This window comes from Malus sylvestris, chromosome 15, assembly GCF_916048215.2.
Source record: "Malus sylvestris chromosome 15, drMalSylv7.2, whole genome shotgun sequence".
Classification (NCBI taxonomy): domain Eukaryota; kingdom Viridiplantae; phylum Streptophyta; class Magnoliopsida; order Rosales; family Rosaceae; genus Malus; species Malus sylvestris.
In genome coordinates, this window is record NC_062274.1 from 27,242,902 (window position 1) to 27,314,990 (window position 72,089).

Consider the following 72,089-nt stretch of genomic DNA (forward strand, 5'->3'; position numbering starts at 1 on the left):
CCCTTAAGCTAACCCAATTATAAATAGCCATATCATTTGGTTTGAAAATTCGGTCTCTCTAGCATTAACCCCAAAAAAATGTCAAATGTAAATTTGAAGGCTTATGAGGCAATGTAAAATTTTCTTTTGCTCCAACCCATATATTTTTTCTTATTCAATTAATATTTGTAGGACCCACTCTTAAAAACAAATAAATAAAAACTAATTTTCATGATTTATGATTGGTGCATTATTAGGACACACACAACAAAACATTTAAAAAAAACCGACATTAGATTTTCTCATATGTCAAAATTGGCAGCGCACAATAAATATATCAATCCACATAGGATTGACATATCGGTTTGAGCTTCTATTGCCTTCAATTTTTATTACGTGACATTCCATTTAGGATTTGACATCTCCTTTGGAGATGGTCTAAGTGGTTCACCATTAAAAATGGGTTAGTCTGTCACAGCCCATCCTTGAACTTATTGTATTATATTCTCGATGATGCAAATTGACGGAATTACCCCTGAGGGATGGATCGAGTCATTGGACTTGGGCAAAAATTTTGGGTTTATTTTTATTGCCCTAGTTTATTTTGGTCAAGTTTAGACCTAGATATTTTATGGTTGGTGTTGTAAAAATGTTGTTTGATGATGTGTTAGTGTGAGGACCACACACACACACCCAAAAATCTCTCCCTTTCTCCCGTGCCTTCTCTCTCTGGATTTTCCTGCAAATTCCGTACAAGTTGTACGGACGACCATTGAAACCTCCATTTCACGCACGGATCGAGTTTGTGGTTAGCATCATCATCTTCATCTCATCGTCATGAACTCATCCATACCTTTCTTTGGACATGAAACCCTCATTTTCCTGAGAAACCATCACCCTCTGAAATTGAGCATTGTTCATGCAGTCGTAAATGCATTAATTTTTGAGGATTTCAAGCTTGTAGGAAGCTTTAGAGCATCCTTATGAAGCTCGGAGAAGAAAAACCAAGCTAACTGGACGTCGGGAAGTGGAGAACGACGAGTTTTAAGTTTTGGTCGGATTATTGAGTTATCTCCGTCGAGATTCCGTGATTTTTGGAACTTGAAATTGGTAAGATTGTGTTCTTAGCTTCATTTTGGTACAAATTGCATGAAAATTGGTTGAGAAATGATTGAGATATCAAGGTTTAATCATTTTCTAGTTTTCCGGCGACGGCGACGACCGGCGAGGTTCACCGGAGAAGACAGAAGAATATTCTGTCAAAGTTGACGGAATATTCTTAATGGAGAGTAACGGCGTTAGGTAATTTGGACGGAATATTCCTAACGGCAGTTAGGAATTCCGTTAGGGTTCCCTGCGCATGGCCGCACGTGTTGCTGTGCACTTGCCGACGCGTGGCTGCGCGTGGTGGTCGGAAAATTATTTTAAAAATATGGGGATGTTCGTGGAATTGTGTAGATCACGTTGGTATATTCAAACATCCCATTTGAGCAATGTATGAGAAGTTATTAGCTAGTATTGGTTAGGTGCTTTAAATTAACCTTTTTATAGTTGTTTCGCATATAAACGAGACTTATCCCGAGGACGAGCGCAATCAAGGGCGACTTGAGGGTTACGACCCTTCGACATACCAGTGAGTGGGCTTTTGGTTTTCAGTATATACTTATATACTTGATATTTTCCCAGAAAATGTGTTTAAATGAAAGTATGCTTTGAAATGCCATGCATATATATTTATATTCTAGATATGAATTAGTATATGATGCATAATATATGATTGTGGTGCTGTGGACGCTCAGGTAAGCCCAGGTGAGTTTATGAATTGTAAATGTGATTAACGTTTGTGATTAATTGAGAAGCATAGAGCTCATAAACTTGCACCTAGGGTGATTGTGATTTAGCCAGAGATATGACACATGCCTGTATATAATGTCACCTATTGCACCATATGCTCACTTTGGATCCAATTTAGGTGCACAGTCTTGTCGTACAGACCATCATAGGTGGTTTCGACTCGTAGGTGACTAGCGACTTATCGCCCAGCTATCATGAGAGCGTAGTATTGAGCATAATTTTATTACACCCAGTCTTGTTGTACTGACCCTTTTAGTGGTTCCGACTTGTGTGCAGTGTAGTGCCGTATAGGTCATTGTAGTGACTCCGACTAGATCGACTAATGAGCTATGAATTCAGCCGTACAGACTTCTACAGGGATTCCGGCTAATATGTTAATTCCCATGAATTTATTCTCGCCTGAGTTACTTATTTTGTTTATATATTGGCATGGCATACTTATGATTATGAATATGTGAAGCATGAATTGACATATATATAGATATACATATTTATGTTTATATTCTATTTCTGGGAAAAATTTACATGTTTTACGGCGAGGGGTTAGAACTTTTGAGAAATGAAATGATTTTGAAAACATTTGTTTTTGCCCACTCACATTGTCTGTTTTGCGCCCTTCCAGGTTTTAGGTAAGCTTGTTCGTTGGTGGCTCACGAGGATCGAATGGAGGTTCTGACAAACTATCATAATGTACGACATCCCTAGGTGTCGTTTAATTAGTACTTATTTTCTGGACTGAACTTAGGCTACTTATGCTCTGATTGTGTATTCACACACTTTCTAGCACTTATCTTAGCTAGTACTCTTATGAATTGGTTTTTAATTATTCGTATTCTCTATTATCTTTATTGCTTTTATACTGTGTATATGGCTACGTCACCCTCATGTGACGGCCAGCACGCCCTGACTCGGGTCGGGGTGTGTCATAGTCCACTATGGTGGTCTGATAGATATTTGACGTGGATTGCAATAGCTCTCAAAACAATGTATTGTAATTTTATTCTTGCGGATCCAACCACTTTTAAGGAGTACTCAGCCCCTTTTTATAGGCTTTTAGTGAGCCCCAAAAGTTATGGATCTTTAATTCTCTCACATTCCTATTAATAAAGGGAAATAGTGAGCCCCAAAAGTTATGGATCTTTAATTCTCTCACATTCCTATTAATAAAGGGAAATTTTATTTGAACCCATATAACCTATTTCTACTCTCAACTTACTTTTTACACTCATATTACTTTTAACTAAACTATCAATATCTATTAACCGAACTTTACTGCCTAAACTACTCTCACAAACCTAATTCAATATATAAATTTGTCTATACATCCATTTAGGAAATAAAATCCAAAATCAGTGTTTTGCAACTCATTACAAGTGTAAAGATCTCTCACATATTTGTCACATGCTTCATCCTCTTTTGCTAATTTTTCTTAATCTCATAAATGTTTTAAATAATCCCTCACCTGCTAATTCTGCTTAGTCCCATATAGATGATTAAAAAAAATAAAAAATTTAAATCACTTATATGTTTCTGCTAGTAATTATGCTTTGGAAAATACGATGATGTTGTCCTAAATCCTAAAAAATTGAAATCAAATGAAAAGAATTTTTCATAAATCGATTTATACCTTAGTTGGAGGATTCAAAACTTCAAAATCATTATTCATCAATCAAAAAGAGTTTGTTTTTTCCTCTCTCTCTCTCTCTCTATGAGAGCATCTTAGAGGTTTAGCAAGAATGAACGTATGATAAATATTTTGTGATGGTAGGGTTTGATGTGATAGTAGGGTTTGATTATTAGGTGTGAGTTTATTGAGAAATTTTAATTTTATTGTTAATTTCATCTTGAACTTGATGGTAATTATGCAATAGGGTAAATAACAATCAATTCACTTTTAAAGTTTAAGTTGGTGTAGAAAGAAGTTATATGGGTTCAAATAAAATTTCTCATCAATAAATGGGTTGAGCACGTAGGCACCACCTATAAGCTACCTCCTCACTATCCACTTAATACGTGGAGAGGAAGTGTCATTTACACGTAGCTACTTGCATGACTTTCCGGATCGATGCATCTCGAGTGCGGCGCTCATCCAAGAGTGGTTGAAAAATCACTTTGACCCAAGCGCTAAGCCTGACAGAACTTGTGTCACTTGATAGACATCTTTTCTCGTTGATGGCCAACACGTGGCTCGAAGTTGACGTGTGGATAGATCTGTCCTTTGAGTTTCGTGCCAGAAAGTTGTTAAGTCCACCAACTACCCTAGGCGATTGGAAAGTATTTTAGGTTCTACACTCGTCTCTTTCTATCGGTAAACTATCCAAGACCAAGAGCGGTCCCTGTTGGTGGTCATCTTCGTCATTGCGATAGTGTTCTATCTAATGATTTCTTTGGGCTAACTTGTAGGCCTCATGGCTTGATCTTTTCATCTTTTAATGGGCTTTCTCAACGTCCATCTATTTAAGCCCAAAACAACTATATTATTTTAATGGGTATAAAAGGACTCTGCATTAACAACAAAATACTTTCAGTTCTACGACTAGGACAATCAACATGTGTGGTTTTAAGGACAGGTTAATGAAGAGAATTTTATCGAGTGATATTGACTTTATTTTGAGAGGGCTATTATTTTTCTTAGTCCTAGTTGGACATGAAAATTGTTTTATTAACTTCTATGGAAAAAAAATATAAGGTACAACAACCTATGTTGGAATTAGGGTTGGGTAAACAAACCGAAAAATTAACTTATGTTATTTTAGGGTCTTTTTTTTGGGTCCATTTGGCTTATACATTGTTCTAAAAGTTCTCGCATAGTAACGACTAGACGCTAAGCGGCTGGCCACCGTTCCAATTCGTCCTTAGGTATTTGAAAATTAAGAAATGACACCTCGACTTTTTGAATAAATTGTAATAGACTTATTGAATACTTGGATTAATACTCATTATATACTTATTTCCCCACGTTTTCAACATGTTCTAATATGATTACATTTTTTTTAAAGTATAAGTAGACATTTTAAATGTTAAATTTAATTAAAAAAAAAAAAGAACCGTGAGGCCCCCGCCTAGGCCTTACCTACAGGCCTAGGAGTTAGACCTCTGCTCTCCACTCGACTAGCACCTAGCGCATTTCAGAATTTAAGGTTTATAAAATCAAACCAAACCAGAAGAATCGGTTTAGTATGCAGTTTTGATTTTCACAAACCGTGGATTAACCAAATCAAACCGGTTATAATTAAATACAAAGAATAAATATCTACATAAATATATAATATTATATATTTTAATGTAGTGTTGTTTTAGCATTCCAAACTTTCTATATTTAGAAAAAAAAAATAAATCACCTTACGGAGTGTGCATCAGCCACTGCATTGGCTTCCCTGAAAAATGCTTAAAGGAAATCTTTGGCCTTACAAATGAGATTATTGTAGGGATAATACTTGTATTCTGCCTTGGGGAGTTGAGCTCATTCCTTCACTTGCAAATAACGTACCTTAACCATAAAAGTTTCATAATCGGAACCACTCAATCTCTTAATCTGCAGTTGCAAATCATCCCAGTAAAAAGTCATTCGAATAAGAGATTGTCTGGTCATCCAAGTGTATCAAAATAGATCAACGTTGTAGATACCAAGTACCATACTTCATCAATCTTGTAATTACCAATCATTGGTCAACTAAATACCTTCAAAGACCTCATGTTGAGACATCCTTGCCGAAACACATAAGTTTCTCTCCAATCAAGAGACCAATCACAATGTGACACGTGTTGACATCAAAATAAAGTTCTTAGAGTCCCACATTGACCACAGATGAAAACATGGGACTCTCCTCAATGATAAAAGGAGATCATTCTCCTACAATTAATCCCTAAATTATTCACTCAATTTTTAGAACTTACCAATAATGATTATGCTTAAACCTTTGTATCATGTAAACTCTGCATTATTAATGAGAGCTCATCTACCCTTATGGACGTAACCCAACTTAAGGTGAACCACGTACATCTTGTACTTGCTTCTCGATCTCTATCTCCTTACATATTATCTTCACTTCGCGACTGAAGCAACTTCAAAGGTCACACCTTGACACTTTATGTTGTTTTAAAATCAAACCGATGTGCATCAACAAAATGCATGTTAAACCACAAATTAGTTAACTGATTACATCAGTTATGAGTCACAATATGCAATTCATTTAGTGCGCAGATTGAACTCAAAACCGAACCAAACTCAAACCACCTCAAGCCCTAGCTGAAAAACAAAATTGTTTATTGAACTGAATCAAATTTTCTCTAACATTAATTAAGATAAATAGACATGATGGGTTATAGTTATACAAACAAATAACGTACTTTATGAATATGTTAAATACTGTGTATAACGTTTTTTATTTGAAGTTTTTTACCATATTGCCAGTGGGGTCGGAACTACTCCTCATAGGGAATATTATCTCTTCTGTTAATTCTTGGGAATTGAGCGACTTTCCCACAGAAAAAATTTCTTTGACTGTTGGCCACACTTTAGAGGGGAAGAAAAATTTTCTTGTATGTTTTAAAAAATTGATGCCTCCTAAGAAATATTCCTCAAACCCACTTCTCAACAAGAGACAAAGAGTAGTCCAAAGCATGGAATTTTCCTAATGATTCATGAAGGAAACCAAGAAGAACAGGAAGGATCCATTAACATTCCTGTTTTTTGTGACTTCTACAAAATACAAACTCATCACCCTTGATAATTGGCGTAAGAACAAAAATATATTGTTTTCCTAATCTTATATATATATATATATATATATATATATATATATTAGAAATTGAGGAAACTAGCAGCCTAGATATATCTCGGGGCCAAGGGGGCACAGATTTTCTCTCTAGAAGGAATTATGTTTTAGCTTCAAGACAACAAGGGTTAGGACAATGAAAAATCAAGTTGGGGACTTGGGAATTTCTGGTGCATGCAGTCATATATAAACATCACCCGATAAATATTGGCTAACTAGCTAGCTAGTTACTGCATGTAATTCTTAGATTTAAGAGAGAGAAACTAAAACTATGAACGATAATAATGGTTGGGTAGCTATAGCTGTGTTATGGATTGGAGAGATTAGAGAGAGCATGCATGTTTGTTTTTATAAACAATCAAATATGTAGCGTGATCATTGAGTGGGAAAAAAGAAAAGCAAGTGTGTTGGAAAAGAAGTGAAAGGGCAAAGGCATGCCCTCGGGTTTTGGTGAAGTGTACATTTTGGTATTGTTTACTACGTTAAGATATGCGACATTGGTGTATGGGTTAATAATGTAACAGCCAACAAAGGTGAAAGTGGTGGGAATTTTGGCAGGGATTGTTAGGACTGAGGAGTGGGTTTTAATTATATTTTGTGGTGGTGGCTTTGATGATGATATGATGCACGCCGGCAGCTTTACTGGTGTCTCCATCTCTCTCTCTCTCTCTCTCTCTCTCTCTCTCCCCCCAGAACCCAATTGGCACGCCTGCTCCCACTCAAAACTATTCCAAAACTATTCTAGAGAGAGAAACAGAATGACAGAGATGAGAGAGAGAGAGTGAAAAGCTAATCCACTAGCCATTTGGTGATCTAGACCCTGTTAACTTTTTCTCAGTTTTTTTCTTCGTCTTTTTGTCAGATGGAATTCTATTTCGTAAAAGTAAAAACACCACCAAGATAGTCCATTCCACCTTCTATGTTTTAACCGAAAAAACCTCTATAGATATATATTTTTAATAAGTCTTGGTCGTCCATCAATACCATATCCATATATATGTTCAAAAAGAAAATGAAAAAAAAATTACCCATCAGATTCCCACTACTCGCATAGTCACATATATTCCTCATGGAATAGGCTAAGCTAGAAAAGAAGAAACCCACTGTTCACATATATTCCTCATCGATTGCACCAAAGGAAAAGCAAATATTATCCACTTAAGATTCCCCATTTACCTCCACATCTACCTCTTGCTAAGACAGTTAACCTAATTAACTAAAGTTTAATATAGCATGTTAAGTTGTCAGATAATTTACAAATATATTCTTAAAAGATTTCATCTATTAATAATAATACATAGTTATAGGTAGGAAATTAGTATGTTATATTTTTGATAAACTCATGCATATTAGTTTATTATAGATGATTAGTTTAGTTCTCAATATTACAACGGTACAACCTCCCCTCTCCTAGTCCTATACCTATGTTATGTTATTGAAATTAACCCAGCTAAAATCCAACTTGAAGATATCCTCCTCCACCTTCTAATCATTTTCTATCCCACACTCTCCCACAGTTAAAAACACAAAGACCCATCTATCTATCCATCTGCTGCCCAAACAACCCAAGACTGCAGACACTCTCTCTCTCTCTCCTTCTCTTTCTCTTTCTCTCTCCGAAATTTAAGTTTATTGATGTGGGTCTTTGCAGGTTAAATGGATACCTTGTTTAGGCTAGTCAGTCTCCAATCTGATCACCATCAATCTTTCAACAACTCAACCACCACCAAAACCTCAACACCTACAACAACCACCACAACTTCCAGCAGCTCCAGATCCTCCTTCCTTAGTAACCCTCCTCACCCTAATTACCCCCACCAAAACGCCGACGTTGGAGAAGAATGCTTCAACTTTTTCATGGATGAAGAAGACTTCTCCTCGTCTTCTTCCAAACACTACTTCCCATCGAACCACCCAACCCCTCCCACCCCAAACCCTCTCCCCACCGCCACCACCACTCCCACCCCCGCCGATTTTTCCTTCTCCCCCTCCCTCGTCAACTTCGAGCTCTCCAACGGAAAGTGGGCCCCGGAAATCCTCTTGGAGACCGCCAGAGCCATAGCTGACAAGAACAGCTCCCGCGTCCAGCAGCTCATGTGGATGCTTAACGAGCTCGGCAGTCCATACGGCGACACCGACCAGAAACTCGCCTCCTATTTCCTACAAGCCTTGTTCAGCCGCATGACCGACTCCGGCGACCGCTGCTACCGAACCCTAATCTCCGCCTCGGAGAAAACGTGTTCCTTCGAGTCCACAAGAAAAATGGTGCTCAAGTTTCAGGAGGTCAGCCCTTGGACCACTTTCGGACACGTGGCGTGTAATGGTGCGATCATGGAGGCCTTTGATGGTGAGCCCAAGCTTCACATAATCGACATCAGCAACACTTACTGCACCCAGTGGCCGACTCTGCTCGAGGCGCTGGCAACTCGTACTGATGAGACGCCGCACTTGCGTCTCACCACTGTTGTGGCTAACAGAGCCAACGACGGTTCTGACGGCGCAGCCGCGCAAAAAGTAATGAAGGAAATTGGCGCGAGGATGGAAAAGTTTGCCCGGTTGATGGGGGTGCCTTTCAAATTCAACGCAGTCCATCACTCCGGCGATCTTTCCGAGCTGAATTTATCAGAGTTGGATATCAGAGACGATGAGGCCTTGGCAATCAACTGCGTCGGCACTCTACATTCCGTTCAGTCAGTCGGAAATCGCCGCGATTATCTTGTTTCGGCGTTTCGGAGCTTGAGGCCGAGGATCATTACTCTCGTTGAGGAAGAGGCTGATCTCGATGTTGGGGTTGACGGCCTTGACTTCGTTCATGGGTTTCAAGAGTGCTTGAGATGGTTTAGGGTTTACTTCGAGGCATTGGACGAGAGCTTTTCCAGGACAAGCAACGAGCGGTTGATGCTCGAGCGGGCCGCCGGGCGAGCTGTGGTGGATTTGGTGGCCTGCGCGCCTTCAGAGTCAGTGGAGCGGCGCGAGACCGCCACCCGCTGGTCGAGGCGTATGCATGTGGCGGGGTTTAGTACCGCGATGTTCAGTGATGAGGTGTGTGATGACGTACGCGCCTTGTTGAGGAGGTATAAGGAGGGTTGGGCGATGACACAGTGCACGGATTCCATCGCCGGAATATTCTTGTCGTGGAAGGATCAGCCGGTGGTTTGGGCTAGTGCTTGGAGGCCTTGATACGGTGGTTGTTGATCATATATTTCACACGTGTTTTGGTTTTTTCTCGCACGTGCATGGAATGAGTACTTGTGTTTGAAAAAGGAGGGAGGGAGGGAGGGAGATAATAGTGCTTTGGTTTGAATAGAGTTAAGTAAATTAATTTAATTTTCATGGACGACTTGTTATTATTTATTTGTATTTTTTTCTTTATTTGTATTGAAAATTAAATAGGTTATGATTTTGAATTTTCACCATCTTGTGGGCAAATCATCCACTATCAACTCCTACTAATCAACCATCAGGGGTGACCTAGTGGTTGGTTGGGGAGGAATTTTAGGCATGTATTCCACACAACACATCATGTGTCGATTCATGTTGCTAGTGAATCGCACAATGATGATCACATGGAGGTTAAAATGTCTCTCTGAGTCTTCTTGACCGACGGAAGATTGGATTGTGCTGTGGCGAAGCTACCAGCTAATCCCCTATTAAAAAAAAAGAAAAAGAAGAAAACTCCCACTAATCCATGAGATTTTTGCTTAAAAGGTGTGGCATGAGTGGAGTACATTCAAATGTTCATATATCAATATTATGTAATAAAAAAAATATCTCCATGCTACTAATTAGGTCTAACTTTGACTAGAGTTGGCTCTCGACATTGCCTTTATGTTTACTCCACAATTATTCAGTTAAGACAATAATACTACAAAATTAAGAGGTTATTTGGTATCCTTTTTAAATTTGAATTTCTTTTGAATTAATGAGTACTAAGCAATTTATTAACTACAGTCATTATTTTTAAAAGAACTGTAACTTGTTTTAAATTGAATACCAGACAAAACCTTCTGTTTTTTTTATTTTTTTTATTCAAATATAAATTAGGTTCAATTGTTTTGGCATGTAGGTTCAAAATTGAAATGGGGTGGTTTGGTTTGGTGTATTAGTTGTGGGGGGCGATGAGATCAGCTAAAAGTATAATTAAGAACTTATAAAAGGGTGTTTATGTTAATATAATGGAAGCGTGTTCAGTACTTAATTAATTTATGGGTTTAAACTTTAAATTATAAAAAGGTCGTTATCCATTTTTGGTGCCATAGAATCTTAGGACGGCCATGGAGTTGGGTTGTGTTTGGGGAATCTCATGGAAAAAGTGGTTTGGTCAATAGTGGCATGGCATAAGGTTTTAGTGGGCAGCACGCTGTCTATGATTTTGATATGGTCTTCTTCTTCCTCCGCTTCCTTCTTTTTTTAATTTCTTCTCTCTTCCTTTTACAAAAGCTTCGCATCCAAACACTTTGCATTTGTGTGATTGTTTTGCCTTTGCATGCATTGGCCCCCACCCACCAAAGTCACCAGCTCCATCAAAATCAAACACTTTGTCATTGTGGTGGTGGAGGAAGCGGTATTGGTGTATATATTAACGGTCAGACTAAGAAAGGTAATGCAAGTAAGATTAAATTTAGAGATAAAATTTACAAGAAATTTTTATTTGTAACGGGAACATAGACGTGTTTTTATGCAAGTGGTGAAAAATTTTAATTTTTAAGTTATTAACCTTTTAACATATATAACCCACCATTTATATAGGGACACGTGGTATCATCTTGTGTGACGGTCACATTGAAAAATCTCTCAAAATTTACAAATAAAATAATGTGTCATAAATAAGAATGAACACGTTTATCAATACTTAATTAATAAATCAATCATCAATTTTTATTTCTTTTAATTTTTAAAATTTTATTTACAAATTTATTTTCTTTAGCATTAGAAATGGTACTTTTTCGCCCGCGGCAAGGAGGGGGGACACTTGAAATGTGAAAATTATTAAAGGATAACAAAGATTTAAAGTGGGAACTTCTTTTAATAAGAGTTGCGTATCTTAATCTTTTGATGAGACTTGCCCCCCTCCACGTGGACAAGCTCACTTTTCCTTCACTCTCCCAGAGCCATCGTGAATTCGTGATATAAAGAACAAAGAAATCGAACGAAATAACCCTAACATCTCACGCTAGATTTTCCTTATAGCAAACTAGAATTCTTTAGGAATTGACAAAGTCTCAAAGTTTATTATAAAGTATGTGAAAAATAACAACCCTACCACCCTAAAGGTTGCTTGGCTTTTCTAGTGCCTCTTGACCCTAGATTTTCTAAAAGTGCAAATGGGAAACAAATCAAACAAACAACATAGTAAAATGTTCCTAAAATCTTAAAATTCTGTTGTTGGCTAGTAAACGAAAGAATATGGCCAAAAATACTCCTCTGTTAGGACTAATAGAAGAGTAATGCTAGGAAGATTAAAAATTTAAACTAAATTTTGTAAACTAAATGATGCGATTGTTGATGATTAAATTATGGGTAATGCTAGGAAAACCAAATTTTTTAAACCAAATGATGTGGTTATATATGATTGGATTATTAACTAAATGTCGATTAACGTGTTTGTTTCTTATTGGTGACACATCATTTTGTTTAAAAAATTTGATCTCCTTAGCATTACCCTTGAATTATTACTTAAGTGGTGATTTACATGCTTAATTATTTCCTATTGGTGATACATCATTTAGTTTGCAAATTTAATTTCTCTAGCATTACCATCCTTATGTTAATTTTGTTCGATTGAATTTATGGTGGAATTCAGCTTCTTCATGGTATTAGAGCAACATACTCACGAAGTCTATCAGCCTGACATATTAACGGATTGGTTACCTATGTAGTTGTTTATAGTATTTTTCCCATTAGGGTGATTTTAAAGAGAGATGCTTGAAGTGGTTGCTGGCCCATGCCCTCCTTTTAGACTAAGCTATGGATTCAATCTTCCTTTTTATCACTTCGCCCATGGCCAGCTGTTGCCCTTTTTCCAACTTTAAACGGGACCAGCTGGTTCAACTTGCAACGTGTTGAAGATGATCACATCATATACATGGCGCAAGCAAGCCAAGCTCTCATGATCATGAGTTTTCATATGGATGATACACACACACACACACACACACACACACATATTAATGTAATTGAATCGAAAGGGTTCCAAGTGTAGAATGCTTCAGAAAACTTAAAACTTTGATGCAACCATTTACGGCTGCATAGGTACCAATTCAGTACCATATATGGCTGGCCTCACTCACATGAGAGGAGCTTATTTTAGTGGCTGGAGACCCACTCTCATGCATATATCTAAAGGATCTTGTTAACTGCAAGGAATTGTACTGATGATTTAGGGTTTATAGCCCTTGAAGCATTATAGAAACAGCAGTCAGCAAAGTTATATGTATAGGAGGGAGGGAGAGAGGGAGGGTTCGGAATGATTATGACTATATATAGTCTTAATTATGAATCAAATCTCATGAACAACAATTATTTATAAAAATTGGAGTGATGGCGATATAATTGAGCTTTCTCTGTGTAATGGTTGATAAAGGTTCTTCTGTTAATTAAGAAATAATAGTAGTAATGCTTTTTTGAGTTAACAAATCATGATGTATTATATATTTAGGGATTTTTTATACTATAATTTAGGGTGTATACTCAAAAAATCATAAAACATACAAGTTATAGTATCTGGTCTAAAGAAAACCAGTTTTATTTTGTTGAAGTAGACATGAATTCACATTTTATAAACTACAGTTGTTTATAATAGACAAAGTAGTGTGTGATTTAACGAATCAACAATTAAAATATTCTATGTAATTGGATTACATTTTTCAGTATGTCTGAAACACCGACACATACGTTATTATGCAAATAGAGAAACATTTGAAAAAAAAATTCTCTCCACTTGTATAATGACCGATATATAACATACTGCTCAGAATTTCAAACACATTAAAAAATCTCTCTATAATTACACTATAAGTATTGACATTTTCTCTATGTAAAGGTGGATAGATAAAGACTCTTCTCTTGATTATAGTATGGGGTGTGATATCCACACACCCCATTTTACTTCTCACACATCCCTTGATAATTTCTGTCCGTTGATATTCTTCAATTCATCCGATCTGACGATCGAAAATTAAAAAGGTGTGTGAGAAGTCCACGCACCCCTTATAGTATATCTACTAAGCGAGACAATATAATAGTCATAAGAATAAAAATTATGCCGACATCATTCACACCCAATAGGTCAATTGCTTAAAGCAATGTCTTGTTATATAAACATAATTGACAACTCCTTTGTTAAAGAAATGTACTGTTTTATTTTGGACCCAATCATTCATTTCTCTTTTGATTGAGTTGGGAGTATTATTTTCACATCAAAGAAAAAAAAAATTTGCATGTGCTTACACTATTCTAAAATTTTCCGCCTAGGGGGGATTTGTCATGTGCATACACTGTTCTAAAAATCCCCACCTAGGCGCTAGGCGGCTGACTATCGGCCTGATTAATGCCTAGGCGTTTGAAAATTTAGAAAGAGTGCCTTGACCTGCTAAGGAGTCTACCTAGTGCACCTAGGCGCCTGCCTATCCCGCCTAGACCTGTCTAGGCACCCGCCTAGGTCACGACTCTCACTTATACAAAAAATTGATAACTTTCTTTTACCTATTTTTTTCTTTCATTTCAATGTATGAGATTTGTTGAATACTCAAATGAACACTCAGTATATGCTTGCTCCTCATGTTCTCAATATGTTTTAATATTTTATAATCTATATGCCATTTTATTTTGCAATTTATGTATCTGTTTTAAGTATAAATAGTAGACCTGACATTCGTGTCGTGTTTCTCTTGTTCGTGTCATACCTAATAGCTTAATGGGTCATGTTGTGTAACACCCGTTAAAGTAAACGGGTAATATGAACCGATCCAAAATCGATCCGTTAATATTATCAGGTAATATGATCCGACCCGTTACCTGTTAAGAAAAATATATTTTAAATCAATAAATAATGAAAATGAAAAATATAATTTGACCCAAAAAAATTTAAAACATAATACTAAAATTTTGGAGTTGACCCTTTCATGTAAGTTGTAAAGCTTGTCATTATGAGTGATTATATATATATATATATATATATTTTTTTTTTGCATTTTTCACACTTCTACAATAGTTATTATTATTATTTTTTAATTTTGTACTCAAATAAAAAAACACTATTTGTGAGATTTGGAGGGTTTTAAAAATCAAAACGACCATGTAACCATCGTCTAAGCGTACATTTATATATGCTTTCACATTTTTCAAACCTATAAATTAATGATTATGAAATTTTATTTATTTTGAACTTCCTTAAAAATACTATTCATGAGGGTTTGTATGGTTTTAAAAATTCAAACGATAATATACCCATCCTCAAAGCATAGAGGATGTGATTACGAGCATTTGCATATTTTTTTTCACATTTTCCGCACTTGTAAAATAATTATTCTAATTTTTTTAATGTGTTTGGTATTTTTAAATTACTTGATATTTTTAATAGGTTTTATAATTTTTTAATCTCATTCTTTGCCTATAGTATACTATAAAACTTAAATTTTTAAATTTTATACAGAATAATAATACAATAATAATTAATAAACAATATATACATATCCACTATATCTATTGTTTTTATAGTAAAGTTTTTTAGTAGTTTAAAAAATTAAAATCATCAAAATATTTTTTTTCTTATCGTGTCGAAATAGGGTACCCACGTGTCACTCTCGTGTAAACCTGTTAAGGATTTATTATTAATAGTGTTTGTACCATACTTGACCAATCCCGAAACTACTGAGCACTGGTCAACGTTATACCGTTAAGGACCCAGAAGAGTTTCCCTCCAACCAGGAGGCCAATCACAGCGCGACACGTGTCGACATCAGAAGCCACTCATATCATCAACATCATAAGCCAATCACAACACGACATGTGTCAATGTCAGAATGAAACTAGAAACTCTCTTCTATAAATAGAGATCATTCTCTCACAATATATCCTAATGTCATTTGTACTAAATCATTCACTAGTACTCACTAAAGGAGAGCTTGAATCTATGTACTTGTGTAAACCCTTCACAATTAATGAAAACTCCTCTACTCCGTGGACGTAGCCAATCTGGGTGAATCACGTACATCTTGTGTTTGCTTCCCTGTCTCTATCCATTTACATACTTATCCACACTAGTGACCGAAACAATCTAGCGAAGATCACAAACTTAATACTTTCTGTTGTAGCAAAGTTCTCACTGATTTTGTGCATCAACATTTGGCCTCGTCTGTGGGAACGACACTTCTTCCCATTCTCTTCAGCTTTGCCAAGCTGGTTTCCACCATTCGTACACTCTTTTTTGACCAGGCATCCCTTTCCAACATGGGGAACGAAGGAAGCCACAACACGGAGAATGACACCCATCTTGCACCTAGTGCGAAACAACGAAAGAAGGAAGGAAAAAAGGTTGCTCTTCAAGCTAAAGTCGATGAGCTAGAAGCTCAGAATAACAAGATAGCAATGAAGAATGAGGTCCTCCAGGAGTAGTATGAGAAGCTTTTTGAGACCCTCCACGAAACTAGGCGTACTCAAACACACGAGCTCGTTGCCCCTGTGGACATCAACCATCATCTGGGTGCCCCCAACACGGAGGGTCACCTCCTTTCGACATGGGTATCCCTGATGAGGAGCGAGCTAATCATCAAAACATTGATCAACATGAGACTTCTCTCAACCTAGATGCTTCGACCCGAAGTAGAAGAAGTGGAGGAAGACACCTCCTTGCAGAATGGTTGGAAGGATCGAAAGCCGTTTATCGTGACTGCCGAGACTTCCTAAAGCAACGTCAAGAGAATCCCCTCCACATATGCTCGAAGATCAATGACCCAAGGGTTTCTAAAATACTCGGTCCCCTTCCACAATCCAGGCCAGCTGCCAATCTAGGGAAGGAATGACAGGTTCCAGAGGAACATGAAGGTACGGGGGACTTTGAGGTATTCCGACACACTCGCCCTAAAAGTCAGTACGGCGAGTCCAAGAAAAAACCACACGCCCATGCTCAAACTTTCCTACTTCCAAGAGACTATAGAGACTTACGAAAGAAAATTCCAGTGGTACATGACTCCACTCAGGACCCTCTTGTCCTACAGCTCCTTGAGGAAGTAACCAAGTTGAAGGCCGAACATCAGGCCAAGATACCTGACTGGAACCAACCTAGGCCTGACCCTCTCACAAGAAGGATCATCGACACCCTCTTCAAGCGAAGACAAAACAAAAGCTTGGTTTACAACTCTATACTGGAAGGGAAGACCTAATTGAACACCTTAACCTCTTTGAGTCCACCATGGCATATCGGATGCACACCGACGAATAATGATGTCTTCTCTTCCACTCCACCTTCTTTGGCGGAGCTCTAAATTGGAATTGCCGTTTTCCACCTGAGACAGTAGACTCATTTAAGGAATTGAGGAAACTGTTTCTCTCTTAACACATTTTCCAGACCGATCACTTGCATTCTACAGATGACTTGTACACTATTTGCCAGAAGCCGGACGAGTCACTACGAGAGTATGCCAGTTGCTTCAGCCATGAGTATTCTCGTTGCGCTGATGAAGATGACAAGACTACCTTCAAGGCCTTCACGGCAGGCCTACGTGATTGCTTCTTCAAGTACAGCCAACACTTGGAAGACTTACTCTGAGGTGATGGCACAGACTTACAACCACACCTTCGCCGAAGCAAGGACATACCAAGGGAACCCCCATATGGTTAACCTCTATCAACAAATGGGAAGTGGAAGTCAAGTTCTACCAAGTGAGGAGATATTGGCCATTCAGACACCCATTGCATCATCTCCTGCCTCATTTAGCTACTTGCTAAGTCACTAAACGTATCTGTCTCTTAGTAAGAAGAAGGATTTTTACTCTTAGCAAGCCTATTACAACAAGAGAGATAAAAGTTTGTATCAAGATAACCAGGGGTGACTGTACCGTCGACTATTATGATTATGGGGCCAAGCCTCACTCTTTCAAAGTAGAGGACTAGGTACTGAAGGAAATGCTATTATAAGAAGGCATACACATTACAAATGTTTTGACTTTTAACCGCTTGAGATCTTTTGTCACATAAGCCATTCGACAAATATTTAAAGAAGAGGGAATTCAGACAATTTCTTCTGAGTCTTTTGCGTTCCTAGCACTGGAACACTTTGTCTACGTTGACCTACCCTTATACTCCAACTCAGAGCTTCAACATGCGTACTTTGACACAAAGTATGTGATACTAAGTGTTACAACCAACATGGTTCACATATCAAAAGCAAGAGTATCCCATATCATGCTTTTTCCCTGTCTTTTCCTTTGGCCTTATTCTTACCTGCAAGACAAAGAGAAAGAGAGCAATCAGTCAGCACTTAGAATCAAGCTTCCAGTCAGGAATTGACTTCCTGGAACCCCTTGCCTGATTGCTTACCTGGCATTGCTCTCAAGTACTCATCTTCAACATTTTATGCTTCCAGAGAAGATACCACATCTGCCTGAGGAACAAATAGGGCAAGTAAGAAGGATACAAGGAAGCATGTGGAGACAAACGTAACAGAACACGTGCTGATACATCCACTACTTTGTCAACAACAAAAGTATCCCATATCATCAGGGTCGAACATACTCTAGATTTGATGGACTTGTTTTGACCCTCAAATTCTTGAGTCGGCCTTATACTCTGGAGGAAACCAGAAAACCCTCCAGCCCAGTTCAAGAATAACCTTGTGGAAAGTTACTTCTTCAAAAGCAAAAGTATCTCATATCATCTCTTCTCCATTTGCTTCTCCTTATCCTTGTTGCTGTTTACGACACAAAGAGAAGGAGAACAATCAACCGGAAGCCGAAGTCGAACCTCCGGTCCAGGTTGCTTGCTTGGAAGTCTGATTGCTTACCTTGTCTGTTACCTCCTTCGACAAATCTCCTAGCTCGACGACTTGGGGGACTCCTACTATAGGTTTGTATTGCACTTGACCAAGCCCGAAACTACAAGTAAGTTTCAAGTGAAATTGATACATTACCTTATGCATCTTCATCGGTTAAAGATACCACCCCTGGATGGAGGAAAAGTACTTCCAGAGAAGATGCCAAATCTACATATGAGACAGATAAGGCAAGTGAAAATGATACCACACTTCGGTACTTAGAAGTTTCGTGATTACTCAATGGCTTGGATCTTGTAAGTCCCGAACCGAGGAGCTTCCCTTACTCGGGAACTTAGGGGAGAACTGTTTGTACCATACTTGACCAATCCCGAAACTACTGAGCACCGGTCAATGTTATACCGTCAAGGACCCAGAAGAGTTTCCCTCAAACCAGAAGGCCAATCACAGCGCGACATACGTCGACATCAGAAGCCAATCATAGTGCGACAGGTGTCAACATCAGAAGCCAATCACAACATGACATGTGTTAATGTTAGAATGAAACTAGAAACTCTCTTCTATAAATAGAGATCATTCTCTCACAATATTTTCTAATGTCATTTGTACTAAATGATTCACTAGTACTCACTAAAGGAGAGCTTGAACCTATGTACTTGTGTAAACCCTTCACAATTAATGAGAACTCCTCTACTCTATGGACGTAGCCAATCTGGGTGAACCACGTACATCTTGTGTTTGCTTCCCTGTCTCTATCCATTTACATACTTATCCACACTAGTGACCGGAGCAATCTGACGAAGGTCACAAACTTAACACTTTTTGTTGTACCAAAGTCCTCACTGATTTTGTGCATCAACAAACAGGTTCTTATCATGTGACCTGATAACGACCCAATTAGTTATTGTGTTGACTCGAAACGTATTATTTTCGTGTTGTTTACGTGTCATGTTAACGAGTCGTGTAAGAAATTACCAAGTCTAATAAATAGGCACTTGTTTATACAATATATAATAAATTTGCTTAAATCCACCTAGTTCGCCTAGCAGCTAGACCCCAACCTACTGCTCGACTAGCACCTAACGCCATTTAGAACCTTGTGTGCATATAAGTAGATGGACTATTTTTTATATTGCCAATTGGTTTTATGGTGAAATCTCAACTTTCTTCGTAGTACTAGAGCAAGTTATCCTGTGTGAAACATAACGGCCACACACACGTTCCATGTCACTCGATTTGTGTTGTCCATGTGCTAGGCTTGAAAATTCGTTACACGTGTGAGAGCGTGTTGAAAAGGTTAATCCCCTATCTAAAAAAAAAAAAAATATTGACCTTGCATCATAAATAGGTGGACTACATATTGCTAATTAGTTTTATGGGGAACATCAATTTTAATTTTTTCAGCTAAGGTTGTCAAAATCTAGTATGCAAATGCTTAGTACACAAATGCATCACATACATCAGCGTATTGTAGAATTTTTGTAAAATGCTGCCATGGTTGCTTGGTTTGTACAACAAGTTCAGCCCTACCACAAAGCACCAAGTGAGAAATGAATGAATGCAATCCTGAAGGACTTAGTAGGCCAGTCATTGAGGAACTCGCAAGCCATATTCTGGGCTATACTATGATTAGGCTCGAATTATGGTGGATAGTCCTATTTATATACAAAACATAATACTTACATACAAAAGATTACTAAATTGTCCTATTTTTGTATAAAATATGGCTGAAAGATTGTGGATAGATGTTTATAGGTATGTTGTCATAACTCGTCCCTAATTTTATGGTTTTTATAATTTTAAAGGTGTGAATTGACCAAAACGCCCCTAGAGGCAAGAATATTGGCTTTCGTTGACCATCGTATAACGAGACGTACGAAACATTCTTTTAGCATATCCTTGTAGTTCTCGACGTTACGAACGTGCGGGCACAAGTGGAATTAAAATTGGAGTTCCAATGAAGATTTTACAGAATTACGAAACTTGAGGGTATTTTAGTAAATTGGTATATCAAAATTTCTCTCCCATTATTTTATTATTTTCGGCAGGATTTTTATGGCCCGTAGGACCCACACCTTACTCACCCTCTCCCTCTCTTCCATGCGTCTCTTTGTTCACCATGCTCTTGGGGACTTTCTCGAACTCTCCCCGTTTCTCTCTCGTTCTAACTCTTTCCTCCCTCAAACTTACTCAAACTCCGTCTGTTATTTGCCAACCACCAAGGCACCACCATTGGCCTCCTTGGAGAACTTGACCCCACAAAATACCTACAATCTCTTAAACGCCCTTTCATCTCTCCTCTGTGATCAAACTGCCACCACTCCTATTATTCATTGTCTTCTTCGACGAACCATTGCCATTTCCGACTAGGTAAGGATCAAACATTCTCAAATCATGTCATTATAGTCATTTTGAGTTGTTTTGTCGGTTATTTGTAAGAGTTGGTGATGATTTGGTGCCGGAGATACCTTGGGGACTCTTTCTCTGTTTTCTGAAAAGGAATCCAACAACTTTCAAGCCCTTTTTCGGCCAAATCCAGCCACGCCCAAAAAATCCAATGGTATATTTCGATTACTTGTTCTTTAAGGTTCAAATTGGTATAGTAGGTTGCTAGTTTTGGTTTAGTTTTAAAGCTAATCGGAGCTGTGGAAGTTTTTCGGCCAAAATCCCCATAAACCAACCTACCCGCAGCCCAGATTGGGTTAACCCGACCTGAATATCAGAATCAGATCTGATGAACCGAATTCGACCAAAATCCACGAACCGATCCTATAACCCTGACCCAGAACCGACCTAACCTGTTTATGAAACCGGATATGAAATATTCCTCGAATATTCTTGGAATATTCCCTGCGTTGATTTTCAGGTTTTTGTCGGGACCTCTCTTAGGCTAATTCTGATGCCTTGAGTCTATTTTTGTCATCCATTTAGTAAAATTTCAAAATTTAACGTAGTTGACTGTCCCGGCGACTCGGTTGACTTTTTACGAAATTTACCCGTGACCCTTCTTAGGATATTTCGACGCCCTAATTCCAAATTTGCGATCCGTTTTCCCAAATTTAATCATTTTAGTTGAGTTTTACTACCGGTCCCAATATTATGTTTAGATGCGATTACTATCGGAAACTCCGACTTTCCTAGTTCGAACAGCTAGGGACTAGGTATGAAAATTTCTGACACGACCTGTTAACCCAACACAACACAAAATTAACAGGTTATTGGGTCGACATGATAACGAATCGGGTCTTTATTGGGTAACCCGATAAGCACCTGTTAAGATAACAGGTTGGTCCAGGTATACACATAGGTAACCCGATAGACGATAAGCAAAATATTAATTTAATAATTTTATAACCCTAAAAATACTATAATAATTATATATATATATATATATATTAAACTAAATTTAGAGAATTTGGGAAAAAAATGAGGTAATATATTTTTATATTGTATAGTACTATTGTTTTATTTCTTTTCATAATTATTTTGGTAAACTTCTCATAATTTGAATGATTTATAATGTTTGGTTTTTCCATATTTAGTTTATGCGGAAGAGAGTTCTAATGTGGAAAACCTTACTGAAAACATCATCAACATAACTCTTGAAGGCAATAGCTCAAGCCAAAGTTCCAATACAATTTCCCCATGATGATCGATGAAAATTGAAGAATTTTGTAAAAGGAATAACATGCAAGCTTTGAGTTTCATTGGCAAGGTTTTAACTTTTGAGAAAGGCTTCACAACTTTGAAAAGAAAAACTTATTTATTTTTCATATCCTTGCACATTTGATATTTTGTAGCAGACTAGTAGTGTATTGGTGCTTTTTTTATTAAACTCTTATTTTGGAGTGTTGATGTAGTACTTAACGACAAATGTGTTTTTATGTGTTGAAGTAATATTTATGTGGCAATGTGGTTTGTGCAAATTTAAGAAAAAAAATATTTTTCTTAACGGATCATAATAGGTCGGCTCATTTTACCTGTTGGGTAAAGTGACCCGGCCTGTTAAGATAACATGTGTTACACGAACACGGCACGAAACACGACAAACATGACCTGTTTGCCAAGCCTAGTTGGGACCTCGCAAGTATCTGTGAGTGGGTATATATATTTGTTTAGTATCCAATATATATATATATATATATATATATATATATATATATATATTGAATTTTCTATGTGATGCCATAACTAAATTAACGTTTATAAGAAATGTTGTAATGATGAGAATTAGAAGATCATTTTAAATCCTATGGGATGCCTTAATTATAGTTATGGTCATGAATAGTATTATGTCGACCTGAATTATTGCATGATCATATTTATGTTATCTGCTCAGTGCATGTTACACTGGTGTTAGTATTCGCCTAGGTCAGGACCAGTTTTCACGTGTATGTTCACATTGCACCGTACACTCATTTTGGATCCATTGTAGGTGCTAGTCCTGTCCTAGATTTCTATAGGTAATTAAGACTCGTACGTGATGCACACAATGCCAGTCTTCACGTGATTGTAGTACTAGAACGTAAATCATCATTACACCCTGTCCTGTTCATGTCAGAATATTACTGAATGAACTCGTGTGTCAGCATATATTGACGAGCACTCAAGATGATATGTTTGTTTATGCGAGATATTGTGATTACCAGATATTATGTGTTTATTTTCAAAATATTATGAAGTATTGCACTATTGAGATATTACTGTTTACGGTAAGTATTTTCATACTATACGTAGTATGCTATTTTTGGAAACTATACTTGTTTTACGGCGAAAGGTTATTACATTTTCGAAAAGGTTTTACAAAACTTTATTTTTAGGCTCACTCGCCCTTGTTTTTCGCTCCTCTAGGTTTTAGTGGCAGAGATTTCGTGTCTACAAGGATTTTTGGCAAATGTTGGCATAGGAGATTACCTTCGATGATATAATTCTTATTTTACTTTTACTGTACTTTACTTATGCTCTAACATCATGTGTGAAATGAGTTCAACGCCGCTCACATGCGCACTCTTGCACTTAGTCACTTTTAGGTTTAAATTTATGCATATTTTCCACATCAACACACTTTATGGCTTCATCACCTTTCGGGTGTCGGCTAGCACAACTCGATTCGGAGTCCAGGTGGACATTCTGGGTCGAGATGTATGCTAGATGGTACAATACGAGTTGTTCATTCTTCTTCATTGGGTTGTGGAAGCACCATATCTTATTTTCTTATCTATGTACCCTTCTCTACCAAGCTGTTAAAAAATAAACTCGCCATTTTCAATTAAAAAAAAGCTAAACCTATTGTAGGCCTGATTTACTGAATTATTCTAAGGGAACAGAGAAGAGGATGCTGGCAACCAAAAAGAGAAGAGAGAGATTTAATTGTGAGGTGTGTTGTATTCCTCCATATTGTGCCTTTATTTATAGTAGTAGTGAAGGTTAATTCCTTACCCTAATAAGATTACAACTCTAATAGGATAATATCTAACCCTAGATAATATTCTTAGATATCCTAAATATACAAGGATTTATACAATCACATTCCTAAATTAGATATGACTCTAACACTCCCCCTTGAGTGTGTAAATACTTAAACAAAGCATCGCATCAGGTCTTCAACAGATATGGTAAAACAGTTGATGAATTCGTCGGCACAATAGGCGAATGTGAGTCTCAAATTAAAGAAAGTATGCATTGGTAGTAAAACTCACAAAACCTTGCTATGGTAAAACCTAAGCAGGTAAAAACCCATAAACTAAGGAGAAAAGTGAGAAGTACTAAGGAGAAAAGTGAGAAGTATTAAGGAGAAAAGTGAGAAGTATGCATAATGTCTAAAACAAACATCATACGAGACAAAAGTAGTGAACTCAAAGGAGTATGATTATCCCAAGATGGGTATCTCATCAAAACCTCGTTAGGTAGCAAAAACCCAGTGGAAAAAATGCTCCTAATTGTTGGAAAAGAGTACATTAAGATCAATGGAGTGTACTTCGGGATACTACCTTTGAGTTAGACACAACTTCCAAATCAGAGAACTACAAGCAATTTAACTCAGATAATTTATGTATACTGATTCCTTGGACGAGCTTTTGAAAAGTGAACTTGGGCAATGACTTAGTAAAGAGATCGGACAGGTTGTTCTAGGAACGAATTTGCTTGACTTTAATGTGAGAATAAAAGAACTTTAGCACAATGTGCTTGATGTTGTCTCCCTTGATGTATCCTTTCTTTAATTACTCGATACATGCTGCATTGTCTTCAAAGATCGTTGTAGGATGGTCAACAATGGTAGTAAGACCATTAGTGCTTCGAATATGTTTTATGACTACTCTAAACCAAAAACACTCACGCGAGGCTTCATGCAAGGCGAGAATCTCAGCATGGTTTAAAGAAGTCGCAACTAGCATTTGCTTGGTAGACCTTCAAGATATTGCGGTGTCTCCAATGGTAAAGACATATCCCATTTCGAAAATGTGCCCTATACGGGTCAAACAGGTAACCAGCATTTGTGTAACCAATGAGGCAAGAATCAACTTGAGGACCGAAGGGGGCGGTGGATCCTTTCAAGGATTCATGGGTGTAGAACAAGCCTAAATTTGTTGTACCATTATGGTAGCGAAAAATATCTTTAACACCATTCCAGTGTCTGCAAGTAAGAGTATTGATGTATCTAGCCAAAAGATAAATAAAGGAGATGTCGGGTCTAATGCATTGAACCAAGTACAATAAAGCACCAATTGCACTTAGGTATGGAACTTCAAGCTCAAAAATATCTTCGTCATCTTCCTTGGGACGGAAGGAATCTCGTTTAACATCTAGAGTCCGAACGATCATAGGAGTACTCGAAGGCTTAGCTTTATCCTCATTAAAATGTCGCAACACCTTCTGGGTGTAGTTCGATTAATGTACTAGATTCTATTCGAACAATGCTCGATTTTTAAGCTGAGACAGTATCGAGTTTTCCCAAGATCATTCATCTCAAATTCCAATTTCAAGCGAACGGTAATATCCTTAAGCTCTATGAGACTTCCAATGAGATTCATGTTGTTGACATAAACTGCAACGATCGTAAATTCAAAATGTGACTTCTTGATGAACATACATGGGCATAGTTCGTTGTTTACAAAACCCTGACCTGTCAAATATTCACTCAGAAGGTTATACCACATTCGCTTGGATTGTTTCAATTCGTAGAGTGATTTCCTCAATCTAATTGAAAGGGTGTTCCGTGGTCTAGAACTATTTGAATTAGTCAATGGTGAAACTTTCATGTAGATTTCTATATCTAGATCCCCATAAAGATACGCGGTTACCACGTTCATAAGCTGTATATTTAATTTTTTGGAAACTACCAAACTGATAAGGTAGCGGAACATTATGACATATATTACAAGGGAATACGTCTTCCCTTAATCAATCCAAGGGCGTTGAGAGAAACCTTGTGCTATAAGGCGTGCGTATCGCACTATTTCATTATTCTCATTACGCTTCCTCACAAAAACCCACTTGTATCCCATGGGCTTAACATGTGGTGGAGTAGGAGCTACGGGTCCAAACACCTTACGTTTCATAAACGAATCGAGTTCGACCTGGATTGCTTGTTTCCAGTTTGACTAATCAGTTCTACGTCAACATTCATCAATAGAGCGTGGTTCAATGTCATCACTAAGCATGCTGTCAGTAGCTATTGTGTACGCAAATGCATTGTCGATGATCATCTCATTCCTATTCCAAACCTTATCCAATATTGTGTAGTGGATCAAAATCTCGCGATTCTCAAGAGGCCGGTTTGTCTTATATAAGACATCACAGTAATATAGAATAACCTTATATGTTGGAACAAATGAGCAAGCGATGGTTGGATTTAGACTAGGTTCCCTAGTTTGTGCCATTTTTCTCTTCCGGGGTTGTGAATCATTTGAACCAGGGGGTCTGTCATGCTTAAGGGTAGGATCAGATGATTAACTAGCTGCCAGTGTACCAGGCTGCGTGGGAGGTGCAACAACCCTTCCTTCGGGGACAGTTCATCCTTTTAGGGCAATGTACTCTAGGTTAATCCTTACAGGTGCGTTTGTAGCTGGTATATGTGATCTTGTCACCTTAGCTAAATTAGTAAAAACATCCAGCATGCTTTGAGCAATGCTCTGGATCTAGAATATGACCCACTTTAGTTTTAGACTGAGTAGTGCGAGGATCTAAATAAGACTTAGTGGGAGCAGACCACGACAATTCTCAGCGTTCTATAGGAAAATTAGCATTGGTATCTCCCTTTAACGACGGGAAGATTGTCTCATCGAAGTGACAATCTACAAATCGTGCGGTAAAGAGATCTTTTATCAAGGGCTCTAAGTAGCGAATAATTAATGGTGAATCATAATCGACATAGATTCCCATTCCACTCTGAAAACCCATTTTGGTACGTAGTTGCAACGCTATTGCCACATAAATTGTGCACCCAAATAGATGTAAATGCGAGACATCAGGCTCATATCCAATAACCAACTATAACGGTGAATGAGGTTGAGTAGCGATGAGCCTTAGGCTCACCAACATGGTTACGTGCAATATTCCATAGCCCTAGACAAATACTGGCAATTTGATTCTCATAACCAAAGTCCGAGCTATCAATTGAAGGCACTTTATGAAAGATTCTGCAGGCTATTTTGGGTGTGAACATAGGGCATATGATGTTCCACTTCAAACCCAATTAACATGCAATAATCGTCAAAATTCTATGACGTAAACTCTCCAACATTATCTAGTGGAATCGACTTGATCGAATAATTAGGGTGGTGAGGCCTAAGCTTAACTATTTGAGCTTGGAGTTTCGCAAATGCAGCATTGCGTGTCAACAATAAAATATGACCAACGTGTCGATGTATCAACCAACACCATAAAGTATCTAAATGGTCCACATGTTGGTTGGATAGGTCCATAAATATCCCCTTGAATCCTCTGAAGAAACTTAGGATGATTCTGAAAAATCTTTGTATGTGAGGGTTGATTATTCAACTTTCCTAAAGAACAAGTTTTACAAGGCGAGAATCCAACGTAAGGAGGTAAATGATGCCCAATGTGATGATTTGAGGATACGACGCATCGTCACATTCGGGATGTCCCATACGGTCATGCCAAAGTAGCAAAGTTTTCTAGAACCCAAGAATAGGGCTGGCCACATGGTGGGTCTCTATGTCGCGAATGGTTGTGATGTACAACCAACTCGAGAGACATTCTAGCTTCTTATGAATACGTTTCTAGCCATACTCATAAAAAGTCATACAAAGAAATTCAAAACAATTCTCTTCAGTGGTTTCAATATGATATTTATTATCTCGTATATCTTTAAAACTCAGCAACATTCTTCTGAAATGGGGAGAATAAATGGCCTTTTTAATGGTTAAGACAGTACCATTAGACGAGACTTTCCGTATTCTTCAATCAGGTTGGATGAGCCTGAGGGGGTTGTCAAAGGTGCATTTTTAGGTACAAAGTGAGTAAAATAGTGCCGTTCACGCAAGATGGTATGTGTGATAGCACTATTAGCCAGACAACTAACTTCCCTACTAGTCATACCTAGAAGTAAAGTAATTGAATAGATCATATGCATAAATATAATTTCATTCATTCAATTAATTAATTGAGAAATAATATCCATAAAATAATTATTCATAATTCAAAACAAACCAAAACCAAACAAATTATTCCAATTAGAAAGATTGTCCGAAAAATTAAACCATAAACCTAGAAAAATAAGGGGTTCGACCACTCCTAATGGGTTCGGCCGCTTATAGTGGGTTCGGCCACTAGGGGTAAAAATACCCTAAAAACATGTCTAGAAAAATAGAACTTATTCTTTCATAGGAGCTGATGCCTCATGAAAATCTGATATCTTCATAGATGTGGTAGTATATTCGGGATGCTCCACATGCACAAAGTTAGACTCACGACGGGAATGAAACTGGGCAATGGCCTCGGGGGTAGCTCGGCATATGCCTGACCAATGATCCTTTGATCCATAGTGGTATCACATATCCATTGTAGTAGAATCCGATTTAATGGTAGCTTTTCCCTTGTTCTTGATGTTTATGGCATTAGGGGGCAAGAGGTTGGCGCTTCTGGGTCAAATTTCCTCCATTTCCTGGGCTTCTGCTCTGTTGACCTTGGGCCTTGGCCAGGGTTTCCACCCATGTACATGGCCATAATGATTCTTTTGTCATTTTTGGCTGCTAGAATTTTCTCGCATGCACTTCAGGCAGAAAGTTCTAGCCAGTGGGTCGAGCTTGATGATTCTTCATCAAAAGCTGGTTCTGCTTTTTAGTGAGAAGTAAAACAGAGATCAAATCTGAAAATTTGGTGAACTTCTGTGCCTTATATTGTTGCTGAAGGACAATATTGGTGGCATTGAAGGTCGAATAGGTATTCTCCAGGAAATCTTTTTCGGTTAAGTCATTTTTACAGAACTTAAGCAGTGATCGGATTCTACAAACTTTTGAGTTGTATTCATTCACATACTTAAAGCCTTGAAAGTGTAAATGCTACCAATCGTGTCTCGCTTCAGGAAAGTAAATGTCTTTATGGTGATCGAAGCGATCGGCAAAAGCAAGACATGATGTGTTTTCAGATGAAGATCATCGTAGTAGCTTTCTGGTCTTCGTCGACTGAGACATCCTTATGTTCCTCGATGGTGGCTCGAAGGCTCTTTGAGGTAAGATGAAGCTCCACATCTTAAACCCACTTCAGGTAGTTTCTTCCAGAGACTTCCAAAGTGGTAAAATCGAGCTTGTTCAAGTTCGACATGTCCCTAAAACGGAGGGTACAAAAAAAACGTAGTTAGTCATATGGTAATCCATAGACATACATTGTAGAACATTTAGGTTCTATAAACAAGTATAGGTTTAATTTCAACATGAAAGCTTCGAGTTTCATAGGTAAGTTTTGAGTGAAAACTGTTTCAAAGGCACTAAATATGAAACTACAGGTTCAATTTAGTTTTATGACCGATTAGTTCATAAGGGAGAGGTTCTTGCAAGAACACAAACTACAATATTCTGATTGAAGTGAAGTGGATATGAGTTGCTTCGAGAACTTAAGTGTGAGAGCTGCGGGACTACGAAAGGATGTCAATGGTTCAAAGTAGAAAAATAAATTATTGAATCGTTAATCTCCAAAAGTGATCTTCAAGTAAATAATTTTGGATGAATTGTCAAGTTAATGGACTACTAGTCACTTTTAATTAATTCAATAGATCATAACCAAACGGGGTCAATCGTGGAAGCAAAATAATGACAGATGGGTGATATTAGCTTCGGTTGGCGATAGGCCAAGTGACAATTATATTAAAATTAATTAGTGTAAACCAAAATATCCCAAAAAAATAAATGGGTATGATTTATAATGCGGGGATGCCAGAAATTGGTATTGGGTCGAAAAAGTATTGCAGCCAGCCAAAAATGGGTTGGCTGCGGTGCGAGACTAAGCTCTGCAGCAAGTTGCGGGCTATTGGGCTTCGGGAAGGGCTACGATAGCTGCCCAATTATGGTTGCAGGCCATTGGAATGGTTCTGAGGTAAGCACAGCAACAAAGGCTGCTAGTTTGAGCCAAAACAAGGAATGGGGGCAGGCCCAGCCAAAGGTTGGCTTGTAGGTTGGTGCGTTGGAAGCCCAGCTAAAGCTGGCTTTCGGGTTTGGGCCGGGGAAGGCAAGCCCAACAAGTAACAAGGGTTTGCTGCATGCGGGCCTAGGGCACAAGACAAGGCTTATAAGCATGGGGTTGCTGGTTTTTGGGCCAGGGACACGGTAGGATAGGTTCAAGAAAGATGCAAGCCTTTCTAGAGCTGGGTTGAGGTTGCAGGCCCGTGGAAACCCTACCAGATCGAAGGCTGGGGTGTCTTACGTGCACACCAAAGCCTAAAGGGTTGTTGCTATGTGGTTTAGACGTCAAACAACGTCGTCTTGGTGGCGTGCCTAATGCGGCTAGCTTTAGGCCAACAACGATATTCAACGATAATGCAAACGGCTGTGCGGCGGTGAGTCGCAACTTATGCCGTAAAAAAAAAAATCCTAGTTTTTATTTTTTTCAACTTTTCTAGGGTTTGAAGGACGCTAATTGCTTCTAATTTATTTCGATGCTTTGACTCACAAATTCGACATAACAAAATAAATAATGCTTAATGCATGAAATGTGTGTGTGTGTGTATATATATATTGACAAATATATGAAACACATACAATATATATCGGAAGGTAAATATAAATATAGGGGTTTCATGCATCATGGAGAATATTTTCATACTTCATGGTCGTATCAAATATCTTACTTTATGTTAAGCGCACCTGATTGGCAGAGAACAAATAAAAGCCTTTGAATTTTGTAGAATAAAGTCTCATCCATGATCCTTCAGTTCTTTAGTTTCTGGCAAGAACATGCTGATAACGTGTTGTAAGCTTAATTTACTGAACTATTCTAATGGAATAAAGAGGGGGAGGCTGGTAGCAAGAGAGAGAAGAGAGAGATTAATTATGAGGTGTGTTGTATTCCACCCCATTGTGCCTTTATTTATACTAGTGGGGAAGGATGATTCCTTACCCTAATAAGATTACAACTCTAATAGGATAATATCTAATCCTATAGAATATTCCTAGATATCCTAAATATACAAGAATTTACACAATCACATTTCTATATTAAATATGGCCGCAACAGAACCAATATTGTAAAGTACTCAAAGACAGATTGCCCAAACTTGTATGCATGGTTAAAACATGTTATTTCTAAAATGACCTCTCAAATTATGCTCAAAGAAAAATCAAATGGGCTGGAAGTTATATATGTTAGAAATAACATGCTCTAAAAATGGCGACTCTTTGAATAAAGCGGCAAAATGAAAATTCAAACATGCTGGAAGTTATAAATGTTAGAACTAATTAAGGTTAATCTTAGACAAGGATCACAATATATATACACAGTGGCGGATCTAAGAAATCATATTAGGAGGGTCAGTAAGAATAGCGCACGCAAAATTTTTTTTACCAGAAATAACATGCATATCGCCATTTCATCGAGTCTTGGTAGGCCTGAAGTCATTTAGAAAGGCATAAGGCACACCTGTTAATGCCTCATTTGCAAAGGTAACTAACATGTTCCAGGGCTGTTTCCATATGAATGCTTAACAAAGAAACACACTTATCTTGAACACTAGCAATGTTTGATATCATTGCATCCCATTAATATGTTTGTCCAAGAATGATGATGCTTTGTTATTCACTGAGATCACCATTTCATTCACTCTTCTTTCAGACATTTTATCAAACAGTTGGATGACATGTATGAAGCCAACTATAATCTTCAAAAGGGCATCATCTAAGGTATCCATGGACATTCACTGAAGTTCGGATGGTCAGCACCCAAGGTATCCATGGATGTTCATTGAAGATCGGTGGATCAGCTGACCCTTTTGCTCTTCAATGCATCCGCCACTATGTGCGTGTGTGTGCGTGTGTGTGTGTGTGTGTGTGTGTGTGTGTGTGTGTGTGTATCAACACACACTTGTCATACACAAGTATAAGATTAAGCATGCTAGAATGGTGGATGGAGAGAATATATACTTGAGGATGACATTGTAAAGGATTGGAAGTGCAATGAAAACCAAGAGTCATCTACTAACTGTGATAGTGCCAGATAATTTTTGAAGTGATTTTCTTATGAGCGGGGACACCTCTTTTATGGGCATATATCTTAATTGAATCCCAGCTATCATGTGGTTGTTGCCTTATAATCTTCCATGTTTATCAAGTTATTAAACCACAGCTCTTTCACGTAAACTTAATATCTTATAATCAAGGAGATTAGCGCCCTCAATGGTTTTGACTTTAAGTAATTTAATTCCACGTTAATTATCTTTATCATGATTAAGGAGAGTTCAAATGGAGTCCTAACAATAAACAGAACTGTGCATTTATCAATCAGATTAATATGAGCATGTGATATCAAAGGTTGGAGGATCTAATATAGCATTGTTCTAAAAATCCCCACCTAGCACTGCCTAGGCCCTGCCTAGGCACTAGGTGGCTACCCATCGCCCCGATTAATGCCTAGACGTTTGAAAATTAAGAAAGGGCTCCTAGACCAATTGAGGCGCCATCTAGACCGCTTAGGCACTCGCCTAGCCTGCCTAGGTTGCGACTCACTTAGATAGAAAATATATAACTTTCATTTTGCATTTAATTTATTTCAATAAATTGTATGAAACTTGTTAAATACTTAAATGAACACACACTATATGCTTGTTCCCCATGTTTTCATTATGTTCCAATACTTCATAATACATATGTCATTCTATTTTGTAAATCCGCTAGTTCGCCTAGGCGTTAGGCCCGCCGCTCGCCACCTGACTAGCATCTAGTGCCTTTTAGAACATGTTGACCCTAAAAACTACCAAGCCTACGTGGTGCGCAGGCCGAGTAACTAATGAGCTAATTACATCTTTCGGTTATGTGCAGGGTGTGCTAACTCGACGGTTGAGCTCGGTCGGTAAGTAAAATGAGTTGATGTTGCATTGATTGCGCTACTGATTGCTTGACATTGCAACTACAGCCAAGGAAGGAATAGGTATCGGCTTTCGGGTTCTAGAGCCTGAAGACAAGGTTGCTAGTCTCGCAAAGTTCATGGATCGTGGGCGCCGGGTTCGGTCATGGTGATTATATTCGTAAGAGTATAAACACGCCGAACTGGCTCCAAACTATACGGACAAAAGTACTCAAAAGAGATATATGTCTTGATGGTGAATGTGGTTTGGCCGTCAGAATGCCGAACTCTAAAACTTACTTGTGAATATCCAATCATAAAACAACTCGGCATTCAATGCGCCGAGCCTAGTAATCTGTAACACCTCACTTCATCGAGAAGGCTAATGAGATGATCTCTGCCAATAAGGATTCGAAAATCCTTCTCAACTGAAACTTGAGTAGATAATCAGTTGGCCTTGACGCAGTGCTGTTTATCCAAACTAAAGATGCTCTGCGATCGGCTGGTTCTACGACAACTGTGCTGTTTATCCAAACTGAAGGTGTTCGCCAGTTGCCTTCACAATGCTATTTATCCAAACTGAAGATGTGTTGGCGAAAAAGAAAATGAAAATCTCAAGGTTGTTGAGAGGTTTAGCGTGGAGCGAGAGTTTGCGCAAGGCAATTTGTGTGTTGAATTGGAGGGGCTTAGAATGATGCACCCCTTTTTATTTATAACAGCCAATCTCACCATGGCCGAACCAGAACTATACTCCGATTAGGATTCTTTATCCTAATATAACCAAGTCTCGACCAATCCTACCTTTGTTAGGACTTTGAACCAAACTCTTCATCCGACCACATTAAATTCTCAAATCTCAGCATCCTCATTTCGTTAAGACTCCTCATCATACTAGGACTCGACCCATTCGCTCTTATCCAGATCAATCCTTCTTGCAATAGGACTCGACTGACCTGATTGGGCGGCTTATGACTACTAGATGGCCTATAGAGCTTTGGACCAAACATAAACCTACACTCGGCCCAATATTATTATTTTGGGCCCAAACATTACCCCATCGCTTCTAAGGTCTTTGACCTGGAATTAGTCGAGTTTCGACCTTGAAGAAGTGAAATCAAATCCTAAAGGTATCTTTAACGGATGATGAAAAGTCTCAAATATTCTATCCATTAGGAGCATTTATGAAGCACAATCGCAAGATCTTAATTTTGTCAGACACCCAGCCATGTGGCATCTTCTTGGCATGTTTATCTTCTAATGATGACATTTGAAACGTGCATGCAGACGCCAAACATCTCTTCATCATTAATCCTGCCGTTACACATACCCATACTACTTTGAATCACGAACTGCTAGGTCATCGATTCGTCACTCCATCATAAAAACCTTCACCACGTGTCACCATGTTGCCTTAATCCTCGAGTTCTTCAGTCTTTTCACACTGATTTCTTGAATCTCCATGATGATTGAAAAACTGTCTGACTGGTCTTACTCTTTCTTTTCAAAATCAAACGATTGACCTTTTTCTAAAACCCTTATAAATACCCAAAATCCTTCATTTTTCTCTTTACGCTCTCAGAACTCTCAAACCTTTTAATCCCAGATCAACCTTTAAAACTCTTTCGAGCCTAGAAATTTCTTTGAGTTCTCAATAATGGCTTCTAACACCTTCATCTCTAAACTTTCTAATGAATGCGCCAAGTGCCAAGACTTCATCGACCGGAGCGCCATAAAAAACCTGCGATTTGAAGGTGACTCAAGTGCTTCTCACCAATTCCTAGGACCACTCTTTAAAGACAATGTCCTAGCATCCATTACCAACCTCCTCAAAGATCACTGCCTGGAACCCTTGCTTCAAGGATATGACTGGTCGAAGTGGGAATTGACCAAACCCTAAGGAGTTTGGCCTTCAACTACCATGGCTTGGGTAACGTAGGTCGAAAGATGGAGAAATTCTTCAAGAAGGAATGGAAGACTCTCAGCATTGATGATGCCATCAAGCTCTCGACCATCGACATAACCATGGACAAAGAACTTCTCATGGTAGCTCTAGGCTTTTAGTGCTCGGCCACCAATAATATGGTCGTTCCGCTCAACCCTATTAGCCTCACAATTTTCAATGTCTTAGCCATCCTCAAGACCTCCATTTTAGGTCTCCCGATTGACGTCTCCCTCCTTGGGTGCCCATCCAACCTCGACCTCAAGATATTCTTCGACGAACACACTGTCGAGTCGCTAAGGAAGAAAAACCAAGAGCCCTTGAAAGAAGAAGTTCAGAAGTTGCACAAGAACTTCTTCAACTATAACACCCTCATTCAACACTTTGGCCGAGGGGAAGAAAACCTCAGGAAGGGAGAACACGAGAACATTCTGGTCGCTGAAGCATTAGCCAGTGGTCATGTCCTGGCTTTTAGCTTGACTATCATTGCCAACCTCACACGTTGCTTAGCTGAGACGACGATTAACAAGATTGACCCACAATATACTGGCCCACTTTGGGTTTTTCATCTCTGCCTGCAAGTTTATTTTGCCACCCTCAGGCCAGAAATCCCCAACTTCAGACCCTCTGAAGTGTTAGGTCTTCAGTTAGGCTCTATATCTGCTCCTCCTTATTAGATAGAAGAAGTTTTAAAATACTTTTTGGGTCTAAAAGACCTTTTTGATGACAAGTTTTTGATATGCCGTCTTAAAAAATAACCCCCTTCCATCAAGCCCCTATCACCGGCATGGCATGAAGCCTAAGACGCCGACCTCTAAAAAAACTGGGGATCGTTTGTGTTAACTCGCGACTTTCCTTTCTGCTGCTATGACAAGTGCGCAAGTTGGGAAGTCTACCAACCCCACTTCACCGAATGACAACTTGGCTACCTCCAAGGCTGCCCACTACCTTTACTCACCTCCCGTTCTCTCCTAAGCCAAGGAAGCCTCTGTGGCACTTCAGAAAGAGAATGCAGAGAAGCCGAGCAAGAATTTCAAGAAAGGTGCCAGAAATTCCACCTACTGTCGAACGTCCCAAAGACTCTCAATACTGCCACCTTTGTTGATTGGTGGGCCGTATAGACTCAAGACTTCTTTGGCGCTCCGGTTGAAAACATTATCAAGAAAAAATTTGGCGACCGCCCGAAGAAAACTCCCGCCCTAACATCCAAAGAAACGACTCAAGGTATTTGTCTACGTTTATCATTTGACTCTAGTCATTTGTTCAAACTCCTTTCTGATTTGATTTTAGCATTTTCAGGCAGTCATACAGACATGGTAGCTGCGATCGTGGCTAAGAAAAAATTTACCCCCTCGCTGAAGAAAATCGCGACCGCGTCACCAACCTTGTCGAGCAAATGTTCTCACCTAGAGGTCGAAATTGCTGGCGATGCTCCCCGTCTTAAAATACATGTCAAGAAGTTGGCGAAAAAAGGGGAACGAGAGATTCATGTCATCTCCAGCCAAACCACAGGATCAATCGCTGAGTCTCCTCAGGCTCCTGCCGTTCAGGCCTCGACGGACAAGCAACCAAACCCTCCTGCCGGTCGAGCACCTGAGGTTCGTCACTTTCGACAAGTTGTAGTCAAACTAACCTATGATCTGGTAGTCAATGAACCTGCAGTACCAAGGCCAACCTTTGCTCCCGTCTTGGAGGAAGTGGCCATCTTGGCCCAAAAAAATCTCCCCCCGAATCCAAAAACAAAAACAAAAACAGTGGTCGTTCTTAAGGAAGATGTATGATTATGTTGCTGGCAACTTCTTCGAATATATTCTAAATACTAATAACTCTTATTTTAGGATGACGACAGCGATGAAACCCCGCTAACGAGTCACCCTCGACCAACCAAACCCCCTACCATTAATCTTCCACTTATGGTTGGGGAAGCTGACCTGGTCGATCCTCCTGTAGCAGATTGTGGAAAAAGACTTCTTATCGAGCCTGAAGTAATGGCGGAGACACCAATCCATTTGCAGGATCAAGACCTTGACATTCCTCCACAAGAAGTCACTTCGACTTTTGTAAGGCTCGATCCCTTTCTCTAGTTAATTTTACTATAACAAGTCTGAACCGAGAAAAATATTAAATGTCAGGTGCCTGATTATTCATTTCACAGAAAATTCTATGCACCGAAGGGTGTTATCTATATTTCCTGGCCACCTCAGTGGTTGTCGAACGTAGATAACCTTGATTGGCCGAGTGAATTGAGAAGCAGTCTTAAACACTGGGCTCGGCAATTAAGCTTTCTAGGTTCGAGCAATGAACCAGGGGACATGGCCAAAGTCTCATATTGGCAGGTCTAAAACAAATTCTCTCGTGACTCTTTACGATTTTCCTTTTACCTAAATTTTTTTAGATATGTGTAGCCTTCATGGGAAGTCGAACTCGACGCTCTCTTCTTGAACACTTCTGGAGTAGCTGAGCCATCTGTCATGTCAACTGAGCCTTTGATGACTGCGGTTGAATCCAACGATTTCGCCAAGTTGCAAGAACTTCAATCATTTTCTGCTTCATAAATCCATCAATGTAAAGGCCTCATCTCCATAGGAGAGTGTCTGAACGATCTTGCAGCTGGTGGCTTGCTGATATCTTAGAGCGGACTCGGTAATTTTTTACTACTTTTGAAAGGACTCTTCGGGCTAAAGATGACCTAAAGGCTGTAAAGACTGCTCACAAAGCCAGTCGGCCAAAGGTTGAGGCCATTAAAGCAAAGAAAACATAGATGGCCGACTTTGATCATCAAATCGCCGAGCTACAACGTCAAATTGCCAAACTTCAACGGCAAAGGTCGGTCGTTGCTTTGGATCTTGAAAAGAAGTTTGAAGTAAATAAGGCTCGACTAACAGACTTCGTGGCTGGCGCACGGCAGATCCGGCAACTTTAGCTTAACAAAAGGACGAGACAAGCCGAAGCCATAATAGGCGAAGTAAGGTGGTTGGTGCTGAAGGCTGCTCTTGAATCCTTCCTTCTTTCGACCCCTTAGGACTTTATCTTTTAGGAATCTTTTGTAACCTTACTTGTACGCCTTTTTGCAAAATAAATGAAATGATCTTATATTCTCGCATCTCCTAAGTGACTGGATAGTATTTCTTTAAAAATTTCCTGTTGATTGGCAACTTGTGAATTAAACCAATCTGATCTTTGAGGTGGTATGCCCCTTTGCCGAAAACTTTATGAATGACGAACAATCCTTCCTAATTCGACGACCATTTGTCGAACCTAGGGTCTTTAATACGCACGGGCAGAATAGTTTGCCAAACCAACTCGCCCTCTCCGAATGTTTTTTGTTTGACTCGCTGATTATAAGCTCGCTCGTCAATTTTCTTCTGTGCCACTAATAAATTATAAGCGTCATCCGAATTTCTTCCAATTCTTCTGACTCTTGTCTCATGGCCTGAATGTATTCAACACTGAACAAACTACTCTGTTTAATCACTTGCAACGAGTTTATACTTAGTTCGACTGGTAACAAAGCGTCGTGTCCATAGGTTAACGCGTATGGAGTCGTTCCAGTGGCTAATCGAATTGAAGTTCGATGAGCCCATAACGCTTCATTCAACTTTAAATGCCACATACCAGGCCTGTATTTTACCATTTTTTTGAGAATACCGATCAAAACCTTATTACTTGTTTCGGTTTGTGCATTTGCCTGTGGATAATACGGCGTAGACTGCTCGAGTCTATTTTTTAGATTTGTTGTATACTCCTTAAACCTGCAAGATGTAAAGATCGTACCATTATCTGTTATGATTGTTTCTGGTACGCCGAATCTAGTCACAATGTTTTCTTAAAAAAAATTATAGACTTCTTTAGACATTAGCTCGACATATGACTTGGCTTCGACCCATTTGGTGAAGTAGTCCATTGTGACGAGTATCCACGCATGTTTAGCTGGCCTATAAGATAGTGTGATTTTTCGATTACATCTATGGCCCATCCTTTGAACGGCTATGGTTTGGTGACAGAATGGAGTGATTCGGCCGAGACTCTCTGTATAATTTGACATTGTACACATCCTCGTGCAAACTCAATACAATCCTTTAATATGCTCGGCCAGAAATAACCGTGTCGACGAAGCAACCATCGTATCTTTCGTCCAGACTGATGAGCCCTGCAAATTCCTTCATGGACCTCTGTCATTGTTTGAGCAGCCTCCTGAGGGCTGAGGCATAACAGTAATAGACCGTCCTTATGCTTTTGTGATTATTTAAACAGCCTCTGTGATTGTTTAAACACTCATGATGGTGTGAACCCTTGTCTTACGGTCGTGTTTGCCATTGGGATTGTTAAGATACCGTGTAATTGACTTTCTCCAGTCATTTGGCATTGCCTCCATTGTGCAAACCTCAACTAGGTCATTCCGTTCCAACAACGAAGGTAAGGACATGACTCATGTACGGATCATGCAATCGTGTTGGAGAACTTGCTGATTAACCAAAGCTGGGTGTGCTCGTCGTGACACAGGTATTTCTCAGCCTAGTTTGCCCCCCAGGAGTTGTGCTTGATGCGAAATATATAAGCACACAAATTAAACCCTCTTTTTGTCAATTGTAGTAAAGAATGTAAGTAGGGATCGTTCTAGGCCGGGGATTAGGAGGGATTGCTAAATCACTTGGAAACTGACTTGAAAACGTAAAAACAAAGTTTAAAACACTAAACTAGACTCAAAGAATGCAAAACTATACTTTAAAATACTAAGATAAACAAAAAGATTCAAAACAGCAAATAAACACTCAAAACTGCCTTAAAAACACTTTCTGGGCAGTTTTGAACACCTAACACTAAATTGGACGAAATTGGGTTATGACTTGACTCAAGACACTTAAAAACACAAACTAAAATGATTACTGACTAATCTAACATTTTGAAATAAATGGGAGATTGGTTCTTGACGAATTTGAAAACAAAACAAACTTTGTAAAACAAAACAGATTGTAAAGGAATTTGAATGAAACTTATGGATGGAAGGCTAGCTAGGAGGTTCTTCTCCACACATGTCACACTTGCATACAAAACGATTTCCAGTTGCTTTTCGATAAACTATGAATACTCAAAGCCCCAAATTAACCGTGAATTGCACTAATTAACCCTCAGTTTTTCCACAAGTTATTAGGTTGGATGATTGCATACGACAACCCAAAATATTCCCTACAAGTTCCCTACATGAATTGCATAATAGAGATACAAGCAAGAATCATTAAGTTCTATGAAAAACATAAGCATTGACGAGGCACTCGTTACTATGATTTGCATGAAACTTATGCCAAGAATTTACTTAACGTGATTGTGACTAGCAACCTTCACTACTTGTGAATATAAGTTCATAACGATTAGGTGAAACTCCCTTATATTCTAGCGTCAAATTCATGCATGAAAATTAAGCGTGCACTCTCAACCAACATACACAAATCAGTTTTTATACGAACGGATAAGTAAATTGAATTCACAACTTATGAATCACAACTGGATGTAATCAAATCATATTGTAAGTATGAACATAGTTTCGAATCACCCCCTAACTAAGAGGGGTTTAGTTCCTCATGCTCGCAATTACACAAAGATAACTTAAATTAAACATTGAAATCAAAGATAGAAAACACCTAGAAACGCTCCAACACTCCCAAGGCTTGGGCATAGGCACGGCACAAGATGTTCCTTCTCCTTCCTTCCTTGCAATAGTCACGGCATAAGAGATTTAGAACAGGTTTTGGGTGGTTTTTATGGTGTAGAATGGATGGGGAATGGTATGGAAAGGTTTAGGGTTGATGGGTGGTGTGGCTAGGGGTGGTGTTTGGCTGAATTTTTAGAGAATGGTGATGGAGAGGTGCGGCTTAGGTAAGGGATCAAAATCTGTTCTCTTTGATGAATATGGGAGGTGGTATTTATAGGCTTGAGAGAGGACCACTCCATTTCCTTTGCATGTGCAGCTTGTGTGGGTATGAGTTTTCATGTTTCCCCTTTACATTTATACACACATGCTTCATCATTTCAACCACAAAACACACCAATTTTCTACCCATGCCTTGTGCTTTTCTTCCACTTTGCATGTGGGTTTGCTGCCATGTTTCTTTGCTTTGCCATTACACTTGCACACATACATGTTCTTTGCATCATTTCAACCATAAAACACACACATTTTCTGCCATGTTTCTCATTTACATTTACACACACACATGCTTCATCATTTCAACCACAAAACACACACAATTTCTGCCCATGCCGTGTGCTCCCATGTGTGTGCTGCAACATTCTTTTCTTTGCCATGTGTTTGCTTTCTTTGCCATGTGTTTGCTGCCATGTTCTTTGCTTTACCATTACACTTGCACACACACATGTTCTTTGCATCATTTCAACCACAAAACACACCATAATTTCTGCCATGCCGTGTGCTCCCATGTGTGAGTTGTAACAATCTTTTCTTTGCCATGTGTTTGCTGCAACAAGGGGTTTATTTAAAGGGATAAAGGAAATAAAACCCTAGGTTAACTAGGTAAACAGAAATTAAGTCTAAAGCTTCTACAATTTAGGGAAACAAATCAGAAATTTAAAGGAAATAAGCTAAAAGGTGTGGCAAGGCTTTAAAGTAGACTAGGAAAGTGTTTAAATACAAGATTTAGGAAAGAATGACTCTTCCTTGCACGGCAAGGAAGAGTAATGGCAAGGGTGGAGCACACGGCTGGTTGCTTATTTTTGAACACATCGTTCTTTATTTGTCTTGAATCCAATTCTTCACATCATCATTCAATCCTATGCTTATTTGATCTTCAATTTCGTCCATCTTCTTACTTCCAAGCATATGCAATCCATTTGATGCACAAAAACTGCTCCAAACGACTCCAAAATGCACATGTATGCATACTTTGACCTTAAAACCTGAAAACACATAAAAGTGACTTTAAACACTAAAATAACTAAAGAAACACAACGTAAACGTACGAGAACAAGCCAATTAAGTCGCATAAAAATGCTCCTATCAGTGTTCCGGAGGCTTGTTGAGCTAATTCGTTGGTGTCAATGTTTCGAACTCGTGAAATGTGTTTGAAAGTAACGCCGTCGAAAGACTCGGCCAAATAGCTGGCAACTATGTGATAGGGCGCCAGAGTACAACTCATGCAACAAAAATTCCCATTAAGCTGGTTAATCACAAGTTTGAAATCACTGAGAATAAGGACACAAGTGGCCCGTAAATCGTGTAGGACACCAAGGCCGATGATAAAGGCTTTGTATTCAGCCTGATTATTCATACAATTGAAATCGAGCTTGAGAGAAAAATACCAACGGTTGTGATTTGGGGATTGAATAACGATCCCCATGCTAGTAAAGACTGAAGTACTAGAACCATCAAAGTACATCGTCCAATAATTATCAAGCGTTTTTACCATGTCGATTTCAACGTCATTGCCCCCAAAGCCATATGGTGAGGGATGTTAGGCCAAGAAATCGACCAACGCTTGGCCTTCAACAACTTTCTAGGGCACTTATTGCAAACTGAATTCAGACAGTGCCATTGTCCACTTTTCGATTCGGCCTTTTACTATCGGCCGAGTGAGCATGTAATGAATGACATCGGTCTGGGCGATGACCTAAGTGACCGATGGGAGCATGTAATGCTTGAGTTTTGATGCAGTGAAAAATAAAGCTAGGCAGAGCTTCTCATCGACGGAATAATTAATCTCTGATGGGTTGAGATTTCGACTAAGATAAAAAATGGCCTGTTCTCGCCCAACATTATTGTCTTGTGCAAGAAGGCATTCGATGGATTCTTCGGCCACTGAGATGTACAACATGAGAGGGCTGCCACGTCATGACGGGTGGAGCTGTGAGGGAGACCTTGATCTGCGTAAAAGCCTCTTGGTGTTCTGCACGTCATTCGAAAATGGTAGAATCCTTCAATTTCAAGAGCGTGGAGAAGGCTTTCATTTTTCCTACCAAATTAGCAATGAATCGACAGAGAAAGTTAATATTGCCGAGCAATGAATGTAGTTGTTTCTTAGTCGTTGGGGGGTGGAGCATTGATGATTGCTCGAGCCTTGTTTTTGTCTACCTCCATACCACAATGATGTACAAGGAATCCTAAAAAACTGTCGGCTGATACGCCGAAAGCACATTTGGTAGAATTCATTTTAAGGTTGTGCTGGTGCATAAGCAGGAAAGCCTATCAGAGATCGTCCAAATGTGTCTGCCGACGTTTTGATTTGATTACAACATCATCAATGTAGAATTCGACAGTGGTACCAATCAATTCATGGCTCGTTGGTATGTGGCACCGACGTTCTTGAGGACGAATGGCATGATGACCCATTCGTATGTGTCAAGTGTCCTCGAGCAAAGAAAAACGGTCTTATGAACATCGGCCTTGACGATGAAAATCTGGTTATAACCAGCATGTCCATCCATAAAGGATAAGATCTCGTGGTTTGCTGTTACGTTGATCAACAAATCTGAAATTGGCATTGGATACTCATCTTTAGGAGTCGCCAGGTTTAGATTCCGAAAATCAATACAGATACACATGCACCACTTTTCTTTAAAAATGGGACGATGTTCGCCAACCATTCGACATATCGAGTTGTCCGAATAAACCCAACCTTCAAAAGTCAAACAAGTTCGTCTTTTATGTCGAGTTGTACTTTGGTTGAAAATCGTCGAGGTGGTTGGCAAAGTGGTTTACACCCAGGTTTAATGCATAATTCATGTTCAACTAGCGTTCGATCTAAACCAGGCATCTCATGGTAACTCCAAGCAAAACAATCCTTAAATTCTGTAAGCAAATTACAAAGCTTGGTTTTTACATGTTGGGATAACAAAATGCTAATGAACAAAGGCCGAACCTTGTAATATTGATAGTCTCTATTGTAGAAAGCGAACAAAAGTGCTCAATTGTAGAATTCTTTATTTTGATTGAACTCCCTACTTTTTTTATAGATTATCTCATCAACTAAATGAGAGATGTCAATTGCCACTTAATACTACGGTCTAGTGGTATTCCTCTTCACCTGTAAGTGAGAGTTCTTAGATTCGATTCTCGGCAAAGGCAAATTTAAACCACATTATTGGTAGCTCATTGTGAGGCAAAGCCTAACTCCTCTCCCCTTACGATAGATAATATTGTTTGTTCAAGAAAAAAAAGAAAAAAGGCATTAATTAAACCATTCATAAAGGAATAAAATTCAAGGATTTCAACAGTGTATCAATTAAGCTTGACATTTCAAGAATTTGCAGCAAAATTCCTTTTCCAGTACAAACACCAAATTGTTCAAAAACAAAATACAAACACCAAATTTCTTCAAGCGGGCCAGTGACAAAGCCTAAAAACAAAGGTTTCTTCTAATACTATATGCTCGAGCCACTACCCCTCGGCGCCCTATTTCACCCGCTTATTATTTTTCTTGAGTTATGTTGATGCACAAAATCACCGAGGACTTTGGTACAACAGAAAGTGTTACGTTTGTGACCTTCGCTAGATTTCTCCAGTCACTAGTGTGGATAAGTATGTAAATGGATAGAGACAGGGAAGCAAACATAAGATGTACGTGGTTCACCTAGATTGGCTACGTCCACGGAGTAGAGGAGTTCTCATTAATTGTGAAGGGTTTACACAAGTACATAGGTTCAAGCTCTTCTTTTGTGAGTACTAGTGAATGATTTAGTATAAATGACATTAGGAAATATTGTGAGAGAATGATCTCTATTTATAGAAGAGAGTTTCTAGTTTCATTCTAACATTGACACGTGTCGTGTTGTGATTGGCTTCTGATGTTGACACGTGTCGCGTTATGATTGGCTTCTGATGTCAACACGTGTCGCGCTGTGATTGGCCTCCTGGTTGGAAGGAAACTTTTCTGGGTCCTTGACGGTATAACGTTGACCGATGCTCAGTAGTTTCGGGATTGGTTAAGTATGGTACAAACAGTGCTCCCCTAAGTTCCCGAGTGAGGGAAGCTCCTCGGTTAGGGACTTGCAAAATCCAAGCCATTGAGTAATTACGAAACTTCTAAGTACCGAAGTGTGGTATCATTTTCACTTGCCTTATTTGTCTCATATGTAGATGTGGCATCTTCTCTGGAAGTACTTTTCCTCCATCCAGGGGTGGTATCTTTAACAGATGAAGATGCACAAGGTAATGTATCAATTTTACTTGAAGCTTATTTGTAGTTTCGGGCTCGGTCAAGTGCAATACAAAGTAGTAGATGTATCGGCACGTGTTCTGTTACGCTTGTCTCCACATGCTTCCTTGTATCATTCTCACTTGCGCTATATGTTCCTCAGGTAGATGTGGTATCTTCTCTGGAAGCATAAGATGTTGAAGATGAGTACTCGAGAGCAATGACAGTTAAGTAATCAGGCAAGAGGTTCTAGGTAGTCAGTTCCTGACTGGAAGCTTGATTCCAAGTGTTGATTGATTGTTCTCTTTCTCCTTGTCTTGCAGGTAAGAACAAGGCCAAAGGAAAAGACAGGGAAAAAGCATGATATGGGATACTCTTGCTTTTAACCTTGATGATGTGTGGCTTGTTTGCAGAGGTATTATCGGAAGGAAAAGAAGTTGAGCATTTCGATAGACTTTGCTGAGAGTGCCCTCTCGGGTGTGAAGAAAAGTTGAGCATTTTTTTATTTACAGGTCTACCTGGCTGTGGAGGATGAAGGTCAACATATATAGGAGTCTCCCTAACAACAAGTAGTAGTGCTATTCATTTACCCTTCTTGGTCATAGCAATGTAGTGGGAGCTGCAAGCTTCACGTGTTTTAACTTTGTCAGAGCACTTTGAAAAAGTGGTCTGTGGTATCTGGAAAGCTGATGTTGCGTGTGAAGATTGCAGACAAGCTTTATCCAAGGAAATTTGGCTTTCGAAGTTCGGAGAGCGGTGCCTCTTTGATTTTCGAACATGCAATCCTGTCGGGGATCTAGCTCTTGAGATTCAGAGAACGGTGCCTCTTCGATTTTTGAGAAAGTAATCTTGTTAGAAGTTCGATTCTTGAGATTCAGAAAGCAGTGTCTCTACAATTGTTGAGAAATTAATCCTGTTGGGAGTCTGGCTCTCGAGATTCGGAGGGCGGTGCCACTTCGATTTTTGAGCACGTAATCATGTTGGGAGTCTGGCTCTCGAGATTTGAAGAGCGGTGCCTCTTCGATTTTTGAGAACGTAATCCTATTGGGAGTTTGACTCTTGAGATTCGGAGAACAGTGTCTCTTCGATTTTTGAGAAAGTAATCCTGTTGGGAGTCTGGCTTTCGAGATTCGGAGGGCGGTGCCTTTTCGATTTTTGAGCACATAATCCTCTGGGGAGTCTGGCTTTCGAGATTCCGATAGCGGTGCCTCTTCGATTTTTGAGCAAGCAATCTTGTTGAGAATGTTTTCTCGAATGTGAGTAAAGGTTGGGCATTTTTGCTACTCTGCCTTGCCACGGAGCACGGAGGTTGACACATATTGGGACTTTCTAGTTATCAAGCAGTGGTGATGTTCCTTTACTCTTGTGGGTAATAGTAGGGTAGCTGGACCTTCAAAATTTATGTGTCTAAACTTTGTCAGAGATCTTTGGCAAAGTTATCTGTGGTACCCAAGGAGCTGATGTTGCGTGTGTAAAGTGGTGTCTTTTCAGAATCCGGAGAGTGGTGCCTCTTCGATTTTTGAACCAATGGCCCTGTTGCCCTTTCTTTTATAAGGGCACCAATTGTGTGCAAGAAGTACATTCAGAGAGTTATTGTTTGTAGGAATTTTCCCCTTACTTCAGAGATTTATTGTACCTCATTTCTCCTTCATCATTTCTACGAATGTCTAGCCCATCCGACCGTCGTTTTGACTTGAACTTTGGTGAAGAGGCAGCCATGCCTTCTCAAGATAACATATGGCGCCCATTCTTTTTATCCCTTACTGGTCCTTTTACCGTTGGGGACTCTGTGATGAAGAATGATATGACCGCTGCAGTGGTGGCCATGAACATTCTCACTCCCATTGATAACAAACTATTTTCCAAACGGTCTGATGAGTTGGATGTTAAGGATTCTCTAGCTCTCAGTGTTCAGTGTGCAGGTTCTGTGTCTAATATGGCCCAACACCAATTTGCTCGAACCCGCAAAGTTGAATCATTGGCGGCTGAGGTGATAAGTCTCAAACGGGAGATCAAAGGGCTCAAGCATGAGAATAAACAGTTGCACAGGCTTGCACATGACTATGCTATAAACTTGAAGAGGAAGCTCTACCAGCTGTAGGAATCTGATGGTCAGATTTTACTTGATCATTAGAGGTTTGTGGGTTTGTTCCAAAGGCATTTATTGCCTTCATCTTTTAGGGCTTTACCGTCTAATGAAGCTCTAAATGATCAACCTTCGGTGCCTCATTCTTCTAGGGTTTTGCCTAGTACTGAGGCTCCGAATAATCACCCTCTGATGCCTCTTCTTTCGAGGGCTCTGCCGACTGTTGAGACTTCTCCTGAGCAACCTTTATGAAGGCTCCCTCTTGTTTGTTTATTTTGATTCATGTATATGTACATATTTGTAACTTATCGGAGATATCAATAAACAAGCTTTGCTTCATTTCTACGTATTTTGTTAAATACACCAATGCATTCTTCACTAAGTTCTTTGAATTTTTCCTTTTGTTGAAGCTTGTATGTTGAAGCTTTGTGAGTGAAGCATGTAGGTTGAGGTAGTGCTCCCTTAATTTCCCGAGTGAGGAAAACTTCTCGTTTGGAGACTTGAAAAATCCAAGTCACTGAGTGGTCGTGAGACTTCCGAGTATCAAGGTGCAGTAGCATATGGTAGGAGTCCCCCAACTCTCCAGTCGAGGGAGTTGACGAATGAGGCATTTCCTTTCTAAGTGGTAGCCTAAAACTCCTTCTTCATATATATTTGTTATGAAAGTTGTTAGGCCCAAAGAAGAGAAGGCCTAGGCAATTTTTTTTTTCGAATTTTTGTTTTTTTTTTTTGAAATATGAAGAAGGAGTTTTGGGAATTTCCAAATTTTTGAATTTTTGAATTTCCGAATTTTTGAAATTTTGAATTTCTGAATATATATATATATATATATATATATATATATATATATATATATATATATTAAAGCTTTGGTGTTGAAGCTTTGTATGTGAAGCTTTGGTGTTGAAGCTTTATTGGGTACCATGAATTGATTTTGCTTCACACTATATTGATCAAGATAGTGTGAAGCTTTGTAGGTGAAGCTTTTGTGGGTGAAGCTTTTGTGGTGGGTGAAGCTTTTGTTGGTGAAGCTTTTATGGGTGAAGCTTTTGTGGTGGGGGAAGCTTTTGTGGGTGAAGCTTTTGTTAGTGAAGCTTTTGTTGGTGAAGCTTTTATGGGTGAAGCTTTTGTAGGTGAAGCTTTTGTGGTGGGTGAATTTTTTGTTGGTGAAGTTTTTGTGGTGGGGGAAGCTTTTGTGGGTGAAGCTTTTGTTGGTGAAGCTTTTATGGGTGAAGCTTTTGTAGGTGAAGCTTTTGTGGATGAAGCTTTGGTGGTGGGTGAAGCTTTTGTGGTGGTGAAGCTTTTGTGGGTGAAGCTTTTGTTGGTTAAGCTTTTGTTGGTGAAGCTTTTATAGGTGAAGCTTTTGTAGGTGAAACTATTGTGGGTGAAGCTTTTGTAGGTGAGGCTTTGGAGTTGAAGCTTTGTAGGTGAAGCTTTGGAGTTGAAGTTTTTGTTGGGTACCATGAATTGATTTTGCTTTACACTATCTTAATCAAGATAGTGTGAAGATTTTGAGAATTTGTAGTTGTCCTCCATTGGTGAAACTTTTGTTGGTGAAGCTTTGGAGTTGAAGCTTTTGTTGGTGAAGCTTTTATGGGTGAAGCTTTTGGTAGGTACCATGAATTGATTTTGCTTCACACTATCTTGATCAAGATAGTGTGAAGCTTTTCAGAATTTGTAGTTGTCCTCCATTGATAAAGCTTTTGTTGGTGAAGTTTTGGTGTTGAAGCTTTTGTTGGGTACCATGAATTGATTTTGCTTCACACTATCTTGATCAAGATAGTGTGAAACTTTTCAGAATTTGTAGTTGTCCTCCATTGATGAAGCTTTGTTGAATTTCCCCTTTTTTTTTTTGGGAAACTAGAAATTTGAAAATGTGGGAGAGACAACATATACAAATTTTGCTTCCACACTATTGAGCAAGAGATTGTGATGCAAGCCACACCTTGTAGTAGTTGAAGGTTTGGATGAACCATATAAATTGAATTTGCTTTGAACAGTCTTGAATTTGCTTCGAAGGTTTGAGAATGGTAGTTGCCCTCCATTGATGAAGCTTTTGTTGGCACCATAAATTGGTTTTGGTTCACACTGTCTTGATCAAGAGTGTGTGAATCTTTTGAAAATTGTGGTTGAACTCCTTTGATGAAGCTTTTGTTGGCACCATAAATTGGTTTTGCTTCACATTATCTTGATCAAGAGTGTGTGAAGCTTTTGAGAATTGTGCTTGCCCTTCATTGATGAAGCTTTTGTTGGCACCATAAATTGGTTTTGCTTCACATTATCTTGATCAAGAGTGTGTGAAGCTTTTGAGAATTGTGCTTGCCCTTCATTGATGAAGCTCTTGTTGGCACCATAAATTGGTTTTGCTTCACACTGTCTTGATCAAAAGTGTGTAAAGCTTTTGAGAATTGTGGTTGCCCTTCATTGATGAAGCTCTTGTTGGCACCATAAATTGGTTTTGCTTCACACTGTCTTGATCAAGAGTGTGTGAAGCTTTTGAGAATATTGGTTGAGAACATAATGTACTGATTGGGCTTTTCTCCACGCCCTAGGAACTTCCTTTTGTTTCGATCTTTCATGTGGTGATAGAGTTTGTTTCTGTTTGTTGTAGATGTCAGAGTTTGGAAGTCCTAGTGATGGGGGCTCCCTTAACTCTAACTCTAGGTTTGAGCTTGCAATGTTGGAGTCTTGTACAAAAAATTTGAGATTGGGTGATCTTCGTAATGGCCAAGCTTTAGCCAATATTTGTTCTTCCTCCTTCATGTCAGTGGGTGAGGGGGTTGTTTGTGACGCCATACCCATATTTCGCTCTGAGTTCACAGCAGACCATTTAGTGCAAAACTTGTTAGATAGCGAAAAGGAGCTTGAGGCCCTAAGGCAGTCATGTAGTATCCCCCGTAGTGTAGGAATGCATTTGGTGCATCATGAAGAATTGTCCTCTAAACCGCCCAATGGTCATGTTATGTTCTATACCCATATATTATTGACTTTAGAAGTGAAGCTGCCTTTGCACCCGTGGTTGCAACGGATGCTGTCTTTCATTGAATATGCGCCTGGGCAACTCTACCCTGGTTTTTAGGATACCTTGATCGGGTTTTATATTATTTGGATGGAATGTGGGTTAGGTGAGCCTTCCTTTCATCAGTGGCGCTACTGCTATAAGATGCGCCCAGTAAAAGCATGCATTGGGTATGCCGAGTGTGCATGTCGGAGTGAGAGAAAGCGTATTGTCTTTGGTAAGAAAAAGGCGTACTGTACTTGGAAAAACCGTTGGTGCTTTCTTTATAATGATTGGGAGTATACTAAAGGTGTCACGCCTGAGCGACGTGTTCTTACTCACTTCCAGACTGTAGGTTGTAATGTATCCATTGTTTGCATTATTTGCTATTTGTTGTGATTTTCTCTTGCTTCTAACATTTTTTCGATCTTTCATGTGGTGATAGAGTTTGTTTCTGTTTGTTGTAGATGTCAGAGTTTGGAAGTCCTAGTGATGGGGGCTCCCCTAACTCTAACTCTAGGTTTGAGCTTGCAATGTTGGAGTCTTCAGGGCCTTTGTTAGAGTCTTGTACAAAAAATTCGAGATTGGGTGATCTTTGCAATTGTCAAGCCTTAGCCAATATTGGTTCTTCCTCATTCATGTCAGTGGGTGAAGGGGAAGGGGTTGTTTGTGACGCCATACCCATATTTGGCTCTGAGTTCACAACAGACCATTTAGTGCAAAACTTGTTAGATAGCGAAAAGCAGCTTGAAGCCCTAAAGCAGTGATATAGTATTCCCCGTAGTGTAGGAATGCGTTTGGTGCATCATGAAGAATTATCCTCTAAACCACCTAAGGGTCATGTTATGTTATATACCCAGATATCTGTGGTTGCAACAAATGTTGTCTTTCATTGGATATGCGTCTGGCAAACTCTACCCTAGTTTTTAGGATACCTTGATCGGGTTTTATATTATTTGGATGGAATGTGGGTTAGGTGAGCCTTCCTTTCATCAATGGCACTACTGCTATAAGATGCGCCCGGTGAAAGCATGCACTGGGTATGCCGAGTGTGCATGTCGAAGTGAGAGAGAGCGTATTGTCTTTGGTAAGAAAAAGGCGTACTGCACTTGGAAAAACCGTTGGTGCTTTCTTTATAATGATTGGGAGTATGCTAAAGGTGTCACGCCTGAGCGACGTGTTCTTACTCACTTCCAGACTGTAGGTTGTAATGTATCCATTGTTTGCATTATTTGCTATTTGTTGTGATTTTCTCTTGCTTCTAACATTTTTTCTTCTTGCAGTGACGCGAGGGACCATCAAGCTGTCTGGACTGGAGCTAGCTGACGTAAAGAAGGTGTTGAGGGTGCCCAAAGAGGATAGACATTTAGGCAAGCTATGACCCTTATTTCGAAAGTACAGTTTCTAGTCCCTAGTGTCGGAGTGCCAGAGACGAGCAAGTAAGTTGTGTTTTTCATTTCACCCCCTCTTTCTTTTACAAAGTTGCATTCCTTACTTTGATTTTTCTTGTTCAGTGGAGAAAGTGGGCAAGAAAGGGGAGACTAACGCCAAGAAAGGGAAAACACCCATGTTAGTTCCCGTAGACAACATTTTGTTTCACAAGGGAGCTCGTAAGCACCGGGTGAAGCCAACCCTTGAACCTAAGTCGCAAGAGGAGGTCCTCAAGATTGCTGCCTCAAAGAACGCTGAAGCTGAGGCCATCGGGTGTGCTGCTAAATGACTCCAGAAAAATGAGCAAAGCTTTAGCTGATGCCATCCGCCTTAAGGATGAAAACTTTGAGAGTTTCAAGAGGCGGAATGGTGAGAACGTGAGGCTCAAGAAACAATTGGAAGCGACTAAGGAATAGTTGGAGACAACCATCCTTGAGGTTTCCAAGGTTAAAGGGGAGTTGGATAGTGCCTTGGTTGAGGTTTCTAGGCTGAAGAGAAGTATCCCAACTGAGAGGGATGCTGCTGTGCAGGAGTTCTTAGGTTCCTAGGCCTTTCACGATGTTTTTAGACCTCACTGCATCTGAGCGGCTAATTCTGAGAAAAGGAAATGGATGGTCGTCGTTGGGCGTTACGACAATGGAAGCATTATTCGAAAGTATTGTGATGAGATGGATGAGTATCGATAAAAAGGTGAAGCCTTCGTCCTCGCAGTTGATCCTAGTAGTGATGATGACTCTGATAATGAGGCTAGTATCAGTGAGCAGTCTCAGGAGAGTGGGGCTGGTCCTGAAGATGCTGAGGAAGGTGGTGATGACGATGGGGTTAAAACGCAGAGTGATATTGTCAGGGGTTCGGCCTCAGATGAGGATGACTCGTAGTGCCCTCTTTTTCTGCCTGTACTCTGGATGTACGAGTTTGTTGTTTGTGTGGCATGTGCCATGTACTCTGGATGTACTAGTTTGTTGTTAATTACCAAGTATTTGCACTATCATTGATGAATGCTTGGCTATGTTTGAGCAAATCCTTTATTTAGATATAAGCCATAACTTGGATGTACTAGTTTTGTCCAGTACTGTTTGTTTATTTGCATAGTCTTGTTGACATATACTTAGACTTGATTTCCTTTTGGAAGCATTCATGTTGAAGCTTTGAACCCGAGTGTTTCATTGCTAGGAATGTAAGAGGATTAGGACCGAGTTATTTAAATCACCTCTTTATTGAATTCATGCCAAATAGTCTTCGTTACATAGGATGCCGAACGGCTGAAGCTTAACACTTGTACAATATGAGTTTACTTGTAATAGTACTTCAAGTGATCAGCGTTCCATGGATGGCCAAGGGTTTTGCCATTGGAGCTTCTAAGCTTGTAGGAGCCAGGGCGACTGATGCCAACAACTTCAAACGGTCCATCCCAGTTTGGACTAAGTGTTCCTTCACTCGGGACTCTGTCATAGAGTAATCTTTTCTTCAATATCCAGTCTCCCACTTTGAAAGAACGAGGTTTGACCCTTGAGTCAGAGTAGTCGGAGATGTGCTGCTTGTAGGCGACATTCCTCAAGTGAGCCTGGTTTTTGTGTTCCTCGACTAGATCTAAGTTGAGGGTAAGTTGTTTGTCATTTTCACTTTGCACGTAGTTCTGGACTCGAAACGTTGCTTGCTTAAGCTCAAATGGGACAACTGCCTCTGTACCAAAGGCAAGTAAGAATGGGGTTTCTCCTGTTGATGTCTGATACGAAGTGCGGTATGACCAAAGAACTTGGGATACAAATTCTGGCCAACAACCTTTAGCCTTGTCCAAGCTGGTTTTCAAAGTTCGCTTGATTATTTTGTTGATGGCTTCAACTTGTCCATTAGACTGGGGATGAGTTGGGGAGGCAAAACATAAGTTGATGTTGAACTTAGAGCAGAACATGCTGGACTTATTGTTGTCGAACTGTCGCCCGTTGTCAGTGACTATCGCATTGGGAATGCCAAATCTGCAAAGGATGTTCTTCCATACGAAGTCTTCTATTTTTGCCTCAGTAATGGTTGCCAAGGGTTCTATTTCGACCCACTTTATGAAGTAGTTAACTGCAACGATTGCATAGCGGACCTTGCCCTTCCCAGCGAGCATTGGGCCGATCAAATCAAGTCCCCATTGGGCGAAAGGCCAAGGGCTGATCATAGAAGTGAGCGGCTAGGGAGAGGAGTGAGGAATAGTTGCGTAGTGTTGACACTTATCACATGAGCGGGATATTCTGATGGCATCTTGGTAAAGTGTTGGCCAGTAATATCCTTGGTGAAAAGCCTTGTGTACTAGGGATAGAGATCTAGCATGATCTCCACAGACTCTTTCATGTACTTCCTAAAGGACAGTTTCCGCCTCTGTGGGCGTAAGGCATCTCAGGTATGGTAGGTTAAAACCCCGTTTGTAGAGTTGGTCATTCATGATCAAGTAACGGGTAGCCTTGTATCGAATCTGCTTAGCTTGGACTTTGTCATTTGGAAGGGTGCCATGAGCAATGAATCTATAAATTGGGGTAATCCAACTATCTCCCTTTTGTAAGTTGTACACTTCCGCAGCCATGGTGCTTGGTGTTGCCAATGTTGGAAATGTTCCCTAAAACCAATCATATAATGATACTTTACGGACATTTCACATGTTAAACTAATCTAGTTTAATATCAAGGGCAAAGATTATTGTTTTAAGCCGTCTCATATAAATGTTATATGTTTAAACGATAAGTCCAAGGAATATGTAATTAGGAGTTTAATTTAAAGAAGTTAGATTCATGAGACCATTCTCTTTTGTATACATATCCTAAACGTTCCTGATCATAGGATTGCCAATTGGGCATTAACAGTTCGTTAAGATCAGTACGTGCTGTGTCTTCTCTCAGGGAGAGTGACTGGTCTCGAGTCATTGGTGTGATTGACACCAAGACAAGCATGTAGGTGCTCAATAGAGAATGAGTCCACTGAACACGATCAACGAGGAGTTCTCATACTCATGTCACATGAGAACTCATGGTTGGGATAATGCAAAGTAGTCATTTGACCTGAGCCATCATAGTTGTCTTGTGGTTAAGTCCTTGATCTTTGACTATGTCAAAGTCACTCTGTCAGAGGTGTCCACGACATAGTTGGGGTTATACCACTTAGCCATAAAGGCAAGTGAATGCGTAATAAGGGATCTCTAACCTTCAAACCGTTTGAGGGAGAATACTCTATGATATGATTAAGAATCTCTGGCCAGAGTATGAATGAGATTTAGGAAGTCGTTCCAAATCACATTTAAAGTAATCATATAAGTAAATGAATCACATTGGATAGTAGACATGAATAAACTATCAAACCAAACAATGTGGTCAAGAGTATTGTATTAGAGAAAGACCGTATTGCATTGTAATCCTAAACTGAATAGGTTCTCCACCTATTCTGATTAGCTTGGGTAACCATGACATACTACTAGGTGTCACTCATGGTTTGTGGAAGCCCTAAACGTGTATAAACACTAAAGGGAGAATTGAAAGTAAGTTTCAATTCACAATCGATTTGAAAGAGTTCTAATCGCCCACTACCTCGCTAAAAGGAACCTAATGGATCGTACACCGTGTAAGGTAGAGATTGAAGAAACAACGGAGATGAGTAAGGATAATTAAATGGTTTAATTATTTATGGCAAGGATTATTTAATATGTTAATTAATCAAACGAATAAAGTTCGTTAAAGACCTCGGGTTAGTTTTGGGCCTCAAGGCCCAATGGTCTTCAAAGGTTAAGCCCATTGACTTAAGTTGTATGACAACTTAATGACTAAATATTCACAAAGGCCCAAACAGCCCAATAACACCCTATGGTCGGCCATATTGATAAAGGAGTGGGTTTTGGACTTATTACAAGTTTGCCACTCCAATGAAGGTATAAATATGTCTTTATAGCATTTTCTTCATTAGGGTTTCTTTTGGAGAAAATTGGAGAGAACATGTCTCTCCCTTTCTCTCTAGGAGGCCGGCCTCTTGGAGGAGATTAGCTAGCAATCTTTCCTCCTCCAAGGTCACTTATCTCTTCTTCAAGTCCATCCTTGGTGTTGAAAAATTAGAGGTTCTCAATTTTGGGAACTTGGAGAATCCTTTTTACCATCCACCTCCAAGAAATCGATGGAACTAAGAAGCAAGGAATGAAGGCCCTCTCCTTGGGTGATTAGCCTTTGCTTATGCAAAGAGGAATCAACAAAGGTATAAAATATCTCAACTCACTTTGTTCTTGAGTTGTCTTGGTTCACCTTTCTACTAGGCTTTGAATTTCATGGGTAATGTTTTGTTTTTGAGTGCATACAAGCATGATTCTGCCTTTAAATGTTAATTGCATGCCATAGATGTTGCTCAAATGAACATGTTTTTCACAAAATTTCCTTCAAGTGGTATCAGAGCCTAGGTCTAGTATTGGTGAATCATTTTGGGTTTTGTAGTTCATAGTCTTTGATTTGAATGTTGTAATTGTTACAAGCTTTATTCTTGCTTCTTTGAATGTAAATTTTATTAGAAAATTTGCCATCTCAAATGTTGTAGATGTAATTCATATGAGCATGAATTTTTGAGCTAAAATTTGGTGCCATGTTTTTGGGAAATTCGGCCAAATCCAAAGGATAGATTTTTGGGTTCATGTTTATCTTGTTAAAAGTGTTTTAAAGTGACATTAGGAACCCCTAAGTACCCTAGTATGGTAATATCTTATTTCCCTTAAGTTTAAGAGTTTTTGGGGTGTCTTTGGGTGAAAAATGTTCATGGAGCTTTTATGGGTTTTCATGGATGTTCTTCATTGTTCTTGTTATGTTTTTGGCAAGAACAAAAAGGTTGGGTATTTTGATTCAAAAGTTTTGGTTGTTGAATAAAGTTTTTGTTTGTGATGGATGGTTTGAATTTTCAATAAATACCCATACCAATCACTTACACCTTTTCCTTGTTTCAAGGAACCCTGTTTTATGGAAACCTACTTTTTCAAACCAACCCATCACCTTTTCAAACCATCACCTTTCACTTTGTTGAAAAATTCAAAAGTTTTTATGACACCATCACTCTCACCAACCGGCCACCCTATTAAAATAGGGTATTTTTGGGGCTTTTATGCAATTACATAAAGTTTTGATACTTTTGTGTATTTGTACTTTGACCCGAAAGTTTACGTTTTTACGTAAAGGCCCAAAATCACTAAAGGACAAATTGTTTTGCTCCTTTAATGAAGTTTTTATATTTGATGAAATTTTTGGGTTCTAGTTGTAATTACATGAAGTAGTGGACTTTTGTGTTTTTACAAAGTGACCTCAAAAGTTTGTGTTTTGCAACATAGCCCAAAAGTTGAGGTTATTGCATTTGGCCCAAATTAGTTAAGAACAAAATAGTTTTGTATCTTTAAATAAGAATTGGATTTTCATTTCATTTAGCTCCATTTAAATCAATTCTATGGAAACAAAAACCAAATGAAAATGTTGCATTCAAGTTTAATTAGTTAAAGTGTTAATTAATTAAAGAAAGGATGATTATGAGCCTAAGCCTACGATAATTGAGCTATGTGAAAGGCCGTCTCAAATTTGTTTGAACCATGGGAATGTGTAGATTAGATTTTGGTTGTAATTTGATATGATCAAATGTTGTAAAAGAGCATAAGCTCTTCTTTACTTTAAAGTAATTTGTTTTGATCAAATGTTGTAAAAGAGCATAAGCTCTTCTTTACTTTGAAGTACTCCTTTCTTGTTTTATTTGATATGCATGAAATTGGAGTAGTTGGGTCCAACGTCCAATAGGAAAAACACACCTTAATATGATTAAATGCGTAACTAAAATCAATCACCATCCCTAGACCGAGATTCAACACTAGGCTCGTGTTGGATCGAATCAAAGGTTCATAGTCATCCTAAGGCCCTAAGGCAACTATATAGTCCATCAATGAATGCAAACCTTATGTTAGTAGTACCATATACTCTTGCTTTAAAAATAATTTTACAAGCATAGTGGGAGTATCATGTACAACTAAATCAATCACATGGACCAATAGTTGTAATAGGACAAAATTGTTTTAATAAGATTAAAATGCATGCTTATATATGATGAGACCTAAAACCCTCAACCAAACCATTATTAAGTTGATAAGCGTGAGAGTGCTTTGAACACTCTTTCATGGCCTTCCACCGTGGTAGGCTCCGATCGTTTGTGACTCGGACACCGACTTCACCCTATCATGGGGGAGTACAAAGTGCGTGCTTACACTCAGGAGGAGTTCTATATGCATACATGATATTGTGAAGGTAGGCAACGAGAATGATCAACATCATATCATTGTGAGGTTGTTCTTGAACCCCTACTCGAACTTGCATCGTGGGAATGACTTAACTAAGTGCAATGGAGCCAACATCATATCATTGTGAGGCTTCATTCTTTAGAGGCCAAATAAGATGGGTACTTGCAAGAGATGCAAATGAGTAAGCGTACTCTCTCATTATTATTGATGCTAGCCAACATCATATCATTGTGAGGTGGGCTTGGTAATGATGAATCTCCCATACCCTATTAAGAGTTTCCTCCAAAACTCTCGAATTCCGATGAGGGATATGGAATTTGCCAAAAATAGTGGGTGGTGCTATTTGATTTAAAGACTCGGATCAAATGGCTTAAAATCAATCAATTTATATTCTTTAAGTATTTATTTACCAATATATTTGCAAACGTTATCCAAAACTTGACAAAGAAAAAGCCGAAAGCTTTAGTTTCCGGACTTGGTACTACAATCCCATAAATTGTCTATAATGGCTTGTATATGTACCTAAGTAGTCTCATCCTCACAATCTTCCTATTGATAATGTATCATTGGAAGAACATGTTAGATAAGTCTATCATAAAGAGGACAACACTTTTAATGTCATAATTATTCAATTACAAATTGTGGTATGAAGAAATAAGAGTTGCTTTGAACAACCCTTAGCTAACGCAAACATTAGTGCTTGTTTCTTTGTTACATGAACAAGGAACTTGAGAAGTAAGCACAAGGGCATGGACACTTTATGTGCCATGATTCTTCACTTACAAATTGTTGTATGAAGAAATGAGAGTTGCCTTGAACAACTCTTGAAAGTTTGTAATTATGTTTAGAACATAATGGTTGGTTGACAAAAATAGTCCATCAACATGGACTTATGATGATTTTGAATCATTGAGTGTTGAAGTGTTAAACCACTTCTAGAGACGGAAACTAGGCAAGGACTTCACCTTTGTGTTCCTATCCAAATGGTTCATTAAGTTTATTGTAAACTATATAGTGAACAATAACCATATGCTCTCCAAATCGTTTGATGTGTATAACACAATTGAAATAAGTTTCAAGAGAGATAGTGGGAGTTTAGGGACCATGACTATTGTAGTCAAAGGAGAAGTCAAATGAAGAAGGGGAAATAACTCCAAGGGAACAAACTTTCTTTATGAAAGGATGGACATTGGAAGGGGTATTTGCAAGAAATGTCTTGCAAGTGTCAAGAACACACCTTTCGAAGGTGTTGTAAATTGTTCTTGAAAAGTTCAAAACAGTTGGTTCTTCTACTTGAATGCTTGATTCCGTATTAGTAACTATGTTTTACAATCGTTGTAAAAGTGTGGCTAATAAGAAGTAGAAGATTAATGAGAGAAGAGAAAGTACTTCACATTCGGAACGTGAATCAAATGTAGATCTCTGCGAAAGTAGATCGTACTTACTTCCTCATATGAACTACCAAAGAAATTGGAAAAACCAAAGATTGTCTTTACATTCCAATTTTAAGGAACTTAATTCCGTCACTATGAGAGATGGATGAATGTTGTGTTTGACAAAACATTGTTCTTTATTAATGAATGATTAGATTATTATAATCTAATTGATTATCTGTATAGTAGAGATGATATGGTAGTGTTAACTGTTTAGAATATAACGATGCTTAAAACCCAAAATGTTGCAAGGTAGTGACTAATCCCAACTGAGTTGTGATACCTCTAAAACATAAATTATGAGTTGGTCATAGATAGATGCTTTGGATCATTAGATCCGGATCCAATGCCTTCTTGTTAAAATTGTATAGAGGCAAAATGTTTGAATCTTTATTCTTTTGGAAACGAAGAAAGAATCACAAAGTTGTTGAGGTTAATTCACTTAGATGTTAGTGGCACTTGTCCACAACATAATACTACTCATGTTGTATGACATTCACCGAAGATCACTCTCGGTTGGACTATCATTTATTTTGAATAAACACAAGTCCGAATACTTTGCAAAAGGTTTCAAAGAATTCAAGAAATGTAAGTTGATGAGTAAGATGTCTAAAGTATTTACCTCCTTAGATTTGATCCAAGGAAAGGTAACACTTCAGAACAGTTTCCTTGAAAGATATCAAGGAAAGAAGCATCAAAAGATAATGGATTTCTCCATTAAGAGAAGAATGAACTCAAATAAGATTTAGTTCTTTGGATGTTATCAATTACCCATATATAAGATATACACTTCTAAGACAATATGATTGTCAATTAGAAGACCTTCCAAAATTTTCATGACTCCATAGGATGTAGTTGGAAAGAAACACAAATCTTAATCATGTTAAGATTTGGGATTGTGTGCTAATAAGCAATATTTGTTTAAAGAATTATCTTGTGGGCATCCTTAAATTAACATTTGGATATCACTTCTATAAACCAACTAACAAATGTTGTTTGTTGGGTAATTCATTGTAATCCTACACTAGGATTTGCCTAAGATAGAGCAAAGGAACGAGGGATAGAACTCAAAGAATGGGTTCTTTGAGAGTCAAGATAGTGATCAACAAATATAACAACCTAGTTCCTATACCACAAGCTCCAAGGTAGTCGAGAAGGATTTATAAACTGTCTCAGTTGAATGGTTTGAAATTTATGATTATGTCATAGAGTTACACCTCTTAATTCGAAAGAAATAAGAATGAAAATCCTTATGACTACATTGAGTGTATATACGACATATACTCAAGGAAATGGTAAAGTACCATTTGACCCAAAATAATGAAACCTTTATAGCTAATTGGTAGCTTAAAGTGACTACAATAAAAGAGATTGGTTGACTTTGAAGAAACCATCTTTAACGTAGTCTTGGTTTCAATTAATTCGAAGATTACTAGCTACAACTAAATGGTGATTCAATGTTTGGACATAATATGGGTTTCCGAAACCATTATTAAGATAGTCTTGATAATATATGTCTAAAACTATGAATCACAAGACATGTAAGTTGTAGAGATCCATCCATCATGAATCTTAGCAAGCTAGTGGGAGCTATAAGCATCTTATGAGAGAAAAGATCAAATCGTTTGATTTCTCATAAAAATGTAAATGAATCTTTTGTTTACTAGGTTTACAAAAGATTAGTGGGAGTTAATCATGTTCCTAAATTTGAATATATATATACAAATATATGATATATTAATTTTGGATACTTCTTCGTTTAAGTTATGACTTTAAACATTCTATAAAGATAGAATGGATATGGGAGACATAGTCTATATACATGGGATGGATATCTACAATGATAGATTTCAAGATATAATTGGATTATATCAATCCCTAATAATAGACAAAAGATGCTAGGAAGTTTCTCATATTATGAAAAACTTCAATCAGAAGAACAACTCTAGTGAGACTAGGATGTAGCTCTTTTCAAAGGGAACGTACCCTTTGACTCTCAAAGAAATAATGCGTAAATAGAATCCTTTATGCATATGCAGAAAGGTGATTTATGTGTTTCATATTGTATGAAAAACGTTGATATGAGTTGTACTAAGATCGGTACAAGACGATATCAATGCAAGCCCAGGATCAGAACCATGGCAACTGTCAAGTGAATCCTTAAGTATTTGAGAAATAATAAAGGATGGATTCCTCAAGAATGAGGAAGAATTAGAGTAACGTAATAGAAGCGTAAATGTATTAGATTATGAATCTAATCCATTATTGGATGTTTCTTCATTATGAATGAAGAGATAATCAGATATCTCTTTATTATGACTAAAGAGATATTTGGATGGAAACATTAAAAGTAATGACTTTAGTGTGTTCCATTATGAATGCAAAATATATTGCCATATAGAAGCTTACAACAATGTTGTTTGGATAGGGAAGTTCATTTATGAACTCTCTATTTGGTTCCAACCAGAAAGTGTCTCCAGTGTACCGACACCATGACACTAATGGGGCGATAGCTTAAGCCAGGGAATCAGGGTCTCATCAAGATCTGAACTCAAATGAGAGACTGAACCACATGATTGAGAATCATGTATAATGGTGACGTCGTTATTCTCAAGGTTGCTTCTATGGATAACATATAGATATCCATTGCCTAGGCCTACTACTCAGCCATTTTTGAAATGACTACAGAAGAGGTATCATCATTGATGACCAAGCTGATTGGCTCTAACGCAAGTGGGAGATTGTTGGAAATGTGCCCTAAAACCAATCATATGATGATACTTTACTGACATTTCACATGTTAAGCTAATCTAGTTTAATATCAAGGGCAAAGATTATTGTTTGAAGTCGTCTCATATAAATGTTATATGCTTAAACGATAAGTCCAAGGAATATGTAATTAGGAGTGTAATTTAAAGAAGTTAGATTCATGAGACCATTCTCTTTCGTATACATATCCTAAACGTTCCTGATCATAGGATTGCCAATTGGGCATTGACAGTTCGTTAAGATCAGTACGTGTTATGTCTTCTCTTAGGAAGAGTGACTGGTCTCGAGTCATTGGTGCGATTGACACCAAGACAAGCATGTATGTGCTCAATAGAGAATGAGTCCACTGAACACGATCAACGAGGAGTTCTCATACTCATGTCACATGAGAACTCATTGTTGGGATAATGCAAAGTAGTCCTTTGACCTGAGGCATCATAGTTGTCTTGTGGTTAAGTCCTTGATCTTTGACTATGTCAAAGTCACTCTGTCAAAGGTGTCCACGACATAGTTGGGGTTAAGCCACTTAGCCATGGAGGCAAGTGAATGCGCAACAAGGGATATCTAACCTTCAAACCGTTTCAGGGAGAATACTTTATGATATGATTAAGAATCTCTAGCCAGAGTATGAATGAGATTTAGGAAGTCGTTCTAAATCACATTTAAAGTAATCATATAAGTAAATGAATCATATTGGATAATAGACATGAATAAACTATCAAACCAAACAATGTGGTCAAGAGTATTGTATTAGAGAAAGACCGTATTGCATTGTAATCCTAAACTGAATAGGTTCTCCACCTCTTATGATTAGCTTGGGTAACCATGACATACTGCTAGGTGTCACTCATGGTTTGTGGAAGCCCTAAACGTGTATAAACACTAAAGGGAGAATTGAAAGTAAGTTTCAATTCACAATCGATTTGAAAGAGTTCTAATCGCCCACTGCCTCGTTAAAAGGAACCTAATGGATCATACACCGTGTAAGGTAGAGATTGAAGAAACAACGAAGATGAGTAAGGATAATTAAATGGTTTAATTATTTATGGCAAGGATTAATTAATATGTTAATTAATCAAACGAATAAAGTTCGTTAAAGACCTCGGGTTAGTTTTGGGCCTCAAGGCCCAATGGTCTTCGAACGTCAAGCCCATTGACTTAAGTTGTATGACAACTTAATGACTAAATATTCACAAAGGCCCAAACAACCCAATAACACCCTATGGCTGGCCATATTGATAAATGAGTGGGTTTTGGACTTATTACAAGTTTGCCACTCCAATGAAGGTAGGTATAAATATGACTTTATAGCCTTTTCTTCATTAGGGTTTCTTTTGGAGAAAATTGGAGAAAACATGTCTCTCCATTTCTCTCTAGGAGGCCGGCCTCTTGGAAGAGATTAGCTAGCAATCTTTCCTCCTCCAAGTTCGCTTATCTATTCTTCAAGTCCATCATTGGTGTGGAAAAATTAAAGGTTCTCAATTTTGGGAACTTGGAGAATCCTTTCTACCATCATCCTCCAAGAAATCAATAGAACTAAGAAGCAAGGAATGAAGACCCTCTCCTTGGGTGATTAGCCTTTGCTTATGCAAAGAGGAATCAACAAAGGTATAAAATATCTCAACTCACTTTGTTCTTGAGTTGAGTCTTGGTTCACTTTTCTACTAGGCTTTGAATTTCATGGGTAATGTTTTGTTTTTGAGTGCATACAAGCATGATTCCGCCTTTAAAAGTTAATTGCATGCCATAGATGTTGCTCAAATGAACATGTTTTTCACAAAATTTCCTTCAGCCAACAATTCGACCTGAATTTTTCTCCCAATCTTGTCTTCCACCACTGAGGCGAAGCAAGCCAAAGCATATGCATGACTGTTTACCGCTCGAGGAATTTGGGCAATCTGGTAGTGGAAGTGCTGGAGCAACAATTGTGTTTGTGCCAGATATGCTGCCATAGAGTTATCCTCAGCGTCAAAGTTGTTGGTGACCTGGTTAACCACCAATTGGGAGTCACTAAAGATATCAATTCGTTTAACCCCAAGCTGTTTGGCCAAAAGTAAGCCTGTTAGAAGGGCTTCATATTCGGCCTTATTGTTTGATGCCTTAAATTTGAAACGAAGAGCATACTCCATCGCCACTTTGTCAGAGGTCGTAAGGACTAGTTCTGGTCCACAACCCTATTGGTTGGACGAGCCATCAACATATAGACTCTATGCTGGGGCTGTTGGTTCTATTTTCTGAGCTTCTTAGGGTAATGAAACCACTTCTTTAGGCATAGAAACAATGTCAACAGGATATGTGAAGTCGGCTATAAAGTCTACCACTGCTTGGCCCTTCTCAGTTGGCTTAGGTTGGTAGGAGATGTCAAACTCACCCAATGTTATCGCCCATTTGATCATTCGGCCGGAAGTGTCAGGACTTTGGAGTATCTGTCAAAGAGGATGATTGATAAGCACGATGATGGAGTGTGCTTGGAAGTAAGGGCGAAGTTTTTGAGCAGACATGACCAATGCTAGAGCCAATTTCTCAATGTTGGAGTATCGTGTCTCTACATCTTGTAAGGCATTGCTAGCGTAGTAGACAGGCCATTCGACATTACCATCATTTCAAATGAGAACGGAACTTACTGCTAAAACCGATACTGACAGATAGATAATGAGAGTGTCATCAACCTCAAGTTTGGAGAGTAGAGGGGCTTTACTCATGTAGTATTTGAGGTTCTTGAACGCCTCAGCACATTCATCAGTCCATGTAATGTACTTCTTACTTCCCTTAAGAGCACATTTGTCTGTGGCCTTAGAGATGAACCTAGTTAAGGCTGCCACCTTGCCAATAAGCCTCTGGATGTCTTTTGAAGTTACCGGTTCCTTCATGTCAAGGATTGCTTTAATCTTCTCAAGATTAGCATCAATTCCTCGTTGGCTTATCATAAAGCCTAAGAATTTTCCAGAGCTTACGCCGAAGGCACATTTGTTAGGGTTCAACCTCATTCGATACCTCTTCATAATGGTGAAAGTTTCAGATAGGTTGGTGATGTGTTGGTCAGCATGTTTGCTCTTGACTAGCATATCATTAACGTAAACTTCCATGCTCTTCCCAATCTGTTCGGCAAACATTGAATTGACCAGTCTCTGATAAGTTGCTCCTGCATTCTTTAGGCCGAAGGGCATGACTTTATAGCAATATAGTCCCCTGTCAATAGTGAAGGTCGTGTGTTCTTGGTCCGGAGGGTTTATGAGGATTTGGTTGTATCCTGAGTAAGCATCCATGAAGCTTAGAAGTTCACACCCTGTCGTAAAATCTATAAGTTTGTCTATGAGAGGAAGAGGAAAACTATCCTTCGGGCATCCTTTGTTTAGGTCAGTGTAATCGACATACATTCTCCACAAGACCTTTTAGAGCAGGAGACTTTCCTTGGTCGGATTCTTCTTAACAAGGACCACATTTGCTACCCACGTTGGATAATTGACTTCGCGGACAAAGCTTATGCCTTGGAGTTTTTCAACTTCTACCTTCATTGCCTCGTACCGTTTAGCGTCATAAGATCTTCGCTTCTGTCTCACTGGCTTGGTCTTGGGGTTAATACTTAAGCGATGACAAATGATATCGGGAGAGATGCTTAGCACGTCCTCGTATGACCAGGCGAAGACCTCAGTGTTCTCTTGCAAAAAAGAGATCAATGCCAACCGAATGGGTGGTGACAATGTGGTGCCAATATTCACCATGCGATCCAGATAATCTTTTGAGATAGAGACATTCTCCAAGTCTTCAGCGGGTTGTGCTTTCTAGGTGAAAGAGTCATCTTGAGGATCGTTGGGTTGACTGTTATCACCGTGAAGATCCAAGTTGGCTTCGTTTGGGCTGGTCTTTATGACTTGGTTATGTATAGAAAGGGTTTCCTTGGGCACAAGCAAGTGTTGTTGCTTGACCGAAGTGTTGTAACATGATCGTGCACTAAGTTGATATCATCTGATGTAACCATTGCCATAGGGGGTTGGAAATTTCATCAACAACATATGTGTGGATACCATGGCCTTGAGATCATTGATGCCTGTGCGTCCGAATATGACATTGTATGTCGTTGGGCAATCAATCACCAGGAAGTTAGTGGTAATGGTAGCTGTGTAAGGGCTTGTACCAATGGTGAAAGGTAAGTGTACACTCCCCAAAGGTTGCACGATATCACTGGAGAAGCTTATCAGAGGGGAAATTAAGCGATCGAGCAAGTGTTTAGCTACATTAAGTGCCTTTAAAGCTTCAGCAAACATGATATTGACCGAAGCTCCCGTGTCTACCAGGATTCATCATACTTTAAAGTTGGTTATGTGAGCTTCCACGATCAGTGGGTCGTTGTGAGGGTAGATGATACCCCTTTCTTCCTCAGGGTAGAAACATATTGGATCCCAGTTAGGCTTTTGATACTTACCTCCCCTGATGTCTTCCACGTGAAACACTTGGTGGCCAAACCTTAAAGCTCGTTCGCTATTTTTCATGGCCCTATTGGATGATTTAGATATGGGTGTGCCACCACTTATGGAATATATCACATTCACCTGGCGTTGGTTACGATTACCCTTTAGAGGGTGAATGAGGAATTGATCAATTTTTCCTTCACGTGCCAAAGCTTCAATATGATCACGAAGGGTGATACACTTCTCACCGTCATGGCCGTTATGCTCGTGGTAGCAGAAAAACGTGCCCGTGTTCTTCGTGGGCTTGTAATCCGGGTGCCTCAGCTTTGGCTTCGGTATCAGGTGTGCTATGTTGGGGTAAATGACCACGCATGTGGCATTCAAAGGTGTGTATGCCTCATACCTCGGGGTAGGGGTTGTCTTGACACGTGCTTGACCTACTATGTTGACTGCCTAAGGTCGAGGATTATCATGGCGATACCCTTGGTTATTGCGGTAATGTCCGTTACTCCTTTTACTAAAATGAGACCGGTGAGGATGGAAATCTTTCCTTTTGCCCTGAGATTGATATGTCTGTTGACTTGGCAAAGTATTAAGTAAGGTAGGGGGAGGTACCGTTGCTGTTTGGAAAGTCGAGGTCTTCTCATTTGGTTGGATCTGGCTTACACTCTCTACTTACTGATAAGGGGTGGCTGTGGGGGGTTTCCCTTGATATGTCCTTGCCTCGACAGAGGTATGGTTGTAAGCATATGCCATCATCTCAGAGTAAGTCTTCCAAGTGTTGGCATTGATCATGTACTTAAAGAAACAGTCACGTAGCCCTACCGTGAAGGCTTTGAGGGCAGTCTTGTCGTCTGCCTCGGCACAACGAGAATACTCATGGCTGAAATGACTGGCATACTCTCATAGTGACTCATCCGGCTTCTGGCAAATAGTGTAGAAGTCATCTGCAGAATGCAAGCAATTGATCTAGAAGATGTGTTGAGAGACAAACAGTTTCCTCAGTTCCTCAAATGTGTCTACTGTTTCATGTAGGAAAGTTTGAGCAAGGGCATGTGATTTTTCCTTGCACTCGCCGTACTGACTTCTAGGGCGAGTCTGTCGGAATACCTCAGAGTCCCATGTACCTTCATATTCCTCTAGGACTTGTCGTTCCTTCCCTAGATTGGCAGCTGGCCTGGGTTGTAGGAGGGGACCAAGTCTTTCAAAAACCCTTGGGTCATTGATCTTCAAGCATATGTGGAGGGGATTCTCTCGACGTTGCTTTAGGAAGTCTCGACAGTCACGATAAATGGTTTTCGATCCTTCTAACCCTTCTATAAGGAGGTGTATTCCTCCACTTCTCCTACTTCGGGTCGAAGCAACTGGGTTAAGGAAAGTCTCATGTTGATTAATGTTTTGATGATTGGCTCACTCCTCATCAGGAATACCCATTTCGAAGGAAGGTGACCCTCTGTGATGGGGGGCACCCAGATGATGGTTGATGTCCACAGGGGCAACGAGCTCGCGTGTTTGAGTACGCCTAGTTTCGTGGAGCGTCTCAAAGAGCTTCTCATACTGCTCCTGGAGGACCTCATTCTTCATTGCTATCTTGTTGTTCTAAGCTTCTAGCTCATCAACTTTAGCTTGAAGAGCAACCCTCTTTCCTTCCTTGTTTTGTTGCTTCGCACTAGGTGCAAGATGGGTATCATTCTGTGTGTTATGGCTTCCTTCACTCCCCATGTTGGAGAGGGATGCCTAGTAAAAAAAGAGTGTACGAATGGTGGAAACCAGCTTGACAAAGCTGAAGAGAGTGGGAATAAGTGTCGTTCCCACAAACGACGCCAAATGTTGATACACAAAATCAGCGAGGACTTTGGTACAACAGAAAGTGTTAAGTTTGTGACCTTCGCTAGATTGCTCCAGTCACTAGTGTGGATAAGTATGTAAATGGATAGAGACAGGGAAGCAAACACAAGATGTACGTGGTTCACCCAGATTGGCTACGTCCACGGAGTAGAGGAGTTCTCATTAATTGTGAAGGGTTTACACAAGTACATAGGTTCAACCTCTCCTTTTGTGAGTACTAGTGAATGATTTAGTACAAATGACATTAGGAAATATTGTGAGAGAATGATCTCTATTTATAGAAGAGAGTTTCTAGTTTCATTCTGACATTGACACATGCCGTGTTGTGATTGGCTTCTGATGTTGACACGTGTCCCGCTATGATTGGCTTCTGATGTCGACATGTGTCGTGCTGTGATTGGCCTCCTGGTTGGAGGGAAACTCTTCTGGGTAATTGACGGTATAATGTTGACCGGTGCTCAGTAGTTTCAGGATTGGTCAAGTATGGTACAAACAAGTTATTAATTAAGTATTAATTAATATGTTTATTTTTTATTGGTGACAGATTATTTGGAAAGGAATTTAGAAAATTCATTTTAGCTCCCGATTTCACCCACTTATTATTTTTCTTGAGTTATTAATTAAGTATTAATTAATGTGTTTATTTTTTATTCATGACATATTATTTGGAAAGGAATTCAGAAAATGAATCCCTTCCACCAAATTCACTAATCCAGGCTCTTGAAATTTAATTCATGGTTAAAGTTATTATAACTTTTAAATGAATCTCCTATTTTTAGCTTCTATTCCCCGTTATTTAATTTAAAATTTTAATCTCAGCATTCCCGCACTTCCATTCTCTATCCTTTTCCTCTGAACTTTTTCTGCTTCTCATTCATCTATATTTTCTTCGTTCACCCCTCTTCTCTCTTTTGTTTTCAAATCCGATTGCAGCCCCAATTTGCTCTTCAATTGGCTCCCTTCCCGTAGGTCTCCTTTATCTTATGATAGAGTAAATTGTATTTATAGTCCCTTAACTTTAACTCAATTGGAGCAATTGTCCCTAAACTAAAAATTCATTACCATTGGTCCCTCAACTCATCAAAACGTGCAGCTATGGTCCCTTAACTAAAAATCCATTACCATTGGTCCCTCAACTTTAATTAAACTGGAGAAATGGTCCCTTAACTTTAACCCAATTGTAGCAATGGTCCTTTCAACATAACTCATTTTGAGAAAAATTTTGACATAGTTGACAACAAGGACCATAAGTACACACTTTTATGAGTTGAGGGACCCTAATTATATAAATGGTTATTCCAACATAACTTATTTTGACAAAATTTTGACGAAATTGATGAAAATGACTATAGCTGCACATTTTGACAAGTTGAGGAACTAATAGTAATGGATTTTTAGTTGAGGGACCATTACTTCAATTTGATTAAAGTTGAGGGATCATTGCTACAATTTACTCTCTTATGATATCTTAGTTCTTTAAATTTCTATTTCTGATTTAATTAGGGTTTTCTAAAATTTTTTATTTTTTTTTGCTGTTGTTATTTTGGGTTCTTAATTTATGAAATGTGTGCTGAGAGTTTATTAGGGATTAATTACTTGATGTGGGATTAATTACGGTTAATAATGCTAACATGTTGTGTTCCTATATAAAACTAATCTTTCTGGAATTTGCTGGTTAATTAGGGTTGGTTTTTTGGTTGAATTAAGTTAGGTTCGAAAAAAAACCATGCTTTCCGAATTCCAATTTTCTTTGTTAGAAACCATTTTTAAGTAGGAAATTCTTATGACTAAATGTGACAGCCTGTCCCGAAATATAATTTTCGATGGTGTGAATTGCCTAAAATACCCTTAGACGTTTATGGTGTTGTGTTGTTTAAGTTGTGTTGTGGGCCAAATTATTTTTTTCCTAACCTTTTGGACCCAATTAGAACTAAAGGTTCTAATTGTTTTGGTTGATTGTAAGGGGATCAGGACCACACACTCACTCTCTTTCTCCCGTTGACCCTCTTTTTCTCTTTCTTCCCTCTCGGTTTTTCTCCATTTTCGTACCATACGTATAGACGAACCTCAAGCAAACCATTTCTTCACAGATCGAGGTTATGGAAACCATTTTTAAGTTCCTTGCGAGCCCAGGAACCCATTGATACTATTATTTGGACGTGAAACCTCAAAACCCAAGAAACCATAATCTCCAATTTGAGCACTGTTCATGCACATGTAAATGTGTGGTTTTTTAAGAGTTTTGAGGTTATAGGAAGCTTTAAATCGTCTTCACAAAGCTCAGATAAGAAAAATAAAATGATTTGGACGTTGGAAAGTTGAATTTCGACGAGTTGCAGATTTAGCCGGATTATCGAGGGATTTTCCGACAAGTTCCATCGGTTTAGGACTTTTGAAAGGCAAGGTTTTGTTCCACTTGTTTTAAGCTTCATTTTGTTATAAAATTTGTGAAATTTGGTTGAAAAATGAAGAAGATATTAAGGTTTTTCGAATTTCCAGTTTCCGGCCACGGCGACCGGCGATTCGCAGGAGAAGAAAGGAGAATATTTTGTCGATATTGACGGAATATTCCTAACGGCAGCTAATGGTGTCAGGTTAGTTTTAACGGAATATTCTAATTTTTAGAGGAATATTCCCTAACGACGGTTAAGGATTCCGTCAAGGTTGGCCGGCGCATGACAGTGCGTGGGATGTCGGAAATTTTTTCTAAAAATATAAGGATGTTCTTGAGGTTGAGTAGATCATGGTGGTATATTCAAATATCCCATTTGAGCATTGTATGTGAAGTTATTACCTAATTTTGGTTTTGTGCTTTAAATAACGTTTATTTAGTTATTTCGTATATAGGTGAGACCTATCCTGAGGACGAGCGTTATCAATCGAGGCTTGGGGGCTACGACCCTTCGACATACCAGTGAGTGGGCTCTTGGTTCTCTGTATATACCTATATACTTGAGATTTTTCCTAGAAAATGAATTTAAATGAATATATGTTTTGGAAATGCCATGCAAGTATCTATCTATTTTAATTATGCATTAGTAGTTGCATACATTCATGATTGGTGCTACGGACGCACAGGTAAGTGCCAGGTAAGTTCATAAATCAAAGGTATGAGATTGTTTCGGTTATGTGAGATATGTTGTAATGTATTGAGAGCTCATAAACCTGCACCCCGGTGTTGGTGCTCCCAACCAGAGTTAGAGCACAGCCCTTCAAGGGATGTTCACTTCCCGCACCATATGCTCACCTTGGATCCAAGTTAGGTGCACAGGCTTGTCGTACATACCACTTTAGGTGGTTTCGACTCGTAGGTGACCCGCGATCATTCACACAACCTTCACGTGATCGTACCACTAGAGCATATTTACTTTACACTTAGCCTTGTCATGCAGACTAGTGTAGGTGTTCCAACTCATGTGCAGGATTTGATTTGATATGATTGAGATTGGTTATGAGCTATATACTCAGTAGTGCAGTTTGAGTTAGAAAGATTTAGCTGATGCGATATTTGATATTTATATATTTTGCCTGGTTTACCTATAGCATTGCATTGAGATACTTTGGCATGGCATACTTATGAATATCGTTTTCTGAGCATGGTTTTGAGATATGTATATGTTCTATTTTTCCGGGAAAATTATACAGG

The 72,089-nt window shown here is 38.9% G+C and overlaps 1 protein-coding gene and 1 long non-coding RNA gene across 2 annotated transcripts; both read left to right on the top strand.

The window, feature by feature from the left end:
- The first annotated feature begins 679 nt into the window (after positions 1 to 679).
- On the top strand, positions 680 to 2,938 carry LOC126603939 (uncharacterized). Its single transcript, XR_007616429.1, has 3 exons — positions 680 to 1,089; positions 1,181 to 1,612; positions 2,456 to 2,938. It is a non-coding gene; the product is annotated as an uncharacterized LOC126603939 (long non-coding RNA).
- A 5,083-nt stretch (positions 2,939 to 8,021) lies between these two features.
- LOC126603935 (protein SHORT-ROOT-like) lies at positions 8,022 to 10,018 on the top strand. The gene has a single exon (XM_050270967.1). It carries the CDS (start codon positions 8,268 to 8,270, stop codon positions 9,789 to 9,791), a length of 1,524 nt encoding a protein of 507 aa, XP_050126924.1. The 5' UTR covers positions 8,022 to 8,267; the 3' UTR covers positions 9,792 to 10,018.
- Positions 10,019 to 72,089: the final 62,071 nt, after the last annotated feature.

Excerpts from the sequence above, each read along its gene's own strand:
- LOC126603935 (XM_050270967.1), top strand. The coding sequence starts at position 8,268 with ATGGATACCTTGTTTAGGCTAGTCAGTCTCCAATCTGATCACCATCAA.